This window comes from Phragmites australis, chromosome 8, assembly GCF_958298935.1.
Source record: "Phragmites australis chromosome 8, lpPhrAust1.1, whole genome shotgun sequence".
Classification (NCBI taxonomy): Eukaryota; Viridiplantae; Streptophyta; class Magnoliopsida; order Poales; family Poaceae; genus Phragmites; species Phragmites australis.
In genome coordinates, this window is record NC_084928.1 from 17,728,600 (window position 1) to 17,800,688 (window position 72,089).

At 46.4% G+C, this 72,089-nt stretch overlaps 1 protein-coding gene across 2 annotated transcripts; it reads left to right on the forward strand.

Annotated features, from left to right (window-relative positions):
- The first annotated feature begins 23,070 nt into the window (after positions 1-23,070).
- LOC133926720 (G patch domain-containing protein TGH homolog) lies at positions 23,071-34,965 on the forward strand. Of its 2 annotated transcripts, none has more exons than XM_062372759.1 (17): positions 23,071-23,456; positions 24,849-24,939; positions 25,015-25,109; positions 26,133-26,236; positions 27,089-27,150; positions 27,240-27,314; positions 27,626-27,774; positions 28,510-28,585; positions 28,664-28,747; positions 28,871-28,948; positions 29,313-29,448; positions 30,193-30,679; positions 30,802-31,083; positions 31,167-31,283; positions 31,790-31,999; positions 32,919-33,768; positions 34,607-34,965. In XM_062372759.1, the coding sequence occupies exons 1-16, from the start codon at positions 23,319-23,321 to the stop codon at positions 33,693-33,695; spliced, it is 2,961 nt and encodes a 986-aa protein (XP_062228743.1). In that variant the 5' UTR covers positions 23,071-23,318; the 3' UTR covers positions 33,696-33,768; positions 34,607-34,965. The 2 variants fall into 2 exon arrangements, with proteins under 2 accessions (XP_062228743.1, XP_062228742.1); XM_062372758.1 differs by having other exon boundaries at positions 23,072-23,456; positions 32,919-33,814.
- The last annotated feature ends 37,124 nt before the right edge of the window (positions 34,966-72,089 follow it).

The following is a 72,089-nucleotide window of genomic DNA, read 5'->3' on the forward strand; positions in this document are numbered from 1 at the left end:
ATTCCACGATCTTGGAGCTATTGTGGGTGGAGATATCACCTGACCGAGAGGAGTCCCCACGACAAGTCATCGTCGAATATTAGGATTTAACTAATTATCCATATTCCGTCGATGATGAGCGGTATCATGGGCATGCAAGGCTCTAGCCATGGACGTCCCGAGTGGTAACCATCTGGTGATGCCAGTACCTTCGGCAACAGCCGCCGCTGCTGGATCCTCAGGGATTCCTACACCATTGTTTACCACAGCATCTAGATCTCCATGTTCTGCTCAGCGGGTGTGCTGTCAGCTCCAGCCATGAACACAAATCAATCTGTTTGGGTGCTCTGGCCATCAATGGAGCCATCATCGCCACTCTCATGACTTTTACTGTCGATGTCGGTGTCTATGAACTGAAGAACGTTAGGCTCCTTGGGATCCCAATCAAGGTATCTCACCTCGCGGAATGTATCCAATGGGCTGGATTTGACGATACCAGTGTGGATCAGTCCACCTTGATCATCCCAATAGTACACCACAGTTTTGAAGGTGATCTCAGAGCCGACAGGAGGCAATGCGAAGATGACTGCCACCAACTCGAAGTGATCATGGAAGCTGGTGTTGGAGAATCCGACGTGGATGCGCACTTGAGACATGATCAATCCTGAAAAATAGATGAAGGTCCCTACCTGGAGTGCCAACTATCAAAGATTAGTGCTTGATAATATATATGTAATTAAACAAGGGTACCTTCTAGATCAGGGATCGAGTAGGAAACAAGACACACTATGTAGATAAGTTTGGTCCCCCGATATAGAGTAATACCCTAAGTCCTATGTGGATGATGTTGTATATGGATTATCTCGAGTAGAAGCAATCTGGTTAAACCTATTACAATGGAGCAGATTGGATTTAGACTAATCTAGGGTTGAAGTCGCCGAATATCTCTAATTGCTATGGTCTAGGTGTCGCTTGCATCGGGTTGTGTATTCGTTCCTCCTCTTGGGAGTCTGGGTCCTCTCCTTATAAAGGGATCCTAGCACCGCCTTACTCTCAGCTATAGCCGATCGGGAATCCTTCATCTTGTCGGCAATGGCAAAGCAGATGAATCCAATCTGGATACTAGTCGTACTTGAGTCGGTTAACCCAGTTGAGACCTTCATAGTATAAGCCTTCGTGATCCCCGAGTATACCAGGTCCCGCGGATTCGATTTCACAATATACATAGTTGTTAATCAGGTGTATGATGTACCCTGTCCGAATACAGTGTACTCCTTATGCATATATACCCTATAGTTAGATATTCTAGAGTCACCCATTCATTGGGCGAGAGCAAGGTCTCGCTCGATGAATGGGAGACACCTGGGCCCCGACTATCAGGGATTAAAAAATCTGGTGATGTGACATGTGTCCCGTTCACCTAGCAAGACCTTGCTGTTGGGCGACACCTTTGTCTCGCCCATTAATAGGGCGACAGCAAAGTGTCACCTGTTTAGTGGGCGACACCTTGCTTTAGCTGAATTAATTTAATTTGTGGCATAATAGGCATTTGTGCGCTACAAATTTTTGGTTGTCGAATCGTCTAGTGCCATTAGATGTTTGTGCAATATTTTGGTACCCGAATTTGACGGAAACAGAAAGTTGAACACGGTGATTTTAATGGGAATTGTGACATACACGGGCTTTAGCAAGTACAGTACACGATCATTATAACCAAAACAAGTACGACATCTAAACCTAACATGCCTTAGGAAATGTAAACAATAAGATTATAACATCAGGTCTACTGAGGGCAATGTGGGTACTTTCCCTTCCTTGCCACTTCTGATCCTACATCACGTGCTCGATGTTCCCTCTCGCGCTTTCATTCCCTCTCTACCTCATGGGCATCCACCATCGTATGGTTATCCTCCTCCCTGATCTTCTGTTGCTCTCCTGGATGCGCTTGCGCGTAGCTTCCCTCCTCCCGTCAGCTTCCATCTCATGAAAGCGCCTGCAAGCGACGCAGTGCTTAGTGTGAAGGAGGAACACATCTGCTTCTAACTGCTCAGTATCCAACCACTATAAGAATTCACATAGTGGTGGCGGCGATTGTAATAAATACCAAAATGTTAAGTGGTAAATCTTAGTTGTTTTTGGAATAGTTTGGCAAGAATGTTTTAACTTGGCGGTAACAGCCAACATCGGTGCTTCCCTGGGGTGGATCGTACTCATAGTTGTGGCACATGAAGAACCTCCTTCTGTAGGTGTAGGAGAACTTGGAGGACTTCATCACCCTACAAATGTCTCCACACCAGCATATGGGCATTTCGACCTAAACAGGCGTAGTATCCGACATATATTTCTTGGGGAAAGGATCAGATGCCATTTTTGTCGGAGTTGTGGAGGTTGTGACTATTGGTTTGGTTCTACATGTGGGCAAGAGATCATTTATTTATACAACAAATTCATGATGGTGCATGGACTAAGTCCACAGAAATCGACCCCGGAAATCAATTGATTCTGCACGGTGTGGTCATATCAACTGAAAAAGCTACTTCTGAAAAGCCTACTTCTGAAAAGGCTACTCTAAAAAGCCTACTTCTGTAAAGGCTACTTCTAAAAAACTTACATCTGAAAAGGCTACTTCTAAAAAGCTTATTTCTGAAAAGCCTACATCTAAAAAGGCTACGTCTTAAAAGGCTAGGGCTGAAAAGGCTACTTCTGAAGAGCCTAGGTCTAAAAAAAGCTACTTCTGAAAAGGCTAGGATTGAAAAGGATATTTATGAGAAGGCTAATTCTGAAAGCGTTAGGCCTAAAAAGGGAGTACATGTTTACTAATGTGACCAGTTCTAGTAGAAGCCATCAATTTTATTATCACGGTTGGATGTGTGCGGGTAACACAAAGTTGATGGTAATATTACATTGATGCGGATAGGAAAAGGCTTCTGGGTGAACCGAGGATATCTGCCCCTTTGTTGGCGTGCCACTTTGCTCTCAGCCTCTTCTTACAAGCACAAGAGTGCTTCACGCCTTTATAGGTGTTCCTCATGCCTTTGAAGCTCGACTTCCTACCTCCTTAGAATGACTTGTTGGAGATGATGTTCCTCCTCACGCCTCTGAAGTTCCTCAGTATGTTGCTTGTGTTCTTGTTCTCAGCATTGACGTTCTTATTGGTGCTTGTTCCATGCCTCCTGCCACAGCCGTGCTTCCTACATCCAAATCTCCTACTCACATTTGTTTCAGTTTCTCTAATGTAGCCCCTAGAGTATGGTGGTCTGACAAGGTCGATCCATTCCATGAAACAACAAGGCTTAGCATAATAAACCCGGAGTTAGAAGTGATATACTCAAGGTATAATTGGGAGTGCGGTGCTGGACATTATTGGGACTCAGGAGCCTCCTCTGAGTTCACTCTAATTCAGTATGATTAGAACCACTGTCAGGATGGCGTTGTAATTTGTGTATCATCCAATCGATCTTCTCCCTTTTACATTCCCTAAGGCATGTTAAGCGAAACTCCGGTAGACCACTAGGGGAATCATATATGCCATTGTGCGTTAGATCGACATGTTTATTATGAGTGTCATGGAATGCTCGTGGTACGACTCTATGGTCGGAAAATAATCACAAAACAAGAATACGATACATGAAAGATATTATGATACTAACAATAGTGTTGTAGCATGAAGAAACTGTCATTACATTCACATTAACATAGTACCATAACACCTACAATAACATAACACTATGAAACTAACCTCTCTTCCGGTCACTTATGCATCATCTTCACTTCAGAACTTTAGTCACAAAGACAAGAGCCATCGCGTCCATGCACAAACTTCTTGCCGCCACTTCACACCAAGTCGTAGGGTTAATAAGTTATAGACGAATCACCAAGACTCTAAGGCACCAGCATACTTCTTGATACACGGTTGGATCACTCCTTGATCCACTCTCTGGATTGCAGCACCTAGCAACACTTCTCTCTAGGCCTATTAGCACTAATCATTCTCTAATAGTGTGCTTAATCGCCTTGGATGAACACTTTAAGAACTTTGATGACTTTGATGTTTTCTCAAGCATATAAGGGCTTCTTTAGACTCTAGCTCCTTCAAATGGTCGAACAGGTGGGTATTTATAGCCTCAAACTTGCCAACTAGCAGTTGCTTCAATGACTCAACTTTACTATAAATATCGGATGATCTGGTGACAATAGTAGTATAAGCACCGGACCATCTGGTATGTACAATCTCAGAAACTAGCTGTTAGAACCCACTCAAAATAAAGTCTAAACACCAGATTGTCTGGTCTATACTTCATCTCTATCACCAGACTATCCAGTGTGTATACTCGAGCCTGACCGAGCCAACTTCTTCACCGTTCAATTGTCCGGTATATTGATCTTCTGGTCACCAGACCTTCCGTGTGTATAGCTTCATCTTTTTAGGACTTTGCACACACAATGTTAAATGCTCCAGTGTGAGCCTCCGGTGCACACAGCATTGATCACCAGGTCATCTAGTGTATATAGCTTCATCTTTTATAAGTTCTAGAAACACTCTAGTGTGATTGTCTTTTTATCACCGGACCTTTCGGTGTATTGATCTTCAGTCTTCAATAGTTGCAGAGCTTCTGTTAATTGCTTCGGTGTACACCGATTCTGATCACGGACCTTCCGGCGAGTACAATATCATTTTAGCTCAGTTTTCTATCCTTCTGAAAAATAGTCCAGTGTGTACAGTTGTGGCATCACCGGACTATCCAGTGTAGTCATTTTCCGTGGGACTTCTCAAATTCAATCAAACTTTGCCCCGGCTTCATTGACTTCTTCATGTATTGCATCCATGAGACATACTAATATATATTCTTGACAAATATATTAGTCTCATTGACTATATTATCATTAATCACTAAAATCACAATCATGTCCTAACAAGGTTATTTTCGCTACAATCTCCACATTTTTGATGATTGATGACAACACAACCAAAGCAAGTGAAAAATAATAAATTATTCCAATTATAAAAAGCACAAAGCCTTACCACTTTGCTTGGATGCATCTTCTTACCACTTTAGTCCCCTTTTGTTGTGGCTCTCCTTTCTCCATTGTCACTATCTTTTTTGATCGACCCATACAAGAGTTTCTCCATTGCATACTTTTGATACCAAATGTAGATGAGTCAACTTTTGTCAATCTTAGGTTTCTCCCCCTATGTGAATCTTAGCATCCCTTGGCATCTTCTTTACACTAGGCATTGTAATAAATTAAAATATGCATATGCAATTCTAGGCAAAGCAAAGTAACTAGATGTAACACAAAATGCATGAACAAGAATCTAGCTACTATTACCTCTTTTACCTTTGGATGGGGGATGTTAGGTCTATGATGATCATGATTTTCATGAATACGCCCAAACTTGTACAGTTGGATTCTTTGCTTGAATTTTTAACTTATTTTATGTGCCGAGTCTCCAACTCCCCCGAGCCAACTCTTGGGCTTCAAGTCTTCTTTGGAACCTAAACCGATGGGAACCCTTCATGTTGGTTGTTACTTCCTTGGGCACCCAAATGGGTTGGTTCCATCCCCGGCCCTTTCTCCCAACTTTATGCGCAACCACCTTGTCATTGTTCTTCTTCTTGAGCTTGTAGTGATTGCACTTGGCCATGATCTTATAGTTAGGTTTGGTGTAGAAGGTGGAGGTCTTATTGGAGAGGTTCATCACTATCTTCTTCTCTTTGGTCTTCTTCTTGACTTATTCGTATTGGAAGGACTTGTGGCCTTTTTGATGGTATTTGAAACATGTCATGGTGGACCCCTCCGCAAACTTGTTCACCATGGTAGCATGATTATCTTGAAGAGGTTGGACATGTATTTGCCTATTAATCTTGCCAAGTCTTTCTTGAGCTTCTCCACTTCTTCCTTGAGCTCATCATTTCTTGTGCAATAAGTTCATTAGATAGTTCTACAAAAATATTCTCAACACATATCTCATTATAAATGGGTGAGCTAAATAAATTAATTAAATCATCACAAGAAGTACAAGCATCTACCTTAGGATTGAAATTAAATAGAGAGATAGATTGTATCAAAGGGACTTTAGGTTAACATTCAATACACTCAAATTTTGCCTTATGCTCTTCATGATCCTTGTTTAGCAAATTTAATATTCTCAATAGTTTTCATAATTAGAAACAAAGGTAGCATGAATGTCATTAAGGGCATTGAATTTTTTAACTTCTTTAGCTTATTTCTTTAAGGCCCTTTGTTGCTCATTGATCAAATCAAGAAGTTTTTCATGAGAGGGACAATCCTTATCGGATTCATCATCACTTACAACGTTTTTCATACCTTTGACCATAAGACACTTGTGTGATGACTTGTGGGATGACGACTTGTGTCATGATGACTTTGAGGAAGAGCTTCTTTTAGATGAGTGGATTGTGAGGTTTTCATTACTTGAGCTTCAATCTTCATCTTCATGTACCCATCTACATATGCTTGTGAATGCTTTGCTTCTTCCTTTTGTCTCCCTCTTGTTCTTGGTCTTCTTCTCTCTCTTGATATGATCACAATTGTTTTGACCAAGTCTTTCAAGAAGACTGGATGATCAATCTTGGCATTAATCCTCTTGATGTTTTTCTCCACTTGTAACAAGAACTTAACCATCTTAGGATCAATCTCTTCATCACTTGATATTCTTTGCTTATCTTCTTCATCGCTCTCTTCTTCTTCATCATCATCATCATCTTCACTTGAGCTTGACTCTTGCTCTTGTCTCCTCATCCTTGTCTTCATGTGTTGATATTAAACTTGCTTACTTATGAGAGAAAGATTATTAGTGTCGGATGAGATAGAAGCTTCAACCCATATGTTCATGATCATTTCATGGGCGGTGATCTTGACTAGAATTTGGTTTGGAGTCATATTGCTCTTGTCATGGTTGTTGTGATGATGGAGACGGTTAGCTTGTACTTTGGAAGAAGAGCTTGAAGTATTTTTCTCACCACTTGAGCATCTTTAATTTGTGTCAAACCTAGTCCATTGATCTCATTGACAAGAATATTTAACATGAGTACATGCATTAGCACTTTCATGGGCAAGTTGTTTGATGTCATTGAGCTTAGTGACTAGCACAAGATATTTCTCATTGCACACATCCTTTATGCCTTTATTTATTTCAATGAGACTAGTCTAAATATCACATGCATTGGTGAGAGAATAAACTCTATTGAATGAATCAACACATAAAGATGATAAAATGATACCTTTCGCTAATGCATCAAACTGTCTCTCATTATTTGTGAGGCGTTTTCCATTCCTTCTTTGGTGACTCTCCAAACAACTAAACTCTTGGCTTGTAAATAACAAGTCATTTGAATTTTCCAACGGAGGTAATTAGTGCCGTCGAAATGTGGAGCGCTATGGGTATCCATCCCAACCCCGAACGTCACAACTCTAGGCAGTAAAACATATCAAGAGCATGAGGCTTTGATACCAATTGTGAGGAATCAATGACATCCTAAGGGGAGTGAATTAAGACACTCAGAAACTAATGGCTCCAAAAACTTCATAAGATAACCTATATCAATTTGTATCTAAATGTGATTTAGGTTTATCTAGTGTGTCTACTCTACCGCTCAAAAGGATTGTAACCTACTCTAGTAAGGTAAATTGCAAGTATGTAAATGCAGAAACGTAAATAAGGTAGAGAGACAAATTCAGCATAAGTGGTTTTTATCCCCTGGTATTAGTGGCACACAAGCCATCCCTAGTCCACGTTAGAGCTCCATAAAAGATATGCTCTTGATTATGAAGTCTCTTCCAGTCATGGCTCTTGAACTACCAAGTCACCAAGATAAGGTCTCAAGCACGATGAGCCACCAAGCCACTAAGATGAGGTCTCACCACTAACGTCTCTTCTGGTCACTTTTGCGCCGTCTTCACTTCAAAGCTTTAGTCATAAAGACAAGGGCCTCCATGTCCTCATACAAACTTCTTGCGGCCACTTCATACTAAGTCGGAGGGTCAACAAGTTACCAGCGAGTCACCAAGACTCTAAGGCACCGACATACCTCTCGGTAGACAGTTGGATCACTCCTTGATCCACTTTTTAGGTTGTAGCACCTAGCAACACTTCTCTCTAGGCCTATAAGCACTAATCACTGCCTAATAGTGTGCTTAATCACCTTGGATGAATATTTTAAGCACTTTAAGTGTATAAAGGATTCTCTGGACTCCAGCACCTTCGAATGGCCGAGTGGGTGGGTATTTATAGCCTCAAACTCGTCAAATAGTCGTTGCTCCAATGGTCAACTTTACTGTGAACACCAGGATTATTCAATGACGATAGTAGTGCAAGCACCGGATCATCTGGTTTGTACAATCTCATAAAATAGTCATTAGAACCCACTCAGAACCACTTCTGAACATCAGATTGTCCAGTGTATAATTCATCTCCATCACCGAAGTTTCCGATGTGTATACTTGAGCCTAACCGAGCCAACTTCTTCACTGTTCAATTATTTGGTGTATTATGTTCTGATCATCGGACCTTCTGGTGTGTATAGCTTAATCTTCTCAGGATTTTTCACACACTTTATCAAATGTTCCGGTATGAGCCTCCGGTGCACACAACATTGATCACCGGACCATCCGATGTATATAGCTTCATCTTCACTGAGTTCTGGAAAATACTCTGATGTGCACTGTCTTTTCATCATTGGACCTTTCAATGTATTGATCTTCAGTCTTCGACAATTGCAAAGCTTCTATTAAATGCTCTGGTGTACACTGATTCGAATCACCGGACCTTCCGGTGAGTACAATCTGATTTCAGCTCAGTTTTCTATCCTTCTAAAAAATGTTCCGATATGTACACTTGTGGCATCACCGGACTATCCGGTGTAGTCATTTTTCCGTGGGACTTCTCCAATTCAATCAAACTTTGTCCCAGCTTCGGTGGCTTCTTCATGTACTGAATCCATGATACCTACTAACATATAAATGTACGAGTACCTAGGGACCTGACTACTGTCCCTAGTGAGCAACTCCGTGTAGCTACCCTACGCCTCTACATCCCCGAGATCGTCGATCTTTGCACATAGAATAATGAAGAAAACACGTTAGCACCGATAAAGCATGACATGCGTACCAATTGGTTATTCATGGAGCTAATGTCATACCTGAGTCGGGGATGCGAGAACTCGAAGGACCCAGGTCCATGAAGGAAAGTCACGTGGACCCGTTGTTGGCGTAGAAGTGGTCACTGACACTCATGAAGACTGGCCTGGATGCTATGATGATGTAACGGGGGTCACCGACGCTGGAGAAAGAATTCCTAGCTCATGTACCAATGTACTACAAGTCAGTGACCCTGGTGAAGGAATGCCTCACCGAGGCACCGCCGTAGTAGTGTTCGATAGTTAGGGTGGAAGACGGCCTCGAAAGCTTGGCAACGAATGTCAAACGTACCGGTGGGTGTAACGGCTCGATGAACATGGTAGATAGGTGTGCCGGGAGAGGAGCCGATGCTCATGCTCCTGTCGCAACATCCAAGGATGACCGCAGCTAAGTGACATGAAGACCTTGTTCACATGCCGGATAATCTAGCCTAACGCCGCGCTCACCTTAGCCCTGGGGATCTCGAGTCCACTGTCAACCCGGACATTGGTCACCCATGCCTTGACCTCAACCTGGTGTAGAATATCCCTCTACAAATAAAAGTTTCAATTGACTACATATTTTTTGTACCAACAAGTGTAGTAAATGAGGAGTCACGTAGTGTTGTACGTACCTCAAGCGAACGCACCTGGTCCCTATGCCTCAGATACGTGTTGCAAATGTTTGACACATGTCGTGGAATCTCGGTCGGTGTGTATGTGACCCAGGTGAGAATCGTGTTGTCGTCCGTCTTCATCAAGGTGTTGCACAAGCCACGGTACATCGCAACCAGCATAGCAGAAGACAGCTGTATTGCGGGACCTCCCTTGGGTCGTCATCCGCAACCTCTCTGGTGTATGGAATCATTCTCCTTGAGACCATGTTGTCATGGCTCTCAGTGAACATAATCCATGCCCACATCCCTAGCCCCAACAGTAGCACCCGCACAAGGTAGGCCCATCAGGAGTGAGACGTCCTTAAGTATGGGTGCTATCTCACCGCATAAAAGGTGAAACATGTGTGTCTCAGGATACCACCTATCGACATGGGCCACGAGCGGGGCCCTATCATAGTTGAACCGTGTGGCCATCTCCGATCCCTCCACCAATACGTCCACCTCAACCAGTCGACACATCAAAAGTAGCCCAACAGCATGCAACCTATAAACATAATACAATTAGCGAGAAACACTGATAACAAGCTATATAATACGTTACATCAAAATGGTACAAACCTCAGGATCCAGCGCGTCAACCCTCATGAGCTCATCCGGCACATGGGGTCGTAGTACCAGGAGCTCCTCAGCCTACACGACGATGCAGTATGAACGATGCCTAACGTTGAACTGAGGGTCAAGCAGCTCCAGTTGTGCCAAAACTGCATGTTCACAAGTTGTTTACAGTTTTATAAGTAAAACAAACAAAGAGTAACAAGTAATTGTACAACATATGACATGAGATAATAGATTGTTCAAAGTGTATACAAATATATTAACGAATCAGAATGTAACATGTTACAACCTTAAACATAGTGACAGTCTCACTACTACAATAGTAAACTACAATGTTGTGCACATGAACGTCCATCACAACACAGATTACTTCATTAATCGAACTCAATAAGTCGACGAGGATGAGGACATCTCCCATCTGTAGTTGAGCCAAAAAGGACCTGCTTCCTCAAAGTTGACACTTGGAACACCAACGATGCATTTCTTATAAGTGTGCCATGTTCCATTGCACTTGCTACACCATTTCACGCGATGGTCAGATTCTACTTCGTCCATGTCATTACGGAGCCTCGTAGTCCTACGTTATCCCTTCTTCTGCTTCATCTTGACAGGATCAGGGATGAACACACAATCAGGCTCAGGTTCCTTCGTGAAAGAACCATAAATCCCAAAACCATAGATGTCATGGTTCCAGGTGTTGAACAAAGCTTCCTTCTTGAAGTAGTCTAAGACATACCTCTGAGTCCTCATCCCCGTCACACCACACACGACAATCACATGTGATTATGGCTTTCGCAGTAACATCAGCTTGTAACAGTTGCAAACACACCTGTCATCAAAGAGGGTGTACTCTTGGATAACTCTCTCACACTTGCTCCTTTTCCTTCCTTTGTCCCTGCATACAACTTTGTATATGTGCTATGTAGTTCTCATGTCATTCACCAGTGCATCTTTTCCTTCTTTTTCTTGTCTTTCATGTACTTAGTCATCTTCGTCCCATAAATCAGACAAGCATCATTTAGCGCTGGGTGCACTATTGCATAGCGCTACATGAAATACTTGCATATCCCTGAAATATGAACTCTACACTCCCACCAGCGGTAACCCACTCACACCTTTCATCACCAAGTTGTAAACATTTACTAAATTTGTAGTCATAATTTGGTACATAGCCCCATTTGTGTTGTAGAGCAGAGCCAACTTCTCCTTCGATTCATTCTCAATCCACTCGCTAAATGACCTAGTAGATGACCTGGTCATCCACGTTATGCTAGCTTCATTGTCCATTGGTAGGGACTCAAGAGGTACTGGTTCGTCTTCCGGTCCCCTCACGGGTCTCCGTGCACTGTTCTGTGTTTGCTTCTTCATCAGCTCATCTAGTGTCTTCCAAAGAGTATCAAACTTCCACTGCTAGTTCTGACCATGCAAACTCTTGAACATGTTTGTGAGGTTCTTGTTCTTGAATTGGCAGAAGAAGTTTGCACCCAGATGCCTCATGCACCACCTACTCTATAGATCTGGCCACATAAGTCCCATCACGCCATCGTCCATTCCATTATGCAAATCCTGAATAGTCTTCAGCATCCCTACATGCCGATCATGTATAAGACACACATTCGGTCGAGCACCCACAATTATCATCTTGACACAATATAGGAACCAATACCAACTGCTTGTATTCTCACTCTCCACAAATGCAAAGGCCAATGGTAGCACTTGGTTATTCCCATCAACCCCAATAGCAGTCAGGATATGTCAATTGTACATGCCAGTAAGAAAAGTACCATCGATGCAGAGGATAGGCCGACAATGCTCGAAAGCTTTAATACATGGTCCTAATGTGAAGAAGCATCGCTTCAGGATATATTTACCAGGTTTGGACAACAATTGGTACTTATCAATGTTCGTAACACATCCTCGAGTTCCTTCGAACAATGGTTTGCAACAAGTGTTGAAGATTGTCATATGACGCTTCATAGGTTCCGAATCTCATCTCAATTGTCTTCCTCTTCTCCCTCCATGCCTTGTTGTAGCTAAGAGTATACTTATACTTCTCAATTTGCCTGATTATAAGCTCTGGTTCGTAATTCAGGTTGTTCACAATCTGAGTATACATCACATTGGAGATAAATGCAGAGGTAATTCCTGTGGTTAGGCTCAAGTTCATTCATCGTGCAAGCGTGGTTCACCACAATCAACACCTCCCAATACTCAACACACTTCCCCTTGAAGGAGTGCACCTGCTACGGACAACCCTCGTGGAGGTGAACAGTGACCCCCGAGCACCCAAGTCACCCGACGACCAGGAAAGCCGAGTACCGGGAAGGGTGTGCTCGGGGCTGCGAACAGTGGCCCCCGAGGACCCAAGGAAGGTAGTTATGGGAGAGAGTGCTCGGGGCCCCCGAGCACTCGGTTCCCCGAGGATCTGAACAGTCAATTCTGGGAGAGAGTGCTCGGGGCCGTGAACAGTGGCCCCCGAGCACTCGGTTCCCCGAGGACTAAGAGAGGGCATTTCCAGGAGAGAGTGCTCGGGGAGGTGAACAATGACCCCTAAGCACTCGGTTCCCCGGCAGCACAAGAAGTCCTTCGTCGGTGGCCCCCACAAGGGTCTAGCGGTGAGGTGTCAGCCTGTGAAAGGCCCGATGCCGCATTTAAGAGGGCGCATGGCCCGTCACCTCCAACTGCTCCCGCCATGCTCGGTGTCAGTCCCTGCCATATTCTGGCAGAAGGGCGTGAGGATATTTAATGCACGGGTCCCATCCCGCGTCATCCGGCGCACCTCGGGATAGCGTCGCAAGGCCCGAGGTGCCCCGCCTGCCGCCCTGCTGTGGCAGGCGTACAAAACCGAATGGGCACGCCGGGCCACTCTGCGGCTGCCCGGTGGGCCTCTCCACGGCGCCTGTTGCCAGCGCCATTATGACGACCGAAGACCGGGTGGGGAGTGCATTTTCAACCCCCCCCTCACTTCGCGCAGAGGCCATGATGACCGCCTTTCCATTTATGGCACCTTGGAGCTCATGCCCTCCCTTTCAGGGCACGCCACCACCGGCGAGTATTTAAGGGAGCCGGCGGGCACGGACAAAGACAGGCTCTCGAACTTTTAGAGAACTCAGAGACACTTGCTCAGAAAATGAAGAACATTTTTGTACAGGCATAGAAGCTAAGACCACCGAAGAATAAGGAGCCCGAAGCTCTAGGATAGACAAACATTCTTGTAACAAGCAACATTCCTAAGAGGCATTCTTAGGGCATTTATAGCATCCACACAGGAGTAGGGTGTTACTCTCAGTGCGGTCCGAACCTGTCTAAAAATTCCTCCAGTGCATTTACTGCATCCTGCATTTGATCCTTCCACCCCACCTGACATTGCATTTATACTCATTTATTTCTCCCGCAAACATATTCAGAATCATCCCCCTGGCCAAATCTCAAAAAGGGGTCCCTCACGATCCCTACGATAGGAGTTAACCCTCCGACAGCTGGCGCGCCAGGTAGGGGGGTTGCATCCCTGAATTTGTTTATTTGTTTCTTCCTGCAAAAACAATGGCAGGTGGCCATCATCTTCGGCGCACCGGCTCCAGCTCCATTGAGGAAATGGAACCTCTCGCGCAGGAGGCCCCAGTCGCTGCAGCCACGATCCACACGCACGGCGCTCCCCTCTTAGGGGGACCATGGCGCTGGGCCCAGCAGGGCCGCTACCGCCGACACTAGCGCACCGCCTAACCCTCAGCAGGTGGCAGAAACTCCTGCCGCCAGATCCACGTCTGGACAGCGCCGGGCACCATTGCGGCGTAGGCTCGCCTTCTGCGAGGCCAATCATGGGAGTGCGTTGCTTGCGGCGCAAGCTCTCCTCAGGCACCCACCAGTCCAGGCTGCGAGGGAAACCCCAGAAGGCCGTTGGCTCCAGGAGGTGGCCACCTTGGTCGGCACGGCTCACCGCCAAGTACTGCCCGAGAGTTCTCGCGCTACCTCCCACCACGGCGCAGCTAAGATCGGCCCATCATCAGGTGGCGGTCGCACTGGTCGGGGGGCCTCCAAGCGGAGTGCCGCCCCCTAGCCACTACCGGAGCTCAGGACCTCCGCCTGCACCTCAACGAGCGGAGGGTCGTCGAAGACGCGCGCGTTACCCTCGAGCGCCAGCGGGAGACTCGGCATGAGGCCGAAGCCGAGGACCAGGCCTCCTCCTTGCCGGCCCATGACCGTCGGGGCTCCCCGGCTCGCCGGTGTTCACCGCCCAAGGGCGCCACCCGCGCAGCAGGGTACGGCATAGGCTGCCGTGCCTTCACCAGCGAGCTCCGCCAGGTCAAATGGCCCACCAAGTTCCAGCCAGAACTGCCGGAGAAGTACGACGGGTCCATCGACCCCGTCGAGTTCCTCCAAATCTACACCACCACTGTCCAAGCGGCGGGCGGCAATGAAAAGGTGATGGCCAACTATTTTCATGTCATCTTGAGGGGCTCTGCCCGCTCTTGGCTTATGAACTTACCCCCAGGATCCATCGACTCCTGGGATGATCTCTGCCACCAATTTGTGGCAAACTTTCAGGGCACATTCACCCGCCCCGGCCTGGAGTGCGACCTCCACGTCGTCAAACAGCAGGAGGGGGAGACGTTGCGGCGCTTCATACAGCGCTTCAGCCAGGTCCGCAACACCATCCCACGGATAACCCCCCATGCTATCATTGTCGCGTTCCGGCAGGGTGTCCGCGATGAGCGAATGCTCGAGAAGCTGGGCACGCACGAGGTCGAAACCACCGCGGAACTCTTTGCGTTGGCCGACAAGTGCGCCAAGGTGGCGGAGGCTCGGGCATGGCACGTTCCGCGCCCTGAGCATCCCGCCGCCGATCAACCAGGTCCTTCCCACTCCGATAGGCGGGAAAAGAAAAAGAGAAGGAGGCGCGAGGCTGTCCCCGTCGAGCCAGCCCCGGGCCCCGCCCAGGGGCCGGCCCAGGAACTCGACAGCCGTCCAGCACGCTGGCAGCCGCCGACAGACGGCCCGCACCTGCGAGGGCTCCGGCCCGAGCCCCTCATAGGGCTCCGGCTCCCGCAAGGGCTCCCACTCCTGCAAGGGCCCCCGCACCCGCGAGGCCCGAGCCGGGGAAGTGGTGCCAGATCCACCAGACCAAGTGGCATGACCTCACTGAGTGCCGCACGGTCAAGGGCCTCATCGAACAACGCCAGAGGGACCGCGAGGAGCCCCGCAGGAGCAGCGATGACAGAGCCGCCCCCGACAACCAAGAGCTCGGCTTCCAGGAGCCTGAGCACACCGTCACCTTCATCGACGGAGGCGCATACACGCCCTCCTCCCACCGCAGCGTTAAGACCATGCGACGCGAGGTGTGCTCGGCGACCCCGAGCCCTGAGGCCGCAAGGCCCCTGAAGAGGTCGGACGCCCCGATCACGTTCAGCTTGGCCGACCACCCCGCCAGTACTGCAGGCGTGGGGCGACTACCCTTGGTAGTGTCCCCCACCATCTGCAACGTAAAGGTCAGCAGGGTGCTGATCGACGGGGGCGCAGGCCTGAACCTCCTTTCCTGGGAGGCCTTCGAGAAGCTGCAGGTGCCCTCCAGGCACCTAAAGTCGTCGCTCCCCTTTTATGGGGTGACACCCGGGCACTCCCTACCCCTCGGGCAAGTCGAACTGCCCGTGACATTCGAGAGTCGGGACAACTTCCGGACAGAGAACGTCGTCTTTGACGTCATGGAGCTCCCCCTCTCCTACAACGCCATCCTCGGCCGCCCAGCGTTCGCTTGGTTCATGGTGGTCACCCACTACACATACCTCATGGTCAAGATACCGGGCCCTGCGGGCCCCATCGCCGTGTCTGCCGAGACCGGCCGCGCCGTCTCCTGCACCGAGCAGTTATACTCGACCTTGGTCTCAGCTCGAGCCGAGGTCGAAGGTCGTCCAGGGGGCCGGGACCCTCTTCATCCAAACCCCGACTCACTGCCGACGCCTCCGTTCCTACAAAGGAGGTCGTGGTGGGCGAAGACGCTTCCCAGGTCGTCCAAATCAGCGGTGACCTGAGCAGCAAATAGGAAAGCGCGCTCGTCGCCTTCCTTTGGGCTAACGTCGACGTGTTTGCATGGCAGCCGTCCGATATGCCCGGGATCCCTAGGGAGGTGATTGAGCACCACCTGGCTGTGCGCCCGGACGCACGCCCGGTGAAGCAGAAAGTCCGACGGCAAGCGTCCGAGCGCCAGGAGTTCATCCGGGAGCAAGTAAGTAAGCTCCTTGACACCGGCTTCATCCGAGAAGTCCTCCACCCCGAGTGGCTGGCAAACCCAGTCATCATCCCGAAGGCCAACGGTAAGCTCCGCATGTGCGTCGACTACACCGACCTAAACAAGGCTTGCCCAAAAGATCCTTTTCCTTTACCCCGCATAGATCAGATTATAGATGCAACCACGGGGTGCGATCTTTTATGTTTTTTAGATGCAAACTCTGGTTATCAACAAATCCGCATGGCCATAGAGGATGAAGAAAAAACTTCTTTTACCACTCCGGTGGGGACTTATTGCTATGTATAGATGCCATTCGGTTTGTGCAACGCTGGGTCATCTTTCCAGCGTGTTGTGCGCATTACCCTTGACTCGCACGTTGGCCGCAACGTCGAAGCCTACATCGATGATCTCGTGGCCAAATCTTTTTTGACCGCGCCACCCTACTTGAAGATCTAGCCGAGACTTTCAACAGTCTCCGCACTACCCGCTTAAAGCTCAACCCCGAGAAGTGCGTCTTCGGGGTACCTGCGGTCAAGCTCCTCAGTTTCTTGGTCTCTAGCTGAGGAATCGAGGCCAACCCAGAGAAGATTCGGGCCATCGAGCAGATGCGACCCCCGGCTCGACTCAAGGAACTTCAGCGCCTCGTCGGTTGCATGGCGGCCCTCGAGCACTTCATCTCCAAGCTCGGGGAGTGAGGACTCCCCCTCTTCAAACTCCTAAAGAAGACCGGTCACTTCGACTGGACGCCGGAGGCCGAGCAGGCCTTCCGCGACTTGAAGAAATATCTCACCTCGCCGCCCGTACTGGTGGCCCCCTCCGAGGGCGAGTCACTACTTGTCTACATCTCGGCCACTCCTCAAGTCGTGAGCATAGTACTGGTGGTGGAGCGCGATGAGTGCTCGGGGCAAGGTGCTGGGTCCCAGCTCCCAGCCGCCCGCGGGCACTCCCCAGTCCTCGCGGCTCCCCCTAAGCAGGGGATCGAGCCCGAGCACTTGGCTCCTCCCGACCAGGGACTCAAGCCCGAGCACTCGGCCAGCCCCAACCACGCCGCTCGCCTGCGGCCTGCTATTGGCGGCGTCCCCGCCGGAGGCCCTCGAAGCGCAGCCGGTCGCCTCATCCACCCCGGGAATCTGGATAGTCCCGGGGTTCCGGCGCCCTGGCCTGTCGACCAGGCCCTGGGCGTTGAACTTGGGCAGTGTCGCTTGCAGCGCCACCCAATTCAGGTCGGCGCAGAGTGCTAGCTGTTCCCGGGGGAGCACTGCCCGGGTCAGGTCCTCCACGCTGGTCACCACCCGGAGCAGGCCCGCCAGCGCCGCCTCGTCCAGGTCTCAGTCCTCACTGATCTGGGTCCTGCTGATGTCCTGGGAGCCCATGTACATCCAGCAGGGGCGAACCCGCTCCCGCAGAGGCGCCAGACGGCGGCGCAGGTAATCCACCACCATCATCACCGACGTAAGGCCGGCCTGGTGCAGGTACTCAATGCGGTCTAGGACCGGCTACATCCGCTTGTCCTCTGGCGGCGCCGCCTCCCAGATTGACCTCTGGGGCTTTGCCGCCAACTCCGGCAACGTGAGGCGGTCGTGGGGACTGACGTCAACGTAGACCCAGTCGCGCCACCAGTCGTCCCACTTGCTCCGCAGCACTTGGGGGATGTACAGCTCCGCCAAGCCATCCCGCAGCCGGAAGTTGCAGCAGCCGGCGACGTCCGCGGTGGAGTAGCCCCTCTTCTTCCCGGTCGGCCGCAGCACGAAGAAGTGTCGGAACAGTGACACCGACTGCGGCACCCCAACGAACATCTCTCAGAAATGTGCGAAGATCGCCAAGATGACGACCGAGTTCAGGCTGAGGTGCACCAGTTGGATCCCGAACGTGTCGAGGATCTGGAGGAAGAAGGTGGAGAACGGCGGCACCAGCTAGGCCGCCACGAATGAGACGAAGATGACGATCCGCTCCGGCCGGTTCGTGACCGGCGGGAAGCTCGCCGGCCTCACCACCGAGGCCTCCCGCTGGCCTTCGGGCACCATCATCTTCCGCACCCTTTCCGCCGCCTCCTCGTTGATGAACCGGGACTCCGGCAGCACGCTGTTGGGTGTCTTGTCGCGGCGGCTACCTCCCGCTCTCGGCATTGTGTCAGGGTGGGGGATGTGCTGGACCGGTGGGGGAAGAAAGGTGCACTGATCGCCTAAGGGAGGGCAAGAGCTCAGGAGCGCAAGGAAGAAGAAGAAGGTTCGATCGCGAAAAAGGCGTAAAGGGGCGGCGGTTCGCTCCCCTCCTCCTTTTATACCCCAGAGATTTCAAACGACGCCTGCCGCGGCGCGCTTAGCGAAACAACTTCCTCGGCCAGCGCAACCGCCAGGCGAATCTCCCTCGGGCCGCGCGGTTGTCAGCGGTTGGCAGGCGCACTATCCTCGATCTGCGCGGTTGCCGCGCGCGCCGCCTGCCTCGTTATCACGCGCCGCCCGCCTCGTTATCACGCGCCTCGGGAGTCGGCTGGACGCGCGTCCGTTCGGCTCCCCGTTGGGCCGTACCAGAAGCCTGGGCCAAAGAGGCTAGCGCCTAAAAACACGCCACGTGGCGTCGGTGCTGGGTTCGGCCTCGATAACGACAAAGGCCCCATCCGCAGTCTTTGGGCCATCGCCTGCTAATGGGCCCGGGGGCTGCTGTCGGTGAATCAGGAACCAGGGATCCCCGAATCCCGAGGCCAGGCCAGCATTCTGCCACATGGCGCCTTCCCGCGGGGTTCACCTCCGCGAGGTATGAAAAGACTAAGTCCCGGGAGAGGGTGCTCGGGGCTATGAACAGTGGTCCCCGAGTACCCGGGTTCCCCGATGATCTGCGAAGACCAAGTGACCAGGAAGAGAGTGCTCGGGGAAGTGAACAGTGACCCCCGCGCACCCAAGTCCCCCGACGACCAGGAAAGCCGAGTACTGGGAAGGGTGTGCTCGGGGCTACGAACAGTAGCCCCCGAGCATCCGAGTACCCCGAGGACCCAAGGAAGGTAGTTCCGGGAGAGAGTGCTCGGGGCTGCGAACAGCGGCTCCCGAGCACTCAGTTCCCCGAGGATCCGAACAGTCAATTCCGGGAGAGAGTGCTCGGGGCCGTGAACAGTGGCCTCCGAGCACTCGGTTCCCCGAGGACCAAGAGAGGGTGTTTCCGGGAGAGAGTGCTCGGGGAGGTCAACAGTGACCCCCGAGCACTCGGTTCCCTGGCAGCACAAGAAGTCCTTCGTCGGTGGCCCCCACAAGGGTCCAGCGGTGAGGTGTCAGCCTGTGAAAGGTCCGATACCGCATTTAAGAGGGCACGTGGCCTGTCACCTCCAACTGCTCCCGCCATGCTCGATGTCAGTCCCTACCATATTCTGGCAGAAGGGCGTGGGGACATTTAATGCACGGGTCCCATCCCGCGTCATCCGGCGCGCCTCGGGATAGCGTCGCAAGGCCCGAGGCGCCCCGCCTACCGCCCTACTGTGGCAGGCGTACAAAACCGAACGGGCACGCTGGGCCTCTCTGCGGCTGCCCGGTGGGCCTCTCCACGGCGCCCGTTGCCAGCGCCATTATGACGACCGAAGACCGAGCGGGGGCGCGTTTTCAACCTCCTGTCACTTCGCGCAGAGGCCATGATGACTGCCTTTCCATTTATGGCGCCTTGGAGCTTGTGCCCTCCCTTTCGGGGCACGCCACCGCCGGCGAGTATGTAAGGGAGCCGGTGGGCACGGACAAAGACAGGCTCTCGAACTTTTAGAGAACTCAGAGACACTTGCTCAGAAACCGAAGAACATCTTTGTACAGGCATAGAAGTTGAGACCACCGAAGAACAAGGAGCCTGAAGCTCTAGGATAGACAAACATTCTTGTAACCAGCAACATTCCTGAGAGGCATTCTTAGGGCATTTATAGAATCTACACAGGAGTAGGGTATTACGCTCAGTGCGGCCCGAAGCTGTCTAAAAATTGCTCCAGTGCATTTACTGTATCCTGCATTCGATCCTTCCACCTCACCTGCCATTGCATTTATACCCATTTATTTCTCCCGCAAACATATTCAGAATCATCCCCCCGACCGGATCTCAAAAAGGGGTCCCTCAGGATCCCTGCGATAGGAGTTAACCCTCCGACACCCCTCATTCACCACAAGGTTGTTAAAGTTGAGATTGTTCCAGACCGCGAGAACAAGAGCATAGTCCTTATCATCCAATATGCCATACTTAGGATATTCGTTAGCCTCAAGATCATCCCACTCCATCTGTTCAATTAGAGAAGGAATCTCTTCCCCCTGGTTTGTATTACCAGTCGGTTCAGTCAGATAATCCAATAAATGTGCACCATCCATATCGATATCATCATCATGTGCACTATCCAGATCGACATCATCATCATACTCTTCCTCATCACCCTCCTCCCGCGCATACCCCACACCTTGCATCTCCCCAACTGCATCCTTATTCTTCCATTGCACAAGCAACATATGAGGCTAACTTCTTTGCATAACATCTTACAGATACATTCTCTAGACTTGATCTTCCATGAGTGGATACACCTCCTAGTAACACTATCTCTCAAATGGTTTCCCACAATATTAATGGTCATCTCTTGAACCTCGAGGTCTATTTAAAACCCGCATCAACCAGGCATATAAGTGTCTGACACTTTTCTGCATAGGTCTGGAGATACCTTTATCCATTGACTGAAATATAGACAATACTACCCCTTCTGAATCATATAATATTTCACTATCCCCATAAAAAATCATAAAGTGCCACTGAAACGACATACATGGTAACCATCGATAAAAACCCTAATATTATTGTGACAAAACATAAAAAATTATGTAAAACTATATCTACAATAATGCAAAATTCATTAAATCATGACCCAACATATAATCTATACTACAACAAAATATCCCATGTCGCTACATCAAACACCTCTAAACCCTACATATACTATCTCAGTTATACCTACACTATATCTAAATCCTACATCTAATACCTAACATATGTCTAAATACTACACATAAAAGCTAAAATATGTGTACAAAATAGGATCTAGGTGCTAAACTATGTCTAACCCTAATTCTAAACCTAGATCTATATTCTAACATACTTTTAGTGGTTATCCTATGGGGTTTATAAAAAAGGATGAAGCCTATTTATGCCAGGCTTCCTGCCTGAAAGGCACCTCTGACAACAGAATCAAAAGGGATTTGACCACGTATTTTCATTCGACGTTCTGGGGCCCTTCTGCCTTTGCACTCGAGGACCAATGTCCCCGAGTCTGTCCATAACAACCTGCTTCGTGACCTGCAGAAGACTCAGAGCGGATCTATCTAATGGTGCCAGGGCGATAGGCGCTCCGCAGTCAAGCATGATCACCAGAGCCAAAAAACATACTCTTTCTCTGGTAGGGCTTCGCCACCCCTCTCGTTCTCTCCTCTCCTCCCCTCCCCTCCCCTCGCCTCCTCTCCTCCCTCTCTCTCGGTTGGGTTGGAAGCAAAATGATCAGCTGACATCAGTAGGACCGGTGTGACCGATTTAAATACCCGAAAGGTCTTGCTCACTGTTCGGGCGACACCTTATGGGTGGACCCGCCCGTCATCACAGCGAGGAAGATCTCACATGTTCAGGACGAGACCCAAGTCACCGCATTTAATAATGTCTGACCGTCGGGGTCCACTATGTTATTATTGCAATTTTATGAAATGGTCGTGTAATTTTGCATATATATATATATATAATATTCTGATTAACAACGCTCTAGCCTAAGGATGCCGTTGGGGACCTAGCCCATGCCCAAACCCATACCAGCAATATTTGGAGAGGATATGGGTTACCCATTTAATATAGGTATGGGTGGGGTATATGAAGGTATTACCCATCTAACCTGATCCCATTAAAAAAATAAAAATATATTTTCCCTTATCTCTTTCCTGTATCGATCTATCTATACTGTCTTCTGTTCTCCCTCTTCCTTCTCTCCTTTGCCCAAGATTGACTCTCTCTAATAAATCAAGGCAAAATAGTAGAAAACCAGCCACCCGCTCCACATGACATGCTCGTTGTTGTAGCCGTTGTTCCTTGATATCACGACACGAGGTGGATCTCGGCATCCTGCACCGGAGGCGACGATGTTGGGGCAGGAGTGCCAGATCCGTCACGGCAACAACACGATGAGCTAGATCATGTCGGAGCGATGCGCTAGGTGCGTCCAGGTCGAAGATGAGTGATTCTTCGGATCAATCGCAGACCCCAACCTCATGTGCCTCATCCAAGTGATTAGCAGAAATAACTAGTACTCGTCACCCGTGGCCTCTCGTCGAGGAGCACTACCACAAGTTGTCACCTTTGTGTTCGCTAAGCTCTCCTAGCCATCGCCAAGCAATGGCTACGAGCTGCTCGTCACTGCTCACCGCATGCATGATGACTGTTCTGGCTATGGATCAAATGCCCTTTACTCAATGTAACTTACCCGTTAGGTAACCCATATCCATTGGGCATATCCATGGGTTTGGGTAGAATGGCTTGAATGGTATGGGCTACCCAAATCCTCCCGAACAAAGCGCCATGTAGGCCCGTCCCGTACAAAACATTGAGAAAGCTCAAACCCCACAAAGCGCAGTTCCCCGTCCACCTCTCGCTCTCGGCGTTCCCGAACCCTCTCGTCTCGTCGTCTCCCCGACGCCGCCGCTTCCGCTTCCGCCGGTGAGCTAGGGCTTCCTGCTCCGGGGCCTCCCCCCGGGTCCCGCCTTCATGGCAGGAGACAGCGATGACGAGGATCTCGTGGTCTACGGGACGCCCATCGAGCGGGAGGAGGACACCTCCGCCCGCAAGCGCCGGGCCGTCGCCGAGTCCGGACAGCTCCGCGCCCTGCCCGCCTGGAAGCAGGAGGTCTCAATCACTCTCTCTGTCTGTACCGTTGGTTCCTGGCGATGAGGGAACGTTTTCTCCAAACGTGTTGCGGCGTTGGTCGCTGATGATTTTAACCTACAGAGACGTCCGATGATTAGCGATGTATCAGGGGATTGTTTTTAACGCTTGCAGTTTGCGGTACAACTGGGCTGGCAATTTGGTTGTGAATACTCTTCCATTTGGGGTTTGCTGGCGTCTGCTGCTGTCGTCGGTTTCTTGATGGCATGCTATTGTTTGGCTGTGTTGGCTCAAATTGTAAATATTCCTGCGATGGTTTTCTTTTTCACGCCTCCTAGACTCGAGATTTCAGGCGCCTTCACACGCTGCCGGAATTAGGGGATGGGAGTTTTTGTGGTGGGGTGGTTCGGGGTGCCGGATTTAGAGGGAGGCTGGGGCGACGGCTGGACTGGTAGTGTGGTGAGGCGCCGGTGCCGCAGGCGGCAGGCCGGCAGTGGGCGGGGTTGGCAATGGGGTTGGCGCAGGAGCAGATTAGTTAGCGTGGCGGTGGGCCGGGTGTGGATCTGGCAGTGGGAGAGCCACCGGAGATGGCCGGAGATGGCCGGGGTGGGAGAACCGTCGGGAGGAAGAACCGGCGGCCGGAGGAGGAAGAAAGAAGCACGACCTTTGGATCTTCATCGGATGGCTCTGATTGATCGCCTGAAGAAAAAGAAAAAATCAGGCGCCTGTTAAATAGCATCACCCTTTCTTTTTGTACCATTGGGGTGAAAGAAAGCATGAGATTTCTAGGGCATTCAGTTGCTCTTCACGTCCTGTTTATTACTTGAGTAATATGTCAACTGTTGTTAAAAAAGGACATGGTATCTGTCTAGTTATTTTCAAAAAGGCGATTTGTAATTTCATCATCTGTGGCGTACTGTTGGTCTCTGTTGTTCGTAATCGTGTAGCCTGACTGAAGTTAAGCAACTAGGATATTGAAAGTGGGTTACTACTCATCCCATGATGGAATGGATTTGTGAAAATTCATATGGTTTAGGTGTAATTTCTACTTAGTTGTTCCCTTATTAGTTGATTAGTTCCTTATAACGTGGAAGCTGCTTGTCTGTTTGAAATTTGGATAGTGCAAAGTAGATCCAGAAACTTATAAAAATTGCAACTTGCAAGCGTTAGCTTGCGATGTGATAATTTAGCAGGTGCAGCCGATTTTGTATTTGTATAACGAAGTCAGTGGTACATTTATTATTTGTCATGCAGTAATAGTATTTTGTTAGTTATATCTTTTTGTTATTACTTCTCTTTGTACTTGTTGAACTTGTGAACTGTAGGCTCCACATGGAGTCATGTAGCATGTGATTTGCTTAGGTAATAATGTTGTTTTTTATTTACTGAAATGAAACGGTAATTGGAGTATAGGTCAGGGATGAGGAAGGAAGAAGAAGATTTCACGGTGCATTTACTGGAGGCTTCTCTGCTGGCTTTTACAATACTGCTGGCTCAAAAGAGGGTATGTTTTGCCTTAAATTTGTAATAATTGTAATTATGAAAGTATCATTGAGGAAGGCAGTGTGATTTTCTTCAGGGTGGACTCCACAGACATTTACATCATCACGAAAAAATAGAGCTGAGGTGAAAAAGCAAAGCATACATAGTTTTCTTGATGAGGATGATGTAAAGGTACATAATGTTCTTTTATATATTTTTTTATTAAAGTTTTGAAGGCTATCCTACTGCTCATATTGTTATATGGAAAATGAATATTTTTGCAATTGTTCGATAGGTAAAGAATGCACTTCTTTTTTTCATTTTCCCCTTTAGTAAGTAAAGAGTGACTTTTAGGCATATATGTTACTTGACTTTGGGTATGAAGGTCTAGCCTTGGAAAATATTGATATTGTGTCTTTTTGTTGTATATATGTTTCTATTTAAATCATGCATGTTTCTAGCTACTCCCTACATCATTATCTTAGGGCATGTTTGGTTCTCTTGCTGGTTTGAGTTTCGGCAAGGTGGGCAAGGATTTCCTTACTTTTGAGGGCGACCCAAATTGGCTTTCTTCCACTTGTAAGGTTTGCCTTGCCCAATCTTGCCTAGCAAGGCTAGTGGGCAAGGTTGGACAATGAAACCAAACATGCCTTTAGGCACCTATAATTAGACCTTGCAATTGGACATAGACATGTAGTGAAGCGTGTCAATTTGTCTGATGCTCTATTGGTTTATTTTACATGGCTAGCATCCAAGCAGAAACTTGTTTTCATTGTTCTCCAGCAATGCCAATATAGTGAATTATCAATAAGGCTAGAAGACCAATCGTTTTGAGTAAGTAGTATGCTGGGCCAATGGCGAGTTTGTGCATATAGTACTTCTGCATCAGGCAGTTGGTACTGAATAGTTTACTTACCTTGCCGTGCATCCATTTTGCTAATGCTTGATGTAGAAGTACTTGGAGTGCTTCTGATATGTATGAGTGGCAAAAGATAATTATTCGAAATTTTTGTTAATGTTCTAATAATGTGGAAAAATTCCATCAGCATCTTATCAGTTTATTTTGATCTCATTAAATGTCAGCTTATGAGGTTGGTCTAATTTCTGCCTTTTGGTTGGCAAAAATGGTCTGGTTGAAGTGATTTCATAGCACAGGTTTGTTTGTGACAATAAAAAAATTTGAGTGGTTGTTGACATTGTGGGTACCAATTACAGGATATGGGAGGTAATGCTTTGGAGACATCTCAGCAGTACGATACTTTTGGTTTTACAGCTGCTGAATATGCCCGAAAACAAGCATCCAAGGAACAAAAAGAGAGGTTAGCATCTTTTCATCCAGTTCTATTAGTTGTATAACTGACCTTGTGAAAACTAGCTTTTCTATTTTTTCTGCACACGATTATCATTTTGGTTAAATAAGCTTCTCAAGTAGGAACAATTAAATCCCCTCCAATGGGAAAAACAAAATCAAATTGAAATAAGAAGGTAGAAACTACTGTCATGTTTACGTATATCTGTATACACAGATTTAGTGGGCTTTATGCACTGCATACTTTGTATGCTGAAAATCTAAGGCTAAAAATCCATAGACGCACATAAGTGAATATATTGTCCATAAACCTCTCCACAAGTCATCTCACCACACATTTTCTGCTATTTCTTGCGGTTTCTTGTGTAAACTTGGTTGTATAGGGTCAAATTATCATGGATTCAACTAATCTGACATGCTAGAGCATAAATTGGGTTAAAGACCTAGCTGTTTTGGTTGAACCTAAGCCCTTGCAATTGGTGGCTGCATGTCAAACCGATGTGCTATCAGTGGCTAACTGTGCCTAATAAATGACAAGAAATAGTGGAAAATGGCGGGTATATGGTTTATGGTGGGTTTATGGACACATATTCACTTGTGGGGTAATGTCAATGAAGAATGATCAAAAATATGCTATGGAGACAAAGTGAAAAACTTGAGTGGTATGCTTATAAATTTTCTCCAAATTTAATTACCTATATGCGCTTGTTACTTTCCTATTTTAGTATGATTTATCTATTTACATTCTTGTGTCTATGCCTTTCTACTCTATGCCACCAATTTCATGTGTATGAGTGCATCCAAATTGAACTACCCTTCTTACTGATGTATATATTTTTTTTATCTTTACATCTCTGTGCAGACCATTGGCTATACCTGGTCCAATACCTGATGAATTGGTTGTCCCTACCACAAATTCAATTGGTATTATATATTCTATTCTTTTATCAGTAACATTTGAGTTGATATTTGCACTTTCAATTGAATGTTGCACTGTTACCATATTTGAATAGGTGTGAAGTTGCTAACGAAAATGGGTTGGCGCCAAGGACGCTCCATCAGGGACTCGCATTCTGATTCTTTATATGGTATGCTTTTCATAGATGATTTGTGGAAAGCTATTCTACTAGTCCATGTTCTCAATTTATTTACTTATTTGTTTGGGAAATTTACCGGATCCTACCAAAGCTTGTCCCATCATTTGGTCAGAACTCATGAATACTTCAGCCACAAATGCCCTGTTATATCAGCTTCTGAGCTTGCTAATTATCCTTAGTTCAGAAACATTAGTCAACTCAGAAGCTTCATTGTCCTTTGAAAGGATGACCTTTTTTTCTAAATGATTTGATGTTGCCAGTGTTGTCTTTTAATCTAAAACGGACTCTGTTGATTCATACAGAATCACGGAGGAATGCTAGAAAAGCTTTTATTGCGCTCTCTGGTGTCAAGAATGACGAGGGTGAAGATCAAATTGATTCTGACAAGCCTAGCTTAGATCAAACTGTTGTGGGCTCATTTGAGGAAATGCGTGCATCCAGAAACACTCCTGTAAGTAGGATGAGTGTTGTTTGCTTCATTGCATGTTATGACTGCTGCTCTTTGAAGGTTTTATCATTTTATTCTTTTCTGTGATTCTTTCAGCTCTAAAATATGTTGTCACGATGCTAGTTCTTTCATAGTCTGTACTCCATCTGTTTTATAAGCTGTCTTGGACTTCAATGCAGTCAAACCTTTTCGAATTCGACCTCCAATGGATGCTAGATTTGTTATTGGCCACATGAAAGCTATATCATCAGTTTGTTGTTTCTGTGATTCTTTCAGCTCTAATGATATTGTGCTGGGCATTTGTTTTCCCAACTTAACCTAGCTTATCACAATGTTTTTTTTTTCCTTTTATACTCTGTACTCTATCTGTTCCATGCTATGTCTTTAGACGACAATACAGTAAAAAAATATCAAATTTGACCTCCAATGGATTTTAGTTTATTTAGATCGGCCACATGAAAGCCATATCATCAGTTTGTTATTAAAGTAATTTCATAATGTTATTTCACAAAATTTTACTTTTCTCTTTTCCACAATCTATATATTTTAAAAAAGGAAGATCAATGGCCAAAGTCATACTCATTACATTCAATTATAAAGGAATGGAGTGATTAGTATGATGCTATACAACATGTTTAAATGTGTGCATACCAATGCTTAAAATTTTCACATTCATATATTAGGAATATATATAAAGAAAACATCTGCTGACCAGTATTATACTCTATAAATATTTAGGTCTACGTGCTTCATCCAAAGCAGGATTTGCATGGATTAGGTTATGATCCATTCAAGCATGCTCCTGAGTTTAGAGGTATCATGTTCCTACTAGATAATCTTATCAGCGTTCTTTCATTCATTAGCACCTGGTGACACCCAATTCCTTTTATAGATAGGAAAAAATTGCAGAAGTCAAGAGATAGGGACCACAAAAGAAATAATGTTTTAACAAGGGGAAGTCTTCTGATTTCGAACTGTAAGATATAATCACGATTATTTTCCTATCTTATTCTTTTATGTCGATGCTGCCTGAATGTTGATTAACTGATTACCCTACCCTCAATTTTGGAAGTAACTTAGCTAGCGGTTCAATCATCAGCAGGACATTATGCACCTGGCTTTGGGATTGGAGCTCTTGAAGAGCTTGATGTTGAAGATGAGGATATTTATGCATCAGGTACTGGACAATCTTGGTACTGCATGATGTTAATATTGGGGACTCATAAACGAACCATAATATGTTTTTTGTGTACACCACTCCTTACTGGAACACAGTAGTGGACTACTGGGCACTGTGTGGTTTCTGAACATACGGTTTTCTGTTTGCTTTACCTTTCCAAGATTTTGTTTAATTTGTTTTTAAAATGATCTTGATATTTCCTATTTGTTTTCAGATGGAGGTCTTTGATAATGCACATTCATCTTCATTAGGCCTTATTAATCTTTTTTCTTTCATGATGGGGTTGCTATATCTTCGGTTTGATGGATTAACACTTTATATTTATCACTTGGCCTTTTGTTTTAACATTTGTTGTATTTAGGTTTTGCTTATGAGCAAACTGAAGTTGATATCGAGCCTTCAAAAACCGGTGATGGTAATTACAAACTTGACAACAGAAAAAGAGGTGTCTTCCTGAGCTTTAAGATTGCCACAAATTCCGATTACAAACTTGAAAGGTGATGCTTTCTCCGATTCATACTTTTTCATCTTGATGGAACAGTATGAACTAACTCGAAAATCTGATTTTTAGCTTTCCATTTTACTTCCTTTGTGTTACCCTTTGAATGCTATTAGCTTACCTAATCCTTGACGTGAATCTGTTGATGACAATGGGGGTAACTATTCATGGTTAGCCCAGCCCAGTGGGCCAGATTTCCTGGGCTGTGGTTAGCCCAGCCTGGTGGGCCAGATTTTCAGGCCTCAGATTGTGATGGGTGTGGTGTCAAGACCTCAGGCTAGGGAATCAGGCTGTCAGAATTTTCCAGCCTGACCCAAAATAGTAAATTAAATTATTAAATATATTTAGGAAAAATAATACTCCACTCATTTGTATAAGGCTGTGCACGTATTTCAAGATTGAAAGTTCGTACTCTTTGACCAGCAACTAGTCGTCTAACAATATGCATATTTTATTTTAATACAAAAGTGATATCATTGGATTCGGATAAGGAATACTTTCCAATGCTTATGATATTGTCACGCTGAATAATATAATATAAAAGAAATTTATACAATGTAATTTGCATCAGTCTCTTACCATGCATGCAACATACCATGCAATGGTACCATAAGCCTCCTATTCGAACCTTGAATATTTTAAGCACTGCTGCCACAGATTGGTTGGGTCAATTCTGTATTTCATTGACTATATGTATATGCTTTAGTACTCTGGAGATTGTGATATCATGGCTTTTTTCCAGATTCCATCCTCCTGAGATCCCCGTTGATTTTGATGGTCGACACAAGTTTCCAACTCCAGTTCAGCCTGCAGAGAAGTTTTCTGATTCTGCTCCTCCTGAGGTTCCTCCTCCAGAAGACACTAGCTTGGCACTATTGATTGAGGGTTGTGCAGCTATGGTTGCACGTTGTGGAAAACATATTGAAGATTTTTATAAGAAGAAAAGTAAGACAAATCCACAGTTTCTTTTCCTTAGTGGAGGAGATGGTTGTAACTGCTATACAAGAAAATTATGGGAGCATCAGCAAAAATATATTGGTCAGCGAAGGCCAGTTGTTGCAAAGTCAAAGCCTCCTTCTGACAAGTTGACAGCAGAGAATCGTGGGAAAATTCTTGGCGAAAGGCCCCTTGATAGAAGTACCAAACTACATAGCTCATCTCTCTCTGCGAGAGAAGCAGTTCAACTTCAATCCAATCTTGTTGACACGTTTGTCAAGCCAATTTCCCTTGTAAGTTATTTGTATTGCATAGGGCTGTCATTGTTGCTTCTCTCATGAATAGCATATTGATTATGTAAATGACATAGTCTTGGTCTAATTATGCAAATGGATTCTTTCTTTCTTGGGAATAGGATGGTCTACCTGAGTCTGAGAAGCCTTTTAGAAATGATCCTGCCAAACAAGCTAGATTTGAGCAGTTTCTTAGAGATAAATATCAGGGAGGTCTTCGTGCTGCAAATGTTACACATATAAGTACAATGTCAGATGCTGATCGTGCTCGAGAAAGGCTGGATTTTGAGGCTGCTGCAACGGCAATTGAAAAGGGCAAGGAAAAAAAGGTTATTGATCCTTCATCAGTGCTGTGGTTGCCTGGAATGAATGAGCAACGTTTTATATCGGCAACTCAACTAGAGGTAGATAAGATCAGTTACTTTGGCCCTTATTAATATCATCTCATGTTTGCTTCCAAATATTGACCCCTGGAAAATTTATAAAGGGCTCTGTAGTGCCTCAAGATGAGAAACCCATCTATCCACGAAGGGAGCAGTTTGAGTGGCGACCTTCACCAATACTGTGCAAGCGTTTTGATGTTGTTGACCCTTTCATGGGGAAGGTAAATTGAAATACGAGATTTTTTATAGCTGCCATTTTAATAATTTCAATGGTTGTGCGTATATGTGTTATATATACTTAATGGACCGACCAAACCAAATAAAGCAATGGATGTATTAAAAAGCAATAGGGTTATAGATGCATTTTTTAATTTATATTTAGGAACGCCGAAGCATCTGTTGGCATTTTACTTCTTTTCATCTGGTGATATGTGAGGACAGCTATTTCCTTGGCTACTGTTAGTGAAGTAATTAGAAGATATGGATCTTTTTTTAGCTGACATAACCTACAACAAAACATTTATGATAGTACTATTTTATGTATGTAGTTGTATATGTTTTTGCAATATATGTCTGTTTGCTGTTTCTACCGTATTCTTGCACTTATGGACTGCATCAAATTTAATATATTAATGTTTGCTTTACACCATATTTACATAGCTTCAAATGAAATATATTTCAAAATAGCACGCACATGAGCATGTGATCATTCTTTACACATTTGCAGCCAATGCCTATTCAAAGACCAAGAAGCAAGATAGACAACCTCATCTTAATGACAGAATCCACCAAGGGAACAAAGGATGAAGTAGAGAGTTCTAGTAGGAGTTCACAGCATGCTTCTGTGGCAAGAATAACAGAGGCTGGATCACAGGGAACTGCAAATGACCCTGATATTGAGCACAGCAGCATGCAAAGACATGTTGATCTTTACAAGGTAACATATCTAATTAGATGCTCTTATTGAAATATTTAAGTCAATTGAAATCAAACAATTTGAGGAGGAACTAAAACCTGTCACAGTAGAGTGACATTTCAGTCTCTATTTTCAACTGACACTCAAATTGGCATCTCTAGTTGTGATCTAGATTTCTAGTCGATCCCTCAATGACCAAACACTGAACCAGTTTGTTGTTCCTTCAACTAAGGGATAGAATCACAGAAAGTTGACTGGATGGCTTATGATAACCTGACGTGCTATGTGTCCCCCAACTTTTAAACTGGAGTTGGACCAGTTTTTACGAGTTTGCAATACTGTCACAGGTAGTCTGAAATGTGCTGAGGTGTCGTCCCATGTGCTAGTGATGAACCTCTTCAAAGGGCATAGCACATATTCCTATTTGTGCATACTTTGTAGAATAACTTTTGCATTTAAAATACTAGGGGAAAAAAGGAAAAATACATTGTACAACCAAAAGTTAAGTATAAATAACATGAAAATTTCCATGTTGTATTATACATTAGCATTAATTATCCAGTCAGCTTTCGTTTATAATGGAATAATTAGTAGATGCAGTGCTGGATAAATTGAATTTTGAACTTTTAAAGAATGTACAACCAATTCGTGTCTAGTCCCTATTATAGGATATGACAGCGGTGCATGATTCTGTGACTGTTTCTAGGACAGGTATTATGTGCTTAACTCGTAGAAAATTTAATTGTCAGCTAGTTAGAAAAGTTGGACAAGTCTCTAAGCTTAAGCACCACACTGAACCTTCAAAAGATATCATGTTCGGAGAAGCCTAAGTGGCTTCAGATGGGGATTTAGTGTTTTGGTCTCCTTGCCCTTTATTTGAAAATGATCATGATATAACTTTAGGGTTTTATATTGACAAGGTAATTATTGTGGGATGCAGGCTATCTTTTCTGATGACTCAGATGATGATACGGAAGAAATTCTTAATAATCAACCAGTGGATCCAGTAAAGACAAGTGAAGGTGCCAACATGGCTCTCAATCGTCTTGTTGCTGAGGATTTCCTTGAATCATTGGGTAAAGAACTGGGGTTGGAGGTCCCACCAGAAAGACCAGATGTTTTATTTAGATCTGAAACACTTTCAGCAGCTGGTGCAAGTGTCTCATCTAAGAATGAAAAGATAACATCTGTTTGCACGGAAGTAAAGGAGAATCAGAGCTCTCTTGGCATGGCGGAAGTTGGCAAGGCCAATGCAGATGCTCCTTTAGCCAGTGCTGAAAAGATTTATTTGAGATATGAGAAGCAGGAGCATAGAACCGAGGAAAGCAGGTCACACCCTTCGCATCGGCAAAGCAAGAATTGTAGTCCGGATTCTGATTCATCTAGTGAACGGCATAGGAGTAGGAACAGAAGATCACATCATTACATCCGGAGTGGAACTCCAGAATCTGACTCTTCCAGTGAACGCCATAGGAGTAGGAGAAGAAAGTCTCATTCAAGGCATAGAAAAGGCAGGAGTAGAACTCCGGATGCTGATTCTCCCAGTGCCACCCAACACGATGATAGAAAACGCCAGAAGAAAAGGCATCACCGAACTTACACACCTGATACTGATTCTAGCGATCATGAATACAAGGAAAGATTCAAATCTAGTAAAGACAGAAGCAGAAAACATTCTAGACACCACAAGCACGGAAGAAAAGATCATGCAGAATGAGAATTGCAGGAATATACGACTGTACAGGTCAGGGAAAATTCAGGGAAGAGCTGCTGTTCCTTTTGCAAACCATGTAAGTTTGATGAGAACACTGGGGGAGATAAGAAACAATGCTTGCAGTAAGTGTTCCACACATCTTGGTTTCATCACTTTTTCTGCCCTAGCTTTCTTTGGCAGATTGATGGAAGTACCATTGGTATGGCAAAAAAAAGTCCATGATACTTGAGTCGCTAGTTTCCTGTATGTTTCTAGGTTTCTCTTAATTTCCATGATGTTCAAGAGACTTTGTTTCTGTGCAATTATCTTATGCGACATTTAGCTGAGCCAACTCAACTGTACTGAAGCCTATAATTGCACAATTGGGAATGCTCTCAATGAGCTTTAATTAATTACGACATCCAGAATTGCAATCATCTGGATGGTCTTCAAACCCTGTTTATGAATGACCGCCAGTAATTAATTACAAGCAAAGTCCCACTGTCCCTGTTTTGAAACCAAAACACATTTTGATTGTGGCAGGCAACCATCTGAGAATAGTCTGGTTTACAGCAAAACCATTAATCGTATGAATGCTGTTTTTTCTAGTTTATTTAAATCCTATGATAGTGTGTTTTTCTTGTAAACATAAGGAAATTAATTTTGTTAGAACTGTCAAGTGTGATAGAGTTCAACACATTAGGGCTTTCTGTTACCAATGGGGTTTCCCTTGCCTGTTTGGCAGCAAGATGTTGCCATCGAGACATGCTAGGGTAGAGTTGGTGCTAATGATTGGTTTCCTTGCCTTCTGAGGCTGTATCTTTGGTGTGCTTTTCCTCTTCCTTGCATTTCCTAATTACTATTTACTGAGCTTTGGCGTTTCTGTTTAGGATAAAGAAACTAATGCAACGTAAGCCCCTTTTGTCTTTTTGCAGTTGCATGTTCATGTTACAAGTACCACCGAAGTATCTAATTTTTCACCAGAAGCTTGATGCATGATACAAGTCGAATGCTGTGGATGCTTTCCTTGTTTGTAGACCTATTGTCCACATGTCGCGCCTCGACCTTCGTTGTTTGTCCTTGTTTTTGCGTGTCTTTCCAACTCTGTCCACCCTATCAGATGTACATAGACTCTCACAAGACAGAAGTATGTCTTGAGCTTTTTTTGAAGATCTTCCCAGATTTGTTGTCCATCTAAAATTTTCAGCTAGGACAAGGTGTATTCTCTGAGGCATTCTCGTGTTGTGAACTAGTGATCTTCATGAAGACACAATGACAAGTAGACTGTTTATCACCGTGCACACAATGATGTGGTCTGCTGATCCTGGAATTTGTTTTGCGCTCTGCCGGCATCAGGAAGGTGCGCCCATGAAACGCTAAGATTCTTGCCTAGCCTATCAAAGGCAGCAACTGTGGAAGAAGTACAGGGCCATGATGTTGAAATCCCAGCATATTTTGTTTGCTTCTTCTAGACTCTAAATAGAGGTCCAGTGTACAGGCATGGCATGAAGTCTATAACCCATTGATGTCACCTGTCTCTGGTGAAGTATTTTTTTTTTCTGGTGCCTATGATGTCCCTGCTTGGGCCTGGCATTGGGCCTACAAAAGATTCTTAGGCTACTTTCAAACAGCTAGGATGAGACTGAGAGAGCATGTGTCGCTGCTCTGGGCGCTGTAAGGGCAGGCCCAGGGTTGTTGCGGGTGGACAGGGAAGGCGAGGTGTCGTCGTCCTCGTGGCGACGGCGACGCAGCTGTCATTGTGCTGCCGTGGCGGAAAAATTCCGCCACGGCGAGGGGTCTGTCCGTTTCTGGAACCACCTTCTTCGGCACTGACGTCCTTGCTCTCCGTCCAGATGATGATGGATGGAAGAAAGGTGGCGGTGAAGGCTGAGGTTTACGCGCTGCTGTGTACGCTGATGGATTTACTTGTGCCGTTCTTTCACAAGCCTCTTTTTCATGTTGTGCGTTTCCTTTTTAGTACGCGTGCTTTTCTTTAAACTATGTGCCATTCCGGACCATCGAATTATGACATGTCATTGCACGTACGTGTGCTACAGACGCATGGGTAATCCACACGAAGAAGGGCAGGAAGGAAGATGATCTGCACACGGAGCCTCCCCGATAGATATGGAATGATCTGTTAGCGGAGCTCCAACCATGGTCGCACACAAAGCAGATGGTTAACCTACCGGTCACCAACTCTTCCGATCAGAAGAAAACAAGAAAAAAAATAGCAGGTGATCCACACGACGTGAGCACGCTGACGCAAACCTGTCTCCACCCAATTTGTGTACGGATTGAATGGACCTAACTTGATGCAACCGGAAACGAACGTAGTGTCACGCATCGCCCAATTCTGTTCCGTTCTGGGCAGCAAAGCCCCTGTCTCCGTCACGTTCCTTCCTCTTTGCTTCAGTCAGGTTTTAGAACGGGAGAACAGCCTGCATACCCTCCAACATAAAAATTCAAATTTGAATCTTAGCTAACACAAGCATCCTGAGTAAATGATTCAAATGCAACGCGGAGTATTTTACGTGTGGTTCCATGTATAACAACAGCATGTGTGGTTCTAACAAACTAACCCGAAGTTGTTTGACTTTAGGTTCAATCATTCTGCATACTTACATGGCACTTGCATGTGTGTCAGTTTGATGAATACTTTCGTTCTTTTGTCTTCTAGGTGATGACGACATGGCCCTCCATTATATATAAAGATCATGACCGATTGGTTCCATGTAGATGGTTACATGTTGTTCTTCTATTTATTAAATAGATAGTTGGCATGCAATTATTGGAACCAAGCAGCCGTAGATTAAATTATAAACAACAGGTAAATGGAAACAAAAAGAAAATGGACTTATTTGTTGACGTTACTACTCAGGTTCTCAAAGTACATTTTAAATTTAAAGCATCCAATTAAGTTCTGAAAAATGGAGGGAAAATAATCATTTGCGACGTACTACATAACAAGGAGAGAAAGACAACGGAGGGACTCCATGAGATTGTTACGTGCGACCTAAACCATGTTGTGTAGTTGGTAGCAGTTGATTGGCATGGTTAGGTGATTGTATCTTGGACAAAAGGTATGATCAGGAAGATATGCAAAAAATGTCATTATTCTATTGGTTATCTCAGGACGGCTACAATTTGTAAGCTACCGCTTATTAGGCTCCGCTAGAGGATTACGTCGTTTCGAAATATCAAAAAAGCTATGAATTATACCATTGGTTAGTACAATCAACAAAACTCCGGTTTTTCTGGCTACACAGGCCGAGCTTTGATTCCCGTCAAGTTGCCTTCACTATAATTTACATTTTCAGACTATACAAGTTTACTCCCTTTTCCATTCAGATAATGAGGTTGCGTTTGGATAAGGTATTCATGTATGAGTTTGAGATTTGGTTCAAATTTGAACTAAAGTCTGGTGGTTCAAACTCGTATCCCTCAGTCCAAACAGATCCTTGGTCATTCCACTCGCCCTCGTTGTCAATAAATATCTCATCCCTTGGATATAACTATATATTCACAAGGACTAACATTCAAATCAACAGACAGCCAGGAGCGCAATATAGCGATGGATATACAAAGTCGAAGGACTATGAAATATATATATATATATATACATGTGACACATTTTTGCAAACATTTTCCATTTGCATCAGCAATGGCATGGAGGTCGAAACATTTTTTTCAGCTCTCTTTATGGCGACAAGCTGTGTCACCTTTTGTCATGTTACAGGTGCACTTCACATACTAAACCAAATGCTCGTTGTCTCCATGGGAAGTTCTCATTTCCATGTCTTTCAGATCAAGTGAAGCTACACTAGCTGGTTGATTTTCCTCTAGCTGTTCTGCAATACGTCAGTCTTCACCTCGGGTACCCTACATCTGATTCCATTCATTCATTCCACGGTTACCTTTGTACTACCTGGCGAACTTGATTCCTTACCTCTCATGCATGTGTTTACCTTCCTCCTTAGACAACTCTATTCATGCAGTCCTTTCCATCCATCCCAATCTTTGCTTTTTTTAAGAAAAAACAAGCAATTACAAAATGTGTGATGCCATAGTAAAACTATCACATCGCTTGTCTTTCATCACTACTATAGAATAGGCTATCACTGTCGGTCTAAAACTGATATCACTGTCGGTTTTAATGCCAGCTTTGGAATCGATAATGATAATTACTATTATTGCCGAATCACACTAAGAACTAGAAGTAATAATCCAACTATCACTGTCGGTTCAAGCCGAGAATCGGTAGGATGATCAATCCATATGTGTAAAAATACTCTACAGTAAACTCTTCAGTATGGGAATCTGTTTAAGTTTATCCCAAACTTGGACAAAGATCCCATACCAAAATATTCATGGTAGAGTATTTTATATCTATATAAATGACGGAATGTTCCTGCTCAAGCTTGATCCTAATTTGAAACTACAATCTTGTTGAAAGTAATGACAAATAGGAATGGATATTGCTAAGCTGCTGTATCAGGAGCTCTTCGGCTTGGGATCTAGGCTTGTAGTATTGCACCATACATCAAAGAACTCTTGGTACAGCCGTCTTGCGTCGTCCGTTTGACATCTTACACTATCCAAGTGATAATAGTACATCTAAATGAATAGGGAAAACACAATCATCTTAAGCAAATGTATTTTCTGCCACTTATTTAGATCTGCCTATTGCCACAATCTAGCTTGAACACTCAACTTACCACTCGTTTAGTTGGGGAGATGGGGAGACGAGCTCGGGAAATGGGGAAACAAGGATACGAGCTTGGGAGATGGGGCGATAGGCTCGGGAGATGAGGAAACAGGGCTATGAGGTCAGTGGACGATGAGGTCAACGATGGGCTTGGTAGACATCGAGAGCTCGGGGAAATGAGGGTGGTTGCAAGGTGACTCGGACTCAGGAGACGGCAATGAGCTCGGAGGATGTGGAAGCTAGGCCCAAGAGGTAGAGGTAGCCGCGATGGCGATAGTGACCATCGCACCACTTCGACTGCCACTACCCCTCGGGAGCGGCTTCTAGAGATTGGGAGTGCGATGGGCTTGGTAGACGAGGTGACTCGGGCTCGAGAGACGGTGATGAGCTTGGAGGACATGGAAGCCAGGCCCAAGGGGTAGATGTGGCTGCAATGACGACGGTGACTATCACGCCACTTCAACTGCCACTACCCTTCAGGAGTGACTTCTGAAAATTGGAAGCGAAGTGAGATGGGGTGTAGACTGAGGGATATGGGCTTAGGATTTATAGAAGCATTATCACTGCCGATCGTATTCGCTCAGTTATTGTTCTGTTGGTGAGCATATGAACTAATAGTGAGAATTCTTATCACTATCGGTTTAGAATATGAGCTGGCAGAGATAAGGATTATCACTGTTAGCTCGTATTGACTCAATTATTGTTCTGTATGTGAGCTTTTGTATCGACAGTGATAGTTAATATCACTACCGGTTCGTAACTTGAACCGACAGTGATATTAACTATCTATGTCGGTTCTTAAGAGCTCACGGTTAAATCTGCTCATTCAACTTATGTACCGTTAGTGATAACCTTATCATTGTCGGTTATTTTTGAACTGACGGTGAAAGAAGGTAAGGACGACCCTTTCTATAGTAGTACATCCACTTAAGCTTTTATGGTTTTGTAATTTAAAAAAAAAATATCTGTGTAAATTAGAAGCTATTGTTAATTTGGAGATGAAATTTACATTCTGTAACAAAGGAGGAAAAGCCTGCAAACAAGGATTTCACGTGGTCTGAAATATCTAGGAGCATTCGGACTGTAGCTTTCCAAGTGAAAACGCAATGGAAATGTTGTGCAAAGTCAGTCAATGATTCTACCCCTTTTGTTCTCATGTGCGTGTGGTCCTTCCCTTTATCCTTTATCACTGACCTCTACAAGGCATTTTGTACTACATGATCCCCGCTTATCTATATCACCATAGTCCATAGATATCATCACCTATACTACCCACACTATTTAATATGTTGTGTCTTACATAAATATTTAACGCGTCAGTCAATTCAACATCATCGAATCAACCTGTGGTCAAAAAATCCCTATTAAAAAATTGGAAAACACATATTCTAAAACCAGAAAACTGACAACCAGAAACTTCATATTAAAAAACCAAAAAACACTCATTCTAAAACCAAAAACCGATAACTGAAAAATCCCTATTCAAAGACCAGAAAACACCTATTCTAAATCTAGAAAACGGGTGAACAGAAAATACCTATTCAATGACCGGAAAACACCTATTCTAAAAAAAAAGGATGACCGGAAAATCTTTATTTAGCGTGTTGGGCACATGAAATAATCCAACTTTTTTTTTCTAAAAATCCATAACTTAAACTGTAGATAGTTAAGTATTGAATACAGGCACTTCTTGTTAATTAGGTATCGATCGAATATAGGCTCTTCTTAGTACAATTTCACATGTATATATATTTCAAAAATCGCTACAGAGTTGCTAGAATGTAACGGCGGAGAGTTTAACAATTCCTGAGAAATTGCTATGAAATTTCCGCGTTCCATTTCCTGAGAAGTTGCTATAAAACTTCTGCATTCCAATTCCTGAGAAGTTGCTGTGGACCAAAGATGAATAGGTGATCCAGCAATGTTAGGCTATAATCCTTTTCAGTTGGCCTTTCCTCAGCTTCAGGTCTAGGTAAAAGTGAGCGGACCATATTTATTGCACATGCAAAAGATTAAAAAAGTTTTGAGGGGGCCAAAGAAAATATTAGATCCTCTAACGAATAGAGCACGGGAGCGTGGGCAGTGTATCAACCTATACTCTTATAAAATATATAAGTTATAGTAAAATTGAACGATTTATACTATTCACCTGAGTTCCTCAAATAATCACCATGCAAAGATTCTTTCTGTTGCTCCTTTTAAAATATATTTAACCTTATATTAATTGCTTTTCATATTTAGATGTCAAATATTTATCTTCTATATATTCAAAAATACATTTAGTCTCTAATTATTTATCTTTTATACATAGACGTCCAATATTTACATTCTATACATTATTATATCCCAGATTACCAGTTTCTCTAGATTAGCCACACTTATTCTGTTTTCTAGTACCTTGTTATTGCTTAATAAATTTATAAGTCGGCATACCAAAACTTTAGGTTAATTTGAAACTAGACTGTTGTACTCTCCTGATTTAATTGGCAAATAACGTCTCTGTTCTATATTTTCTCACTAGCAAAATTTCTTCTTTTTTTGGAAAGGGTACATGTGGCAGAGCCAGCCGATTTTCAGAGCCCGGGCAATGCCAATAATAGCGAGCGTTTGGCCAAGAAAAATCAGCTTCTGCCCTTCATATGACATTGCTTATTAGTGAGAAGTACAATTTCTGATAAAAGAGTTTTGCATTTTTCTGTGCAAAAATTAGCCAACCCCTCTCCTTTTCCTTTTGCTGAAATAGGAGGTTCGTGACGAACATTAGCCAACCCCAAGAATTGAACGGCAGCTCTGTATATATAGCACTCGCGTCAATCTTCGAAACGCTGCACAGAATCTGCAATAGCCCTTTAGCTCACAAATGTATACGTGTCTGACACCGGGCTATCAGAAGCCGAAAGGAGCACCGGCATAGATTTGCAGTGCTGTTGGGAAGAGCCAAATATATATCCTACTGTGGCTACCAATTCTTTTTCGAACTTGGAATATTAAAAGAAGTCCATAGAATGATATGGATGGATTCTACCCATTTTTGACTATCCTACAGGGAATCACAATACAAGTGCTTGTAATTATATGGTTAGAAAGAGAAATACCTGCATTGATACAACACGCATCGATCTTGAATATGTTGGCTCCCTACGATTGCTTCAAGCTATAGCAGATGGAATTAAGCTATTTTTTTAAAGGATAACTTCCTATCCTGAGGAGATATTCTTTTATTTAGCATTGGACCTTTGATAGCAGTCATATCCATTTTATTACATTTTTTTAAAGTTATACCTTTGTGGCTAATTTTAACCCATGGGAACATTAATATATATCCTCAGAATGAGATTAATCAACCAGATGAATCGTATCGTCCCTATGAATTACACTAGAGAAACATGTTCCTGTAGTCTTGGGACTTATCTCTCCTAAAACTACCCCTATGGGAACAAGGATTTCTAGCAATGTTGATGCTTCAACTCTGTTTAAACTCTCGGAAAAGGTGTTATAGCAAAGTCGATATGAAAGGTGTTATAGACCGTCTATACATACATCTTCCGTATCTGTAACACCTTCCATGTCATTTAAAGACAATACTATAGATAACTTCTACTAACGATAATCTATTAGTACCATCCCATAATAAACGCAATACAAGATGCATTTGGTTTCGTTTCGTGTGTTACAGACCAGCTCTTGCTCTAAGAGATGTCCTTCTCTCTTCATTAAAAACCCCTCTATATAATAAAAAATCCAACGTACCAACTCTTATAACCAGCCTACATCACTACTACAGAATATGTCATTAGTGATGATTCAAAATTGTCATCAGTGACGAATTTTGAACCGTCATTGATTACTTGGCACTGACAGTCAGTGATTATCAATACTGGTTCTTGAATGTACTTAAAGGTGCCTAGAGGGGGGTGAATAGGCTTTTCTGAAAATTAAAACTAAACAGCAGATTAAACAGATGCCGGATACTCCGGTGAAGGTCGGATACTCCGGTCTGTCCGAAGTATCCGGTCTAGTCCGGAGTCTTCGTTCTATACAGGATCTCAAGAACAACTAAGAATCTAAAGGTGAGGCTAAATCTACTAGATAGCACAAATCTTAAACAACAACAAATGCTAGCAAGATGATCACTAAGACTAATTGTATGAAAAATCTCAAAGCTACACAATTTAGATAAATTGCACAAATGAGGACACAAGGGATTATCCCGGAGTTCGGCCACCTCACAAAGAAGTGCCTACGTCTCCGTTGAGGAGCTCACAAAGAGTCGGGTCTTTTCCAACCCTATCCTCTTCTAGCGACTACAAAGATCAAGCTAGAATTTCTTTACTCAATTTGATGTCGATTACAAACTTTTCCCGTGGCATTCCACAAAGATTGGGTGCTCTACGGGCGACGCCTTGCCATCTAGGAGCACAAGGCTCTAAGAGAAATGATCACAGCGAATGCTTGATGACGAACTCAATACTCAAGTGTCTTAACTTCACTCCGAACCCAATCGCACTAAATTTACGCAAAACTAAACACTAGAGATGTTTGGAGGGACTTTGAATGCTCTTGGAAGGCTTTATGAGTGTAGAGCTCAGCAGCAACACCAAGCCATTAATGCTAGGGGGTGTGGAAGTATATATAGCTCACTCTAAAAAACTAGCCGTTACTATTCTGACACACCTAACCCGGAGTATCCGGTCTAAAATCCAAAACAGCGTCAGAACGGTCACAAAACTGTGTCAGAACAAGCCGTTACGGTTCTGTTAAGTTGCCGGAGTCTCCGGTGAACACCGAAGTCTCCGGTCCTGACAGGGCTACGACTCAGACAAAGTCCGGAGACTTGCAGGACCCTCCGGCTTCTCTAGGTACCGGAGTATCCGGTGAACATCGGAGACTCCGGTCTTTTTTAATAAAAGAATAAATACTAACCGAGCCATCCTTGCCGGAGTCTCCGAGGGAGACTCCGGTAAAAATATTTTCTCCTACCGGAGTATCCGATGAACACTGGAGATTCCGGTCTTTTTCCAACAAAAATAAATGCTTAACCGAGCGACCTCTGGCGGAGTCTCCCTCGGAGACTCCGGCCTAAAAACTCACCAACACTGGAGTATCCGGTGAACACCGGAGACTTCAGGCAAAAAGAAATTCGGAACCGAGCGCCTTCTGCCGGAGTCTGTCTCGGAGACTCCGGCCTAAATACTGAGGACCGGAGTATCCGGTGAACACCAGAGACTCCGGACCCAGTGAACTTCTGTCTAACTTCCCGATGTCCGTGGGTGAGTGTGTTTCTCAACTTATTGGTTCTAAAGGTTATCTTGAGCATTGAGACACTAAACAAGCAATCAAATGCAACCCTTTTAATAGAGCGGCTATCCTAGACTCAATTTCAAAGATAGAAAAATTTAAATCCTATTGAGTACTCCTCATTGCTTCTCTTTTCTATTCGAAGAGCGTCAACCGTCATAAGTCTTCTCAATTTAGACTAAGACCTGTTCATGACTTAGATAAACATATTAGATCCTTAATCGTTTGTCATCAATAAGCCAAAACCCACTTAGGGGGCTTAGATGCACTTTCAATCTCCCCCTTTTTGGTGATTGATGACAACACGATTAAAGCTTACAAAAGATATTTGAAAAAGGATTTTGAATTCTAGAAGATAGGGTGAGCTCCCCCTATATGTGTGCATTGATTTAGGATTGAGTTAAACTCAAATGCACATATTCAAGAGAAAATTTTTGCAAGAGCTCCCCCTATATCCTAGGATCCGTGGGATGCAATATCAAGTAATCAAGATGCATATGACAAGATATGTATCACACTTAATTTAATAAATACAACAAGCATCACACTAACATGAAGAGTCTTACAAATTTTAAATAGAGTACATAGTTCATTACACACATAAGATAAGTCCTAATGTCCAACAGCGATGAAAAGATAAAGAGAGTCCAAAGCTAGAAAAGAAGGAAACTAAAAATCTGATCTCTCTCTCCCCCTTTGGCATCAAGCACCAAAAAGAGGAGAGGAACTATTCACTGCTTTCTTCATCGTCGTCCTCACTTCCATCACTGTTATCGTCAGGAGAGGAGCTCGCTGTAGGAACGGCTTCGGCATCGGAGGAGTCATCATTAGGTTGAACTTGAGAGCTCTCGGCAAATGCTTGGGCTTCATCATACCAAGCCCATGGATTTTCAAATTCAATGGGTGCACTTTCTGCTTCACCTGAAGCGATAGGTGAGCAAGGCAGCTGAAGGTTCATTGAGGCATACATTGCCTTTTGGCGTTTCTCCATTTTTTTCAGACGGACATTCTGCTCCTTGATCTGTGTCGCATTGTGAGTGCACACATTAAAGATAGCTTTGAAAGCGCTCTTTATAAAAGATGACCCTCGAGGAGGAGCACGTCTCGAGGCAATTTTTCTTGAGCTCGGGGGAACATGAGGAGGAGATGGCGAGGGAGATGGAGCTCGGATGTTTAGAGGCCTCATCCGATAAGGTTCATGTTTGATCTCCTTCACAAAAGTCTTCTTGGATACACGCTCAATGATTGACACGATATATGGAGCGTATCCACAACTCTTGATAGGTGATTTTGATGTGAACACTATTTCTTCCCAAAGGAAATATGCCACACTAAAAGGATCATGATCATTGGACATTGCGACGAGGAGATTCCTTGAGATGCTCTGCACTGTGGTCGCATCCCCGCTCTTAGGTGCCAATGTGAGTCGAAATAAAGAGTTAAAGCATTTGTAGAATGGCCTCATACCGATGAGTTTTCCAAACTCAACTCTTCCATGATTAAGATACATAAACCCGAGCTCTTCCAAGGTGAGTTGATGCTCGTTGTGAATTTGATCCTTATATGTATCACGAGTATCAAAACGAAAATGATGAGCAAAGCCTCTGAAGCTCACCTTGTACTGTTCTCCCTCGGTCATCCAATGCATGAAGGGATTCTCTGATCCATCGAACCAAACTGTGGCATAGAATTGTGCGATGACTTCTTCGCACCAATCATATTTGAATGCCATTATATTCTTTACCTTCTTGCTCTCACATGTAGCTATGACTTCATTAAACACAGGGTCATTTTTCTGTGCTATGTAGTTCCAATCTGTCCATTGCATGTGGGTGATCGGCTTCCTCTTTGATAGGATCACCGTCTCGTAGAAGTCTTCTTGGAAATCATTTCAGAAACGGTAATCCGTGACATTCTTTTCATAGTCAAAAGGATTGGTCATCCTCTCAGTGTTCACCCTTGATACATGCTTCATGTAATTCACTGTCTGCTTAGGAGTATCAAAGGGTGAAGCTGTCCTGAGGGGTCTATGAAGTTTCAGAGGTCCAATCACATCATCTGCCTCTTGTTCTTCTTCATCCTCTTGTTCAGCTGCATCAGACTAAGAACTATTTTCCATAGCAATGCCTTTGCCTCTCTCTTCCCGAGAAGGCATGCTACCTCTTCCCCTTCCTGCTGTTACTGGAGCCAAACCCTTTCCACAGCCACTCTCGCGGCCTCTCATAGCTTGACTCTTCATGCTACAAAGAGCAACATTGGATCTTTGTGATTCTTCAGCAAAGGTCTCTTCTTCGATGTGAATGCCTCTCCCGGTGGCTACTTTGTGAACTCTGTCACCGCTTGCATGTCCGCTCCCACTATCCTCTAAATGAGCCAGTGCTCTAGGCTCTTGAGCACGGGGATCGCTTTTCTGTTTCTTCTTCTGCTCGAAAGTGTGACCTTTCACAAAATGATCTCTGACCATGAAGAACTACCTAAGAGAGAAAGAAGAAATTAGGAGGATGCGAAGATGTTTTGATGAAAGGGCTGCTGCTGAAAATCTGTCAGATACCGGAGTATCCGGTGAACATCGGATACTCCGGTCAGCTCGAGAAAGTCCCTAAAACTTAGGATTTTGGGAGATTTGGCCAACAAGAGTTAGATCTGGTAGAGGAACAAGTTCTAAGAAGTATAAGGAGCTATTCTACCAAAGGAAATCGATCCTAGAGGTGGGCATTGAGAGATCAGGAAATTTTGGGAAAAAGTACCTTTTGGAGCAAAAATCACTCTGGTGATTTGATGAATAGAGATGTTCGGAGTTTTCGGACTTGAATCCGAGTGAGAAACGATGAGAAAGTTGAAACTCCTTGGTTGTTCTTCAAAATTCGCCGGAGAGGCTAAGTTGGAGTGAGAGGAGTTGAGAATAGATGAGTTTGAGCAACTATTCGGGTAGAGGGGGATATAAGAATCTGGAGAACCTGGAGACTCCAGTGAAGACCGGAGACTCTGATCCTGATACTTTACTGGAGACTCCGGTGAAGACCGGACTTTCCGGTAACTGGAGCCTGGACAGGAATCAGCTGAAGTATGAACAGTGTCAGGTCCGGATACTCCGGTGAACACCGGATATTCTGGCACTTGGAACTGTTACAGAATAGAGTGAAAGCTGAAATTTGAGGGGGAATTTTTCGAGAGAAGGCCGTTGGACATAAAAGATGAATTTACCAATTGTGATCAGCCAACAAGCATCATTACATAACTATGATCACAAGTTGCAAACTATGGTCAAAAGATCAAAGAACCAAATAATTTTGAAAAAGCACTAAAAAATGCAGCTTTTTTTTTTGCAAACTCCTAGCTAAGAAGGCTATAACTCTACAACAAACAAATGTATGCAACAGTTTAAGCCACGTTTTGAGAATCTAGGATATTTAATTCACTTCTCAACTAGCAAAACCTTTGCTCGTCAAGTGGCTTAGTGAGGATATCGGCTAGTTGTCTTTCGGTTCTCACATGGCGAATATCGATATCCCCTTTTGTTGCATGGTCTCTCAAGAAGTGATGTCTAATATCTATGTGCTTGGTTCTTGAGTGTTGTACGGGATTGTTGGCTATTTTGATGGCACTCTCATTATCACACAAAAGTGGAATTTTGGATGTGTTGTGACCATAATCTCTTAGCGTTTGCCTCATCCATAAGAGTTGAGCTTAACAAGCTCCCTCGGCAACATATTCGGCTTCGGCGGTGGATAGGGCTACGGAGTTTTGTTTTTTGGACGACCAAGACACTAAGGACCTACCCAAGAATTGGCAAGTCCCCGAAGTGCTCTTTCTATCTACTTTGCAACCGACATAGTCGGAATCCGAATAGCCGATGAGGTCGAAGGATGACCCTTTAGGATACCATAAGCCAAGGTAAGGTGTATGAACTAAATATCGAAGAATCCTCTTAACGGCCATTAAATAACACTCTTTTGGAGCGACTTGAAATCTTACACACATGCACACACTAAGCATGATATTGGGTCTAGATGCACAAAGATAAAGTAAAGAACCTATCATGGAGTGATATACCTTTTGATCCACGCTTTTTCCTTCTCCATTGAGATCAAGATGACCATTGGTTTGCATGGGTGTCTTGATAGGTTTGGCATTCTCCATGTCAAACTTCTTGAGCATGTCTTTGATATACTTTGTTTGGCAAATAAAGGTTCCTTCCTTGAGTTGTTTGATTTGAAATCCAAGAAAGAACTTTAATTCTCCCATCATTGATATCTCAAATCTTCTTGTCATGATCCTACTAAAATCTTCACAAAATTGTTGATTAGTAGAACCAAATATGATGTCATTGACATATATTTGGCATACAAATAAACCATTATCAACATTCTTAGTAAAGGGAGTAGAGTCGGCTTTACCTATTTCAAAGCCCTTTTTAACAAGAAAGTTCCTAAGGCATTCATACCATGCTCTTGGGGCTTGCTTTAGCCTATAGAGCGCCTTATGGAGTTTGTAAACATGTGAGGGGTGCTTGGGATCTTCAAAGCCGGGCGGTTGCTCCACATACACCAATTTAGAAATTGGTTCATTAAGGAATGCACTCTTCACGTCCATTTGATATAGCTTGAAATCATGGTGAGTAGCATACGCTAATAATATGCGAATTGACTCAAGCCTAGCTACGGGAGCATAAGTCTCACCAAAATCCAAACCTTCAATTTGAGTGAACCCTTGAGCAACCAATCGTGCCTTGTTCCTTGTTACTATCCTATTTTCATCTTGTTTGTTGCGGAAGACCCATTTTGTGCCAATCACATTTTGTTTTGGTCTTTCCACCAAGGACCAAACTTCATTCCTTTTGAAGTTGTTCAATTCTTCTTGCATGGCCATCATCCAATCCGGATTATCAAGGGCTTCTTCTACCTTTAAAGGCTCCAAAGAAGAAACAAAGGAGTAAAATTCACAAAAACTTGCAATTCTTGAACGAGTAGTTACCCCCTTTTGTATATCACCAAGTATGTTATCCACGGGGTGATCTCTTTGGATGCTTTGATGAACACGTGGGTGTGGTACTTGAGATTGATGTTGAATATCTCCCACTTCATCATCTAGCACATTAGGATCAACTTGCTCCACTTGGGAGCCATTAGATTCATCAAATGTCATGTCTCTCACAATTTCAACGCAACCGGTGGTTTTATTGAAAACACAGTAGGTGTAGGAATTTAATCCATAACCAAGCATAAAGCCTTCATCAACTTTTGGAGCAAATTTAGAACTTCTTGCCTTCTTATTTAAAATAAAGCATTTGCTACCAAAAACTTTAAAGTAAGAAACATTTGGTTTGTTACCGGTTAGAAGCTCATTTGCTGTCTTGTTCAATATCTTGTGTAGATACAACCGGTTGATGGCATGGCATGCGGTGTTGATTGCTTCCGTCCAAAATTGATCTGATACCTTGTATTCATCAAGCATTGTTCTTGCGGACTCAATTAGAGTCCTATTTTTCCTCTCGACCACTCCATTTTGTTGAGGGGAGTAAGGAGCTGAGAATTCATGCTTGATCCCTTTTTCATCAAGAAACTCTTCAACTTGTATATTCTTGAACTCGCTTCCGTTGTCACTTCTCACCCTTTTGATCTTCACTTCAAACTCATTTTGGGCTCTTTTTACAAACTTCTTGAAAATAGCTTGTGTTTCGCTTTTGTCATGCAAGAAGAATACCCAAATGAAACATGAAAAGTCATCAATAATAACTAAACCATATTTGTTACCTCCAATACTTATGTAGGCAATCGGCCCAAATAAGTCCATGTGCAGGAGTTCCAATGGTCTTGTAGTTGTCATCACATTTTTGATGGGATGAGGTGCTCCAACTTGTTTTCCCGCTTGACAAGCACTACAAATTCTATTTTTCTCGAAAGAAACAATGTTAGTCCTAGGATGTGTTCGCCTTTTTGAAGCTTAGGCAAATTCCTCATGCCAAATGAGCTAGTCAGCGGTGCCAAAGCCAACCCATGCTAGACTTAGCCATCAAGCAAGTTTTAGGCTTCACTTCATCCGTTGAAAAATCAACAAGATAAAGTTTACCCTTCAACTTACCGGTGAAAGCTATTGAGGCGTCTTCCCTTCTAGAGACAATCACACCCTCATTAGTAAAAAGACAATTATAACCTATCTCACATAATTGTGACACGAATAACAAATTATAATTAAGAGATTTGACTAACAAGACATTTGAAATAGAATGATCATTGGAGATGACGATTTTACCTAGGCCTATTACCTCTCCTTTTCCATTATCGCCAAAAATGATGTTTTCATGAGGTCCTCCATCTTCTTCAAAAGAAGAAAACATACTCTTTTCTTCAGTCATGTAATTTGTACATCCACTATCAATGACCCAACTTGATCCTCCGGAGGAGTATGTCTACAAAACAAAGTTATGCCTTTATTTTAGGTACCCAAATTTGTTTGGGTCCTTTAGCGTTAGTCACAAGCACCTTTGGTACTCACACATTCCTTTTAACAATTATATCTCTTGTGCGGGGACCAACATAGAAAGCAACAACTTTACCACGGTGGTTTCTCTTGAGCATATATGAGGTATAGAATGAGCATTGAGGAGCATGAGCCTTTGGTTCCTTTGCTTGAACCATGTGATCAACTTGCTTGCCTCCTTTGAAAAACTTGAGGCATTCCACTCTGTTCAATATCACACGACTATTTGGTTTGCTTGTGTATTGGTCAAATCCAAGACATCTCTTTAGCTTGTTATCCTTGGCTTAGATGGTCTTGTAGAGTGCATCTTTTAATTTATAAGTTTTGATGCATCCATATTTGACCAAGGCATTTAGCCTCTCATTCTTCTTTTGTAATGCTTGCAAGGATTCAACATTAGTTATACAAGCATTTATATCAATATTGAAACAACAAGAGCATCCATTGCTAGTAGATGCACTAGATAGTAAGTTAGCTTCATTAGAGTTTGATGATCCTTTCTTAAGGGTATCAATTTGCATTTCAAGAGTTTTATAATTTTTATCCAAGCAAGATAATTTCTCTTGAAGCAAGAAATTGTTACTCTTAAGGTCGGCTATTGAGGAATTGGCCAAAACATAGTCATTTGACAATTTCTCAACTTTCACCTTCTCTTTAGCAAAGAGCTCCTCGAGTTCAAGGTTTCTCTCCTTTTCAAGGATGAGCAAGTCCTCTTATCTCTCGAGGGTCTCCTCATGACTATCTATTGTATCCATTAGCTCCTTTATTTTAGCCATGACATTTTTATTCAAACCTTTAAACAAGCTATCACAATCACTATCATATTCACAATCACTATCATATTCACTATCACTATCTAGGAGCTTGATTGAGATTATACCTTGTGGCTTTTGGCCATGAAGCACTTTGGTGAGTCGTCATTATCATCACTCATTAATAGTGATTTTCTTGGTGTTGACTCATGGATGGCAATAGTGGTGACCCCTTCATCATCGGAGTCGAAGTCAGAATTTGAATCCCACTCTTCTCCAATGTGTGCTTGACCCGAATACTTCTTCTTGTGTATCTTGATTTTATCCTTCTTGTATGACTTGATCTTATTGTCTTCCTTGTTCTTTCCTTTCTTCTTGTTCGGACAATCGGCTATGAAGTGATCAACTTCACCACATTCATAGCATGCTCTTCTTGATGTTCTCTTCTTGGGCATGTCTCTCTTGTATTTGGAGTAGCCTCTCTTTCTCATGAATTTCTTGAATCTTTTCACAAAGAAAGCCATCTCTTCATCTTTGGAGCTTTCCTCTTCACTTGTACTTGATTCTTGAGTTTGTTTGCATTTTTGCTTGCCTTGAATGCAACCTCCTTGTTCTTGGAGGTTGAGCTTTGTTTGGCATGAATCTTCACTTCATTTGCTTCTTCTTCCATGAGCTCATGAGCAAGTATCCTTCCAAGCACATCTCTTGGTGTAAGCCTTTTGTAGTCTCTTCTCTCTCGGAGGAGTGTCACCAAAGTGGGGTTTCTAGGAGCAAATGCTCTAAGTAATCTCTTCACCACTTTGTGATGATCAATGTCCTCACTCCCGAGTCCTCTTAACTTGTTCACAAGCACCATCAATCGATCATACATAGCTTGAGGAGTTTCATGATCTTCCATCACAAATCTTCCTAGCTTGCCCTCAAGTAGCTCTATCTTGGATTCTCTCACGCTTGTTGTCCCTTCATGAGCAACTTAGAGAGTGTCCCAAATTTGCTTAGCCTCCTCGAGTCCATCCACTTTATTGAATTCTTCCGGACTCAAGGCACTAAGCAATACACTTGTAGCTTGAGCATTACGGTGCATATTTTTTTCTTCACTTGACGTCAGATCTTGATCTTCATCCGGCAAGTCAAAGCCTATGCAAACAATCTTCCAAATACTTGGATGAAGAGAGATTAAATGCATTTTCATTTTGTGCCTCCAAGCGGCATAATGTGTTGAATGGTGCACGCCTGGAAGGCACGGAGATATAGTTACTCGAAGAATTTAAACAATCATAATTGAAAGGAACTTCACTTCCCTTTCCCTTACCATTATCGTCATCATTCTTCGACGGATCATCTTTTAAACCCCTCGGGCTTCCGGATGTCGACATAATGATTTCCTCCAAGCGGTGAAGCCTTGTAGGAGGTTAGGCTCTAATACCAATTGCATGTACTTAAAGGTTCATAGAGGGGGGTGAATAGGCTTTTCTGAAAATTAAAACTAAATAGCGGATTAAACAGATGCCGGATACTCTGGTGAAGGTCGGATACTCCGGTTTGTCCGGAGTATCCGGTCTAGTCTGGAGTCTCCGGTCTATACAGGATCTCGAGCACAACTAATAATCTAAAGGTGAGGCTAAATCTACTAGATAGCACAAAGCTTAAACAATAATAAATGCTAGCAAGATGATCACTAAGACTAATTGTATGAAAAATCTCAAAGCTACACAATTTAGATAAATTGCACAAATGAGGACACAAGGGATTATCCCAGAGTTCGGCCACCTCACAAAGAAGTGCCTATGTCTCCGTTGAGGAGCTCACAAAGAGCTGGGTCTTTTCCAACCCTATCCTCTTCTAGCGACCACAAAGATCAAGCTAGAATTTCCTTACTCAATTTGATGTTGATTACAAACTTCCCGTGGCACTCTATAAAGATTGGGTGCTCTACGAGCGACGCCTTGCCGTCTAGGAGCACAAGGCTCCAAGAGAAATGATCACAGCGAATGCTTGATGAAGAACTCAATGCTCAAGTGTCTTAACTTCACTCCAAACCCAATCTCACCAAATTTGCACAAAACTAAGCACTAGAGATGTTTGGAGTGACTTTGAATGCTCTTGGAAGGCTTTATGAGTGTAGAACTCAGCAGCAACAGCAAGCCATTAATGCTAGAGAGTGTGAAAGTATATATAGCTCACTCTCAAAAACTAGCCGTTATTGTTCTGACACACCTAACCCGGAGTATCTGGTGAACACCGGAGTATCCGATCTAAAATCCAAAACGGCGTCAGAACGGTCACAGAACTGTGTCAGAATTAGTCGTTACGGTTCTGTTAAGTTACCGGAGTCTCCGGTGAACACCGGAGTCTCCGGTCCTGACAGGGCTACCCCTCAGACAAAGTTCGAAGACTTGCTGGACCCTTTGGCTTCTCCAGGTACCGGAGTATCTGGTGAACACCGGAGACTCTGGTCTTTTTTAATAAAAGAATAAATACTAACCGAGCCACCCTTGCCGGAGACTCCGGTCTTTTTCAAATTAGTATGTTGCATTGTGATATTATTGAGGATGAAAAGGCTGCAATGGTACGCTTTTATGGAGGGTTAAGACGTGAAATTCAGGATAAAGTTGATTACAAAGAATACGATAGTGTTCCTAGATTGTTCCAACTTGCGTGTTTGGCAGAAAAAGAATTGCAGGGACGACAACAGAGGATAAGGAGCAATTTTGGAAGCACGACTACTTCCAAATCAACATTGGGACAAGTCAAAATAGCCTCACGTTCAGCTACACGATCTGTTGCCCCCTTTTCGAGTAGAGCACGTTCAGCAGTACCTTAGATATCGTCGCACGCTTTTGAGGTAAGCAAATCCGTAACTGTGCAGGGTCCAGCCAAGAGCCCTTCTTTGGTTGCTTCTACATGCCGATCCACCGGGATTGTATGCCACCGATGCAAGGAAATGGGCGACGTCATGAAGGATTGCCCAAGTTAGCGAGCATACATTGTAACAGAGGATGGTGGATATATAAGTGCTAGTGATGTTGATGATGAATATGCACTTGCAGCTAACCATGCAGGCAATGAGGACGAACATGAGATGGATATCGACAATGAGAAAGAATTGAGTGCAGCTGCTACAGATAATTATAGGACACTCATTGTGCAGCGAGTGTTAAGTACTCAAACGGAGCAAGCGGAACAGCTATAAGGCCACAATTTATTTCATATGTTCCTCATAGTCAAGAATTATTGTGTTCGAGTCATTATTGATGGAGGAAGCTGCAACAACTTGGTAAGTTTAGATATGATCAAGAAGCTTGCCTTGCCAACAAGAAACCATCCTCACCCGTATCATATTCAATGGTTCAACAACAGTGGTAAGTTGAAGGTAATGCAAACAGCTAGGGTGCATTTTTCTATTGGTTCATACCATGATTGTCCTGATTTTGATGTAGTTCCCATGCAAACATGCTCTCTTTTGTTAGGAAGATCATGGGAGTTTAATACTAATGCAACACATCATGGTAGAAGTAATAAGTATATCATTATGCATAAAGAAAAGAAAATAAATTTTCTACCTTTAACCCCTGCTAAAATTATGAAATGTGAACAAGAGATAGCTGAAAATAAGAGAAGAGAGTTTGAGAATGAATCTGAAAATCAGCAAGTAGCAGAAAAAGTTTTTCCACTCAAAAAGAAGAAAGTAACAACAACTTCTAAGTCCGATGGAATTAGACTGAAAGGGTGTGTTATGCTTGCTACTAAATATGATTTTACTGAAATTTATGCTAATAAGCTACCATGCTATGCTTTGATATGCAAAGAGGCCTTACTCTCACTCGAAAATATATCTAGCTCTTTGCCTCCTGCTATTGCTAACCTTTTGCACGAGTTTTTAGATGTATTTCCAGTTGAAGTTCCCCCAGGATTACCACCAATTTGAGGGATAGAACATCAAATTGATTTGATTTCAGGAGCAACTTTGCCAAACCGTGCTGCATATAGGACCAAACCGGAAGAGACTAAGGAAATTCAGTGAAAAGTCCAAGACCTTTTGGATCGTGGGTACGTATGAGAAAGTCTTAGTCCTTGTATTGTTCCTGTTCTTTTGGTTCCTAAGAAAGACGGTAGTTAGCGTATGTGTGTTGATTGTAGAGCCATTAATAATATTACTATAAGATATCGTCACCCTATTTCTAGGTTAGATGATATGCTTGATGAGTTGAGTGGTTCTATAATTTTCACTGAAATTGACTTGTGAAGTGGATACCACTAAATTAGGATGAAACTTGAAGATAAATGAAAAATTGCGTTTAATACTAAGTTTGACTTGTATGAGTGGTTAGTAATATCTTTTGGGTTAACTAATGCACCTAGTACTTTCATGCGATTGATGAATGAAGTTTTATGTGCTCTCATTGGAAGATTTGTGGTGATATACTTTGATGATATCTTGATTTATAGCCAGTCACATGAGTCGCACTTTGATCATCTATGTGCTATTTTTAATGCTTTGAGAGATGCATGTTTGTTCGGTAACCTCGAAAAGTGCATCTTTTGCACGGATTGAGTATCTTTTCTTGGCTATGTTGTTACTTCACAAGGAATAGAAGTGGATGAAGTAAAAATTGAGGCCATAAAGAGCTGACCAACCCCTAATATTGTTACTCAAGTGAGAAGCTTTCTTAGTCTTGCTGGTTTCTATCGGTGGTTTGTGCATTCAGCACCATTGTTGCCCCATTAAATGAATTGATGAAGGAAGGAGTGGTTTTCAAATGGGGACCTACACAAGAAAAATCATTTAAGTTATTGAAAGAGAAACTTACCCATGCTCCTGTACTCCAACTCCCTGATTTTGGTAAGACCTTTGAGCTAGAGTGTGATGCTAGCGGGACTGGAATTGAAGGCGTGTTAATTCAAGAAGGTAAACCTATTGCTTATTTCAGTGAGAAATTAAATGGGCTCTGTCTGAATTATTCTACATATGATAAAAAATTGTATGCTTTAGTTCGTGTGCTTGAAACTTGGCAACATTATCTATGGTCCAAAGAATTTGTTATACATTCTGATCATGAATCACTGAAACATATTAGGAGTCAAGCAAAGTTGAATAAACAACATACTAAATGGGTCAAATTTATTTAGTCTTTTTCATATGTCATAAAACATAACAAAGGAAAGGATAATGTGATTGCTGATGCGCTTTCTAGGTGTTATACCATGTTATTTCAACTTGATCATAAGATTTTTGGTTTAGAGACCATTAAAAACTTATATGCTGCTGATTTGGATTTTAAAGAAGTGCTTGAACATTGTAAAGAAGGGAAAACATGAAATAAATATACGTTGAATGAAGGATTGCTCTATAATGCTAACAAGCTATGCCTTTTAGCTAGCTCCGTTCGTCTTTTGTTGTTACAGGAGGCGCTTGGAGGAGGATTGATGGCACATTTTGGAGCAAAGAAGACTGAAGATGTGCTGGCCTCCACTTCTTTTGGCCAAAGATGAGAAAAGATATCGAATGCTATGTGTCCCGATGCACCGGATAACATATTTGTAGTTGTGGATAGATTTTCTAAAATGACACATTTTATATCTTGTCACAAGAGCGATGATAATACAAACATAGCTGATTTGTTTTTCAGGGAATTGTTCGAATACATGGAGTGCCTAATACTATCATCTCGGATCGTGGCACAAAGTTTTTGAGTCACTTTTGGAGATCACTTTGGAATAAATTGGGGACAAAGCTGTTGTTTTCTACTACGTGTTATCTCCAGACCGACTCAAACAGAGGTTGTCAACCGTACATTATCGACCATGTTACGGGCTGTTCTAAAGAAAAATTTGAGGATGTGGGAAAAATGTTTACCACATATTGAATTTTCTTACAATAGGTTGGTACACTCCACCACTAAGGTAATTCTGTTCCAGGTAATATATGGATTTAATCCCCATGCTCCTATTGATTTACCACATTTGTCTACTTTTGAAAGACTTAATTTAGATGCTAAGAAACGTGCTGAATTTATTCTTAAGTTGTATGAAACAACTAAAAAGAATATAGAGAGCATGACTGAAAAGTATATGATTGCTGAAAGTAAAAGAAGGAAGGAAATAAAATTTGAACCGGTTGATTGAGTTTGGTTGCATTTGAGGAAGGAAAGGTTTCTAGAACTAAGAAATCAAAGTTGATGTCTAGAGTTGATGGAGCATTTAAGATAATTGAGAAAATCAATGACAATGCATACAAATTGGACCTACCTGCAGATTAGATTTTGGGGTTAGTTCCACATTTAACATTTCAGATTTGAAGCCCTACTCTGAAGAAGAAGACGAGCTTGAGTCGAAGATGACTCCAATTCATGAGGGGGAGGATGATGAGCCCATGCCTCATTCGGATACAATCAATACCGCCAATAATCCTCAAATCATACAATGTCTAATTACAAGAGCACGTGCACGATAATTAGATCATCAGGTGAACTCGTCCCTTGTTGTTCATGCTTCCTTGGATGGATCACTACTAAATTCTTATGATATTTTATTGCTTAGGAACATGGCAGAAGCAGCACAAGCTTACCCGGATGTCACCCCTCGAAGGCCAAGTCTACTCGGCTGGAGACTGAGCTCTAGTCGAAGTCGTAGTCGTGGTCGAGTTTCAAGACAGCATGTTAGTAAAACGGGCATAACTCTCTCACACGAAGTCCGTTCTAGGCGTTCTTGGACTTGATGGAAACCTTATGTCAAGCCCTTTCCATTGGATCTATGCTCAACCAAATATTCCTTATAGTTTAGTCAAAGTCGAAGGAATAAGGTGCTGCGTCATCGTTCTGGACCCTGTCGGATTTTATAATCGTGTCGAGGTCAGAGTCTAAGTTGTGCACATTTCTTTCCACGGTTGCACAACCCTATGTTGACTCCCTCATGTCCCTCTATAAATATACGTTAGCCATCATAGTTTAGACTCGGGTTTTAGCTTAGATTATTCTATTTCAGACAGTTTCACCGTTTATCGGTTTATTGAACCCCAAAATCGAGTACTTCATTGATAATTAGCAATATTCAGATTGCATTTACCTGTTCTTGCTTGTATTCTCGATTCGCTTACAGGAAAATCCTTCTTGGCGAGGTCAACCGCGCCTTAGCACAATTGATAACCTTGGAGTTGTGATGTAGTGGTTACGAGAGTTCTCGATCTGTTCTGGTCGGAGTCTTTGGATCATCAATGTCGAAACTCCACCAATCGACTTATCATATTACCTTCGAAAGATCGGGCAAACACGCATCAGAGGAGCTGGCAGCTTGGGCCAACACTGGCCCCCTTGCCTCCCCATGCTGCTCCTCCCTCTTGATGCCCACCTCCCCCATGCTACCGCCTTCTCCTGGATCGAGGCAGAGGAGAGATTGAGAGAGAGGAAAGAGAGAGAGAGATGAGGAATGAGAGGATGAGAGAAGGTGAGAGGGATAAGTTTACGCTGGAAGAGATAAGGTTGGGTGTGAGGAGTCACGTGAGGAGGAGGAGAGTGAGTGAGAGGAATAAGTTTACTGTAGCAATTATAAGTGGTGATTCGTGGTTAGAATCAATGCTCATTATTAGTAGCGGTTCATGGTTAGAACCGGCATTGATACATCAGCGCTAGTTTATAACACAAACCAGTATTGATAGTTCGTATCAATGTTGGTTTTTAATGGCTCGATCATTGTTCAGCTGTGAGAGTTTAAGAATCGACAATAATACATTTTTAATAACAGTTCTTGCACAACTAATACTGATAAATCATTATCTATAATCGATTCTGTAGTACTGTATAATAGCTTTGTTGATGCATTTATAATTAGCACAATTTCCGTGTCTATAACTGTGGGAACATTAGCCAACCCGTGTCTGTCTGTGATTGTTTTGTACACGTCAAAAGCTGAAAGGAAGTCTGGCACGCAGGATCCAGTGATGGCGACATGGTGCACGTCGAATAACCATCTCTCAAGATGCGGCAAACCCGGCCGGGCCGGCTGCATACAAGATCCTGTGCTCACATGAACCTTTTCCCCCTCTCTCTCTGGGTTTGGAATATTCGTAGACTGGACCTCCAGATTGCTCTAGGAGCACTGCGCGTGGATTTCATACTTGATTAGGAAGATTATTTGTTTTTTTACAGTATGATCTAGTATAGTAATAGATCAGGTTGACAATAAGTCTACAATGGAACAACTTCACTGCACACCAAGTAAAAAGACAGACAAGTCTGTAACAACAATAGCAAATTAAATGAGCAAAGTCCTAGAATAAACTTGCAGCCCTACTTGAAATTAAGATATTGGAGTTGTGAACATGCGATTACATGCTGTGCTTAGAGAAAAGAACGAATACAAAATGCTGCAAAATATATGTCAACGGTTAATCCGCACTGTACATTTGTTGGCAATCCCGTCATTGTCGTCCCCCATGCACAATGCTACTTCTTTCTCTCCAACTACAACCAATTAGGTGTTAGCCTTATCAATTGGTCCTTATTATTGGCTTTCTAAGAGCATCTCCGGTAGGGTGGCTATCTAATTTGGCATAGGAAAATTTAGACACCGAGCACAAAAACGTAGCTTCAGCAGAGCAGCTAGCTATACATCTTGCCATCACTGTAGCCTCGCCATCTAGCTCCTTTGGCCGCACAGCCGCCTCTGTTTCCGCACACAGACTTCGGTCGCCCGCCTTGCCGAGCACCTCCCCGCCGAGCGGCTCAATGCTAAGGCTGCAGGGAGCTAGAGCTGCTAGTGGATTCAGCTAAGGGGGCGCACGGTTCTAGTGCCCCTGCCTCTCTATGGACAGGTTATGGGGCCCCTGCCTCTGGTCGCTACTGATATATAATGAACATTAGATTGTGCGTGAGCTGAAATTTGTGAATAATAGTTTGTGTGTGAGCTGAAATTTGTGTGTGCTACTACTATATTGATTAATTCATGGTGATATGCACTTATATTTGCCGCTACTACTTGCATACTTGGTGTAGTTTTTATGGTGCACATGAACTGTTCGATGAAATACCACTTAGGGTTAAATCAGTGCAAAATTGACATTTACTTTGTGTTGAATTTGCTAAAGAATATGGATCACTATTGTCGGTGGGTGACTCCGCAAGCGGGGATCCTGAGGGACCCCCTTTGAGATTCGGCCGGGAGGCTGATTCTGGATCTACCTCGTATGTGGATTTAATGCGAGTATGTGAGATGTAGGTGGAACGGATGATCAGCTGCTAGTGGGAGTAAATGCTTGAGGGATTTTAGACAGGTTCGGGCCGCGCGGAGCGTAATACCCTACTCCTGTGTGTATGCTATTAATGCTCTTGGAATGCCTCTCTCTAGATCTCTGTATTACAAGGTTTTTTGTCTAAGTCTAGAGCTTCGGTATTGCTTTGAGCTTGGTGAACCTCTTCTCAGTTTCTCAGACTTGTGTGCTGTGTGCTTCAGCTTGTTCAGGCTTCTACTTCAGCTTGTTCTTCTCCGGAGTGCAGCCCCCTTTTTATCCTGTTGGGGGAGGCTTGGCGTGCCCAGAAAGGAGGGCACGAGTTCCCATGAGCCATAAATGGAAAGCAAATATCATGGGGATGTAGTTTGATGTTACAGAAGGTTGAAAATGCCTCCTCAGCCGGTCTTGTTGCTCATTACGCTAACTTTAGCAGGTGCAGGGGGGCCCACCGGGCAGCCGCCGAGCAACCCCGCATGCTTGCCCGGTCAGAGCAGGTCTGACACAGCAGGGCGGCAGGCGATATGCCTCGAGACTAGCGATGATATCTCCAAGCTGTTTCCCTTATGGGCCCCGCAGGGTGACGCGTGTGGGGACCCATCGCAACGTATTCCCGCCAGACGGTGGTAGGGACTGACGTACTTAGTACGATAGGCGTGGGGGGAGTGGTTGGAAGTGACAGGTCACACTCCCTCCTCCCTCTTAAATGCAGCATCGGGCCTCTCACCAATTGACACCTCACCGTTGAACCCTTGTGGGGTCCACCGGCAAGGGGCTTCTCAGGTCCTCGGGGAACTCTGGGTGCTCGGAGATTACTGTTCATAGCCCTGAGCGCCCTCTCCCGGATATGTTTCTTCTTGGTCCACGGTGAACTCCGGGCACTCGGGGACCACTGTTCATGGCCCCGAGCACCCCTCCCGGAACTGGCTCTTCTCAGGTCATTGGGGAACTCTGGGTACTCGGGGACTACTGTTCATGGCCCCGAGCACCCCTCCCAGAACTGTGTCTTCTCGGGTCCTCGGGGAACTACGGATACTCGGGGACCACTGTTCATGGCCCCGAGCACCCCTCCCGGAACTAGGTCTTCTCGGGCCTCGGGGAGATGGTCCCCGAGGGAAGGCGCCACGTGGCATTTGCTGTCCTAGCCTCGGGACTCGGGGACCCCTGGTTCCCATGTCACCGACAGCAGCCCTCAGGCCCATCGGCAGGCGATGGCCCAGAGACTGCGGATGGGGCCCTATTTCTTCGAGGCCGATCACAGCATCGGTGCCACGTGGCTTGTCGTTAGGCACCAAAATCTTGCGGTCTTTGCAGTCTTTTTGGCCTAGGCTCTTGGTACGGCCTAGGTGGGAAACCGAAAGGACGCGTGCCCTTCCGACTTCCGAGGGGAGTGATAACGAGGCGGGAGGCGCGCGTGGCAACCGCGTGGATCGAGGGTGGTGCGCCTGGCAACCGCGCAGATTGAGGGAGATGCGCCTCGCAAATTACGCCGAGGAATGTGCCATTTGAATTCCCCATGATATAAAGAGGAGAGGGGCAACGAACCGTTACCCCCCACGCCATTCTTGCGGTTGCCATCCTCTGCCTTCGTCTTCCTTGCGCACCGGGAGCTCTCTCTTCAGCCCGCGACGCGTCTTGCTTCTAGCCTCTTCCAGCACACTCCCCACCCCCAAAAAATGCCGAGAGCAGGAAGCAGCCATCGGGATGCGTCGAGCGCCAACAGCGTCCTGCCGAAGTCCCACCTCATGAATGAGGAGGGGGCAGAGAAGGTCCGCAAGTTGATGGTTCCCGCTGGTCAGCGGGAGGCGTCAGTGGTGACGCCAGCCAAATTTCCACCCTCCACGCGCAGGCTGGGACGGATCATGATCTTCGTGTCTTTCGTCGCCACCGGGCTGAGTCCGAACTCGGTGGTCATCCTGGCGATCTTCGCCCACTTCTGCCGGCATTCTTCATCCTTCGAGCGGTCAGGAAGAAGAAGGGATCTGACGAGGTGGAGGTTGTCAGCTGCTACAACTTACGCCTGCGGGAGGGACTCGGCGACGTCTACATCCCGCAGGTGCTGCACGGCAAGTGGGATGACTGGCGCCGGGACTGAGTTTACGTCGACATCAGTCCCCACGACCACCTCTCGCTGCCCCAAACACCAGCGGAGCCCCACATGCCGATCTGGGAAGTGGCCGCTGCGGAGGACGAGCGCCTATGACCGGTGCTAAACTGTATCGAAGACCTACGTCGGGCAGGGCTTACCTCGCTCATGGTGGTCGCCGATTACCTGCGCCGCCGTCTGGGCTCTCTGCGGGAGCGCGCCCGCTTCTCCTGGATGTACACCGGTCCGGGCGACTTGACGAGGACCTGCATAGGCGAGGAGGGTGACCTCGATAAGGGGGCCCTGGCGACCTTGCTGAAGGTGGTGACCGGCGTCGACGACCTTGCCCGGGCGGTCCTGCCACGCGAGGAGCTGGCGCTTTGAGCAGACCCGGGCCGGGCGGCTCTGCAGGCGTCAATGCCGGCCTTCGACGCCCAGGGGCTGGTGGACCGTCCGGGGCACCGAGACCTTGGGACTCTGCACATCCCTGGGGCGGATGACGATGAAGGGCGGGGCGCCGCGGCTAAAGACAGCAGGCCACTGACCCGAGGCGACAAGGGGAAGTGTCCTCGGACATACATCCCTCAGCCATCCTCATCCTCGTCGCCGTCACCTCCATGACAACGGTCGACGGCAGGAGGCGCGATGGCAGGTCGAAGAGGCGGCCAGTCTTCGGGGGCGGACTTTGGGGCGGAGGCTGGACCTAGGGCGCGGCAACCCAGGGGCCAAAGCCTGGCTGGCGGTGCAACAGCTGGCAGCCGGACCGGCCAGCCTTCGGAGGCAAGCTCCGGGGCGGCCACTGGGACCGACCCACGATGGCCCGAGGGCCAGAGCCCTCCCCCAAAAAGGAGGAGGGCAGAGCCCAGGCCTGAGCCGAAGCAGTAGGGCCCAGATTTGCAGATCCCGCAGTCCTGATGGCGGTACCGCGGGCCCAAAACTACATAAGCTCCCTTTCTGTCTCAAGCACATTTTGCCCAGATTTTTGCTAGTAACTAACCTGTTTTTGTTTCAGGCCGCCCAAGGACTTTGCAGGAGGTGAGAAGCCCCCGGAGCAGCCGAGGCCAGTCCTCATCCCTGAGTTGAGCGCACCGGCGGAGCCCGAGCTGAGGGCTCCGGCCAGCTCTGAGCCAAGAGCCCCGACCGGGCCCGAGCAGGGAGCCCCAGCTGGCCCAGCCCAGAGCCCTCCGAGGAAGGAGCGAACGGCCGCAGGGGAGGTGGTCACGACAAGGGCGGTGCCAGCGCGGCTGCTATCGGGGTCCCTGAGAGCCACTGCAAAAAGGGCTCGCAGGGGACCCAGCCCCTGGCCATCTTCTGGCGAGGCCCCGGAACCCCTCCCCGAGGTGCTGGGAAGCACCCGGGAGGTCATCGGGCGGCTTGAAGTGGCCGTTGCGGCAGAGCGGGCCGAGCTCGAAAAAGAGCGTGCCGCCCTGGTCGATGAGAGGGGCCGGCTAGAGGAGGACCGAAAGCTGGCTGAGACCCGCATTGCCTCAGCCCGCTCGTCCTACGAGAAGTCCATGCGGGAGGTGGCCGAGGAGTGGGAGGCACTGGAGGAGGCCCGTGACGAGGCCTTCGCCGCGCAGGAGAAGGCCAGCCGCTTGGAGCGGCTCGCAGTGGAGCGCGACCAGCATCGAGGAGGCGTGCCGTAGAGCTGCTCGCTCACGAGCGGTAGGTGGCTTCTCGGGAGGAGGCAGCCAGCAAGAGGGAGGAGGCCGTGCAGTCTGCCCAGGTGGACCTGTGCCACCAGAACGATGAGCTCGAGCGTGGTCGTGCCGATGTCCTCCGCCGGGAGGCGCAGGTCGCGCTACGCAAGACAGACGTCGACATAACGTCGCTGGCGCTTGACACCCAAGAGCAATAGATCGCGCGGTGGGAGGCGGATGCCGACTTGGCATCGTCAGCACTCACCACCCGGGAGGAGCTGGTCGCCAAGCGGGAGGCCGACCTGGCTGCCCAAGAGCAGGCCGTCAAGGCCCGGGCCGAGCAGCTGGAGCAAGCCCAGACTGAGGCGGCCGCCCAACACCGGGCGGTCTCGACTGCGAGGGGTATCCCTATCAGTGCCGCTAAAAGTACCAGCCTCGAGGCCCGGTTGGTGAACACTGAGGATGAGGTTGAGATCATCCTCTCAGAGTGGACGAATGTGAAGCTGATGATGCGGGACATCCTTCAGCCGACACGGGACTCCGTGGAGGAAGCTAGGCTTGGGCGCGTGTCCGTGGGTGACCATTTGCTGGACAAGGAGACGATAGGCCACATTGCCCTCGGGTTTGCAGAGATCGCCTGGCGCCTCGAGGCCCATCCTATCGCTGTCTAGGAGCTGGTGACCCGGGAGGGGCGTGCACTGGCCCAAGGAATGGCCGAGCACGTTCTCGCTTGCTACCGCAGCTGAGACCCTGCCTTCCCGCTGGATCTAGCCTGGCAGGGTGTGATTGAGGCAGAGGAAGCCGCCGCTCGGGAAGCCGTCCGTGACGTCGCCACCGAGGTGGTGGAATGTTTTGTGCGGGAGCGGGGCCCGAGCAGCGATAGCAGCAGCATCGCGTGCTCTCCTCCTGAGCCTGTAAATAGTTAGGGTTTTTGTTTTTTGGAATGGTATAAATATGGGAGTGATCCCCTTCTGAACGGTTCCTTTTAATATAATAGAAGCACCTCTTGGGATCGAAACTCCGCTCTGTTCTTGTTCCTTATGTTGTTTGCTTTTTGCTTGATGTCCTGAGAGGCATTGGCCGGGTCGAGCCCGGCAATCTTCCCCCGGGAAGTTAGGTTGCCCTGACCACTCATCGTTCATGTAGTGGGACCACCTGAGCGTCCAGCCCCCGAGCCCTCACAAGTCTGCAGCAGCTGAGTCAAAGAGACACTGACACAAACTTCTTTGTTCGGGAGACAAAGCCACCTGGCACAGTACATGCCATGACCAGTGAACGTTTTTTGCCCTGCAACCTCTCAAACAAATAGACCAGAGACGCGTGCGGGCGGAAATACGACCAAGAGTCCCCATGGTTAGGTGGTGTCCGGGGTAGGACTGACCGGGCCGAGCACCGACAGCCCGCCCCTGAGGTCTAGACGGTCCTGACCACTCATGTTCGAGCGGTAGGATTACACGAGAACCCAGAGGCTCGTTAGTGCTCGGGGTACTGCCAAGTCGGCCGGGCACCACGGCCACCATTAAGGACCTAGGTCAGCCATTGCCGCCTGTACGGTACATCGACTACTGTCTGTTTTTGTCATTCCTGAAAAGCGAGCACGTAGGTGGGATTTTGCGTGCAAGGAGACCATCTCACCGAACAGATTAGCATGCGAGGGTCCCGAGGAATACTCGAGAACAATAGTTTATTGCGTGTATATGAAAGGAAATTCATATAACTTTAGTAACTCACCGGGTAGCTATCAGCCTTTCGGCCGACCGATCCAGGAAAGGGTAGATGCCCTGAGCTCGGGGCGCCCGGGAACTTGGGTTCCCTTGTGCAGAGCGCCTAAGCCCCCAGGACGTCCTTTTAGCACCCGAGCACTGCAAACCCGGTAATAGAACCTGGGGTCTAGGCGGTCCCGACCACTCATGTCCGAGCAGTAGGATTGCCCGAGGACCCCAGAGGCTTGAGCAGTGCCCCGGGCACTAAGGCCCTTGTAGCCGGGCTGCTTGGTTCTCGAGCATTGATCTGTAAGCTTGGAAAATAGGCAAAAAGTTCTTTGCTTAGTGCACTCTGTTAGTGCGGTACTCATTATAGACTGCTCTCGTTTTTGACCCGAGACCTCTCGAATGCCCGGACCAGCGAAGTGTACAGACAGAGGTATAACCAAGAGGTCCAATGGTTTGGTAGTGCCCAGGGTCGGACTGACCAGGCCGAGCACTGACAACCCGCCCCTGGGGTCTAGGCGGTACCGACCACTCATGTTGGAGCAGTAGGATTACCCGAGAACCCAAGAGGCTCGGTAGTGCTTGGGGTACTGCCATGCAGCCGGGCACCACAGCCTACCACAACAGACTGAAGTCAGCAGTCACTGTTTACGCGCATACCGACCGGGATCCCTTTTTATCAGCGGGAAAAATGAGAGAGCGTGTTTTTCTCGCAAAAATCGAGCATCTCACCAAACAGATTAAACATATGGATCCCAGAGGAGAAACTTAGAATATGAGTAATATGAGCGTATATTGACAATTTGTACAGAAATGCCAACTTACATGGTTGGTGGCAGCCCTCGGCCAACTTGGGTAGGGGGAAGGCCCCTGTCCTGGTTGGCCCGAGCACAAACAAGCTCACCTAGGGATAAAACTTGCGCAGATGCTCGATGTTCCACGTGTTTGGGAGAGGCTGCCCGTCCTCTATGGCTAGCCGAAACGAGCCTTGTCGGGGGCACCGGTCATGATGAAGGGGCCTTCACACATAGGGGAGAGTTTATTTTTTCCTTCGCGTGTCTGGGCGCATCGGAGAACTAGATCCCCAACCTCGAGTGACCGGGCTCGAATGTGGCGCTGATGATAGCGCCGCAGGCTCTGCTGGTATCTGGCAGCTCGGACGGCAGCTCGTCATCGATGCTCCTCCAAGTGATCAACGTCATCGCGTCTTCGTTTTTCCTGTTCACCTTCTGAGTAAACATTCACCCGAGGGGAGCCGAGCATGAGCTCGGAGGGGAGGACCGCCTCAGGACCATAAATGAGGAAGAACAGCGTCTCCCCAGTGGCCCGGCTTGACGTGGTCCGGTTGGCCCATAACACAGCTGGCAGCTTGTCGATCCACCCTTTCCCATGCTTTGCCAGCACGTCGTAGGTCCGAGTTTTGAGCCCCTTTGGTATCTCAGCACTTGCACGCTTGGCTTGCCCATTGCTCCGAGGATGAGCGACAGAGGCAACGCAAAGCTTGATCCCGAGGTCCTCGCAGTATTCCCCGAACAGGGCACTTGTGAACTGGGTGCCATTATCGGTGATGATCCTGTTCGGGACGCCGAAGCGACTTGTGATACCGCGGATGAATTGGATTGCTGTGTTCTTGGTAACCTTGACAACTGGGACCGCCTCCGGCCACTTGATGAACTTGTCGATGGTAACGTAGAGGTACTCATAGTCCCCGATCGCTCAGGGGAATGGACCCAAGATGTCCAACCCCCAGACCGCGAAGGGCCAAGACAGGGGGATGGTATGAAGAGCCTGAGCTGGCTGGTGAATCTGCTTTGCGTGTAACTGGCATGCCCTGCAGTGCCGAACCCACTCAGAAGCGTCCTGGAGAGTTGTAGGCCAGTATAAGCCTTGTCGAAAGGCCTTCCCGACCAGCGTGCGGAACGATGCATGGCCACGCACTCGCTCTCATGGATCTCAGTGAGGAGCTCACTGCCTTCTGCACGGGTGATGTATTTTAGAAGGACACCATCCGTGCTGCGTCGGTAGAGATCCCCATCTACTATGTCATAGCGTTTGGACTGCCGTGCAATCCTCTCCGCAGAGGCATCATCCCCGGGAAGGATGTTTTCTTTCAAGTACCCTCGGATCTCGTCGATCCACGAGGCATCTTGAGAACCACTGGTAAGCGTAGTGCACTCACCGGGCGGCGGCACCCTGATGGGACCTCCCACTGAGGGTGCTTCCTGGGTTCCCCCAACTAGGCTCGAGGGTTCCCCTTCATCCTGTTTGGCAGGTAGGATGGATGGCCGTGTGAGCCTTTCTTCAAAGGTTCCAGCCGGAACGAGCGCCCAGGCAGAAGCTAGGCGGGAGAGGTCATCAGCCAGAGCGTTGTCGCGGTGAGGTATGTGCCGCAGCTCCAGGCTGTCGAAGTGCCGCTCCAGCCTCCTGAATTCCGCCACATACGTCGCCATCTGTGGGTCTGCGCACTGGTATTCCTTGGATACTTGGTTGACCACCAGATGGGAGTCTCCCTTAACGAGCAGCCACCGGATCCCGAGGCCCACCGCTGCTCGGAGGCCAGCAATGAGGCCCTCGTATTCCGCCATATTGTTGGTTGCACAGAAATGCAGCTGCACGACGTATTGGAGTACTTCACCCGTTGGGAAGGTGAGCACCACTCCAGCCCCCACGCCTTTCAGCATGAGGGAGCTGTCAAAGTGCATGACCCAGTACCCGGGCCCGTCTTGCCCGGGGTACACGGACAACTCTTCATTGTCGATCTCGGGGACCGGCGTCCACTCTGCCACGAAGTCGGACTGAGCCTAGCTTTTGATTGCTTGGCGGCTGATGAAGTGCAGATCGAATTTTGCGAGCTTGACCGCCCATTTGACGATACGCCCAGTGCCTTCTCGGTTCTGCAGGATCGGCCCCAGTCGGTATGTGGTTACCACCGAGACCTTGTGCGCCTGGAAGTAGTGGCGCAGTTTCCTGGAAGCGATGAGCACTGCATAAAGCATCTTCTGTCCTTGAGGGTATCTTGTCTTGGCATCTCGGAGGACTTCACTGATGAAGTACACCAGTCACTGTATCCGGCGGGCCCGGACAGCGGCCTCGCTCGAGGACTTGTTACAGCCCCCGAGCTCGGCGCAGTGGTCAGGGCCGGCTGAGGTATTGGGCTCGACTCCCTGGTCGGGAGGAGCCGAAGTCTCGGGCTCGACTCCCTAGTTAGGAGGAGCCCCGAGACCTGTATGCTGCTCGGGGGCGGCCGAGAGCTCGGACCCAGCACCTTGCCCCGAGCACTCATCACGCTCCACCACTAGTACCATGCTCACGACCTAAGGAGTGGCCGAGACATAGAGCACTAAAGGCTCGCCCTCGGAGGGGGCCACCAGTACGGGCGATGAGGTGAGATACTTCTTCAAGTCCTGGAAGGCCTGCTCGACCTCTGGTGTCTAGTTAAAATGACCGGTCTTCTTCAGCATTTTGAAGAGCGGGAGCCCTCGCTCTCCGAGCTTGGAGATGAAGCGTCCCAGGGCCGTCATGCAGCCAGCGAGACGCTGGACCTCCTTGAGTCGAGCAGGGGGACGCATCTACTCGATGGCCCAGATCTTCTCTGGATTGGCTTCGATTCCTCGGTTGGAAACCAAGAAACCGAGGAGCTTGCCCGCGGGTGCCCCGAAGATGCACTTCTCGGGGTTGAGCTTCAGGAGGGTGGTGCGGAGACTACTGAAAGTCTCGGCTAAGTCTTCCAGCAGGGTGGCCCAGTCTCGGGACTTGACCACGAGGTCGTTGACATAAGCTTCGATATTGCGACCAACCTGCGTATTAAGGGTAATGCGCACGGCCCTCTGGAATGAAGATCCAATGTTGCGCAAACCAAAAGGCATTGACACATAGCAATAGGTCCCCACCGGGGAAATAAAAGATATTTTTTCTTCATCCTGTTTGGCCATGCGGATTTGGTGATTACTCGAATTTGCATCTAAAAAATACAAAAAATCGCATCCCGCGGTGGAATTGACTATCTGATCTATGCGGGGTAAAGGAAAAAGATCTTTTGGGTAAGCCTTGTTAAGGTCGGTGTAGTCGACACACATTCGTAGCTTGCCGTTGGCCTTGGGGACGACGACTGGGTTGGCCAGCCACTCCGGGTGGGGGACCTCTCTGATGAATCCAACGTCGAGGAGCTTGTTGACTTGCTCCCGAATGAACTCCTGGCGCTCGGGCGCCTGCCGCCTGCCGCCGGTTCTTCTGCCTCACCGGCCGTGCGTCTGGTTGCATAGCAAGGTCATGCTCGATCACCTCCCTAGGGATCCCGAGCATATCTGATGGCTGCCATGCAAACACGTCAGCGTTAGCCTAGAGGAAGGCGATGAGCGCACTTTCCTATTTGTCGACCAGGTCTCCACCGATTTGGATGACTTGGGAGGAGTCTTTGCCCACCACGACCTCCTTCTTGGGGATGGATGCGTTGGCGGTGAGTCGGGGTTTGGATGAAGAGGGTCCCAGGCCCCCTGGGTGTCCTTCGACCTTGGCCCGAGCAGAGACCAAGGCCGAGTATAGTTGCTCGATGCAGGAGTTGGCGCTGCCGGTCTCGGCTGGCACGGAGATGGGGCCAGCAGGGCTCGGCATCTTGACCGTGAGGTAGGCGTAGTGTGTCACCACCATGAACCGGGCGAGCCTGGGCGCCCGAGGATTGAGTTGTAGGGGAGAGGGACCTCCACGACATCGAAGACAACGTTCTCCATTCGGAAATTGTCTTGGCTCCCGAAAGTGATGGGCAGCTTGACATGCCCAAGGGGTAGTGTGTGTCCCGGCGTCACCCCATAAAAGGGGAGGGATGGCTTTAGGCGCCTCGAAGGCATCTGCAGCTTCTTGAATGCCTCCTGGGACAGGAGGTTTAGGCCTGCACCCCCATCGATCAGCACCCGATTGACCTTCACATTGCAGATGGTGGGGGACACTACCAGAGGTACTCACCCCACCCCTGTAGTACTCGCGTGGTGGTCCACCAGACTGAAGGTGATCGGGGTCTCCGACCACTTCAGAGGCCTTGCGGCCGCAGCGCCTGGGGTTGCCGAGCACACCTCACGCCGCATTGTCTTGATGTAGCGATGAGAGGAGGGCATGTATGCACCTCCGTTGATGAAAGTGACGGTGTGCTCGGGCTCTTGGAACCTGAGCTCTTGGTTTTCGGGGGCAGCTTTGTCGTCACCACCCCTGCGACGCTCTTCACGCTCCTTCTGGCGCTGCTCGACGAGGCTCTTGACTGACCGGTACTCAGTGAGGTCGTGCCAGTCAGTTTGGTGGATTTTACACCATTTTCCCAGTTCGGGCCTCGCGGGAGCAGGCTTCTTGTCGACAGCCACCCGGCGTGCCAGCCTGCGGGCAGCGCCCTTCGCCAGCATGACAGGGGCAGTGTCGCACTTCTTTCTCTTTTTCTTTTCCCACTTGTCAGAGTGGGAAGGACTTGCCTTGTCGGTAGCGGGCTGCTCAGGGCTCGGGACATGCCACGCCCGAGCCTCCGCCGCCCTGAGGCACTTGTCGGCCAACACGAAGAGCTTCGCGGTGGTTTCAACCTCATGCGTACCTAGCTTTTCAAGCATCCGCTCATCACAGAAGCCCTGCTGGAAGGCGACAATGATGGCATGGGGGTTGATCCACGGGATGGTGTTGCGGACCTGGCTGAAGCATTGTATGAAGTGCCTCAGCGTCTCCCCCTCTTGCTGCTTAGCGGCGTGGAGGTCGCACTCCAAGCCGGGGCGTGTGAAGGTGCCCTGAAAATTAGCTACAAATTGGTGGCACAGATCATCCCAGGAGCTAATAGATCCTGGGGGTAATTTCATAAGCCATGAGCGGGCAGAGCCCCTCAAGGCTACATGGAAGTAGTTGGCCATAACCTTTTCCTTCCCACCCGCTGCTTGGACGGCGGTGGTGTAGATTTGGAGGAACTCAACGGTGTCGATGGACCCGTCGTACTTCTCCGGTAGTTTTGGCCGGAACTTCGTGGGCTAGTTGACCCAGTGGAGCTCACTGGTGAATGCGCGACAGCCCGTACCGTATCCCACGGCGCCGACCGGGCCCTTGGGGGGCGAACGCCGGTGCGCCGGGGAACCACGATGGTCGCGGGTCGGCATAGAGGAAGCCTGGTCCTCTGCCTCGACCTCACGCCGGGACTCCCGGTGGCGCTCGAGAGTGACGCGCGCATCTTCGATAGCCCTCCGCTCGTTGAGGTGCAGGCGGAGGTCCTAAGCTCCTGTTGTCACCAGGGGGCGGCATTCTGCCTGGAGGCCCCCCGGCCGGTTCTGCCGCCACCCAAAGATGGACCGACTTTTGTCACACCGCGGTGGGAGGTGGCACGGGAACTTTCGGCCAGTACCTGCAAGTGAGCCGTGCCCACCAAGGCGGCCACCTCCTGCAGCCAACGGCCTTCCGGGGTTTCCCCTGCTGCCTGGACAGGCGGGTGCCTGAGGAGTGCTTGCGCTGCAAGCAAAGCACTCCCAGGGCTGGCGTCACCGAAGGCGAGCCTATGCCATAACTGTG

What these genes read in the sequence shown, in the direction of transcription:
- LOC133926720 (XM_062372759.1), top strand. Translation starts at nt 23,319, where the DNA reads ATGGCAGGAGACAGCGATGACGAGGATCTCGTGGTCTACGGGACGCCC. An exon ending in TTGATGAGGATGATGTAAAG is followed by an intron (nt 25,110 to 26,132) that starts GTACATAATGTT and finishes TACCAATTACAG; the next exon opens with GATATGGGAGGTAATGCTTT. An exon ending in TATCGGCAACTCAACTAGAG is followed by an intron (nt 31,084 to 31,166) that starts GTAGATAAGATC and finishes AAATTTATAAAG; the next exon opens with GGCTCTGTAGTGCCTCAAGA.